Genomic DNA, 72089 nt, shown 5'->3' on the forward strand with positions numbered 1-72089 from the left:
ATAGGGGGAATAGGAAAAAAATACTTTTTAAACTTTTTTCTCATAGAATCAATAGCAAGTTTATAAATTTCCCTACCCTCTGAAAAATGAGCAAACAAACTTGCAAGTTCTGCAATATAAACTAAACAGTTAGAAATAGTAGGATAATATTGCCTAGAAAATTCATTTGTAGCAATATGAAATTTTTCTAAAAAATTTACAAGTATTTTAACATTAGCCCAATCCCCATTTGTAAGGTGATCATCATTATCACTTACATATGCATTAAATGTTGAGTTTATGGGGTTTCTATATTCATATGCAACAACCAAACTTTCATACATGTAATTCCATCTAGTTGGACAACGTTTAGGAACCTTTCTTTCTCTTAGGCCAAATTCATCTCATCTTTTAAAATATTCTCTAAGTCTACTTCTACGGTTTGAATAAAAAAGCCAGTTAAGAGCCATTTTAACCTTTTCAATTTCAATATTTAAAATTCTCATACCATCACCCACAATTAAATGGTAAATATGACAAATACATCTAACATGAAAAATATCACTAAATGCAGGATTTAGCATTGTGGTAAGCAAGGTTGTAGCATTTGTGTTACTAGTAGCATTATCTATTGAAATTGATATTATTTTATTACTAATGCAAAAATATCTACAAATATCTGTAACTGTGCTAGCAATAAACTGCCTTGTATGACGTGAATTAATTATTCTATAAGAAATAATGCGCTTTTGCATTATCCAATCCTCATCAATCCAATGACTGGTAACAGTAAGATAATCACAGTCGTTACCACTTCTACCAATATCAGTTGTAATAGCAACACGATAATTTATATGAGTAAATAATAGCGCAAATATTATTCATATTCATGTTTATATTTATAAATATCGCTCTTTACGGTTGTGCGAGGAAAACCTTTATAAGTAGGATTAAAACAATTTCTAATATAATGCACAAAGTTAGGGTCAGAAGAAAAATTATAGGGTAAACACATAACAGTTACCATTTTTGCCAATTCTTTCCGATCGTTTTTTGGATCATAATATAAAATATCACCGGTAACAGTGTTAATTCCCGGTTGAAATTGATTTGAACCGGTTCTAGGGTCAACCTGACTAGGAGTAGATAGACTTTTCCTCCCGGCCAAATCTTTCAGACGAAGATATTTCACTTTATCTTGAGGGTGTTTCAATATGTATCTAGCCAAAGTTCCCGTCTCCCCCCTCCCCCCATCCCCCGCGATCCAAAATATTTAAAAACTAACTTCGTGCCACAAGTTTTATACTTAGCCTTATTTTCTGGAATTAGTTGAGTAAAAAATGGCCAAACGGGAGATGTTTTCGTCCGTTTGCTAGGTTGTCTAGAAAAAGTAGGGGTAGTAACATGAGTATTAGATGAGACATCATTTGGATTAGCAAGGTTATCACTAGTTGGGTTAACATCAGGAGCATGACTAGTTGGTGTATCACCATCCGGTTGAGTTTCATAAAAATCTATTTCCTCGTCATCATTTTCATCAATAGTTGGATTAGAATAAAGAGTATTCATTAATTCATGGTCTAATTGTTCACCAGCTCTAATATTATGGCAAAATTGACTTTCAGTAAATTGTAATCAACTATTATCGCTATCAAGAATAGCAGGTGTAGGACGGATATGGAGTTTGATTCGGGGAGCCCGGGGCAGTGGAGGAGGAACAGATTGAGCACTAGATTCGTCACTCTTGAATTTTCCCTTATTTTTACCAAATTTATTTTTTAAGGAAGCCATCTTAATTAATAAAGTAATAGAAAATAAATAAAACAAACAAAACTATAATATTTAAACTTAAGAGTTGAAATGAGTTTACCGAATTGACGAACAACTTGTTGAAAATTGATTATCGTTGAAGACTTCAATTCACCAACTTCACAATTGTTTCACGAATTGTAACAACAAAGTAAGCAATAGTAGCAATTATAGAAGAAACTTAGAGAGAGATTGTGATAGATTGATGATTTTGTAAGAAAAATGAAAGAATGAGGGGGTATTTATAGTTGAAAATAGGAAAAAAGTATAATTATAAAAAGTTTGGGATTAAAACAAAGTTGAGGGGTTAAATGGCTATTTTATAAATAGCCAACGACTATTTTTGACAGCCCAACGACTATATTTTAATTTTTTTTTTAATATAGCCGTTTCTAAGGGACCGGTCCGGTCCCGGTCCTGGTCCCTGGCAGGCCAAATGGTCCTGGGGCCTGGCGGGCCCAAAGCATAGGACTGGCCCACGAGACCGGCCCAGGCCCACTAAAATCGATCCATTCGGTCCTGGTCCGTTTAGCCCGTTTGGCCCGCGGTCCCGGGCCGGTCCCGGGTCTGGACCGGCCCACTTGCCAGCCTTATTTGCAGATAAGGAAATTGGACTGGAGGAGATTGTTCTTCGCATTCATATGATGTCAACTGCGTTCGCGAAGGGGAATTTTGACTCTTCCCATAATTTGTACCACTTTATAATGTATATAAAATAAAATTGTGAATTATACCAAGCAAATTACTTCTTTTAAATTTGAATACAAATGAAAATGTTAGTCAAAATAAAAATATCGATAAAAATCAAAAACAAAACTTTTTTCTACGATCAACTACAATTTATTGTTATAGTACCTATGGCAATAATGAAAATATAAATGATAAGCTCCAAGTGGTAAACGGGATGAATTAAGCCATTGATCATGTGAAGATGAAAAAATAAGTAAACCTTTTATTCCTCGTTTGTTCTATAATAAGAAAAACATGAATAACTTACCATAGTGTCATTTTTCTATCTGCTGAGTGTTGGATCCATATATACCTCTGTGAGCAACATGAACATCAGATATGAAGCTTTAGAGCGGTAAATTATAGTCCAAATCCATGTGAAATGAGATATATAGTTACTAACATAAGGAAAAATTTAACAAATATTAGACGCAAAAGTGATAAGTTTATTTTCTTCTCTTCCATTAACATGAACCTAATTTACAACATTATAGCAATGAAATCAAAATCAACTTAAAACAACCAGCAAGAAGCCCAGAACTTAATTCAGTTATCAACAAAGCAGAAGTACTTCAGTTGGCAAGTTTTCCAATTATAATTTCAGACATAACATGTTCATCACACAAATGCGCAGATAAAATACTCAAAAAGAAGTTTCTTTAAGTTAAAACATATTACACATTCTCTCTCCCTGAATATAGAATTTCAGGAATTTATTGATGGCATCAAGTGATGTACTCTTTATCTTACACATCTCGGCTTCTATCAACCTCATTGCTCCTACTGCAAGCCCATCTGCTTCTTTTTTTACCAGTTGAATACTTAAAATTAGAACAAACCGAGTAGCTAAAGTAAGTCATTTTACCAACTTCAGTATAGATCATAAGTAATAATTGACATGACAGAAATGCATTACTAACCTTTGGGGATTTTGTTCACAAAGCATTTCTCTATTCTCGTCTAATATTTCTTAATCTCCACTGTCAGCTATGAATTGACCAAAAAAATGGTGAATGAGTACGTGCATATGCAAAATCTTTTTTCTTTTAGTTTTAAAAAAAGGGAGCAAACTCAAGAAATTCTACAGTAATGTTTGGTAATTTCAGTTATTTTTCAATCGGAACCACCGAAGGATGGAAGATAAGGGCAAAAATAATACACAATTACAGTCACCTCGGATCTCCAAAACCTCTCTAAGAACGTCCTTTTAGGAAATCTGTACAGAATCAAGAAAATTGATACCAAATATTCAAAGCAGAAAATGCATTAGTAGACTCAATTCGAATAAACCTTAATGCACAAATATTTCTATAATAGCCACTAGAGATTCTAAAGTTAGCAGTAACTCAACCAATATCGTCTATGGAATTGGAGGAGAAGACGAAAAATCCCCAAAGAATGAACACTTACTTGTTAGTCGAAAACATGGGCGGCTCGTCCATAAAGCAGGTAAAGCAACTGCTTTAGGCCCCACATTTTGTGGATGTCCTTTTTTTGTTTTACACCTAATAGGCTATATATAATTTTTTTTTAAAAAGTTATATGAGGTGAAATAGTTTGATTTCTTTATTTAACAAATAAAGAGACGAATGATTTGCAATTGCTTTGATTTCTGCCAAGTAAATTGCATTTGAAATTAATATCGAACCCAAATTTAATAAGAAACGTGTAATATATAGGAAGAAACAATTTGAGGAGAATATTAATAGTGAAATCTCAAAATCTCTCGAAGAGTCCTTTAAAGTTAATTACTTTTTATACATACTCCATCTAATCCACAATAATTGACTTTTTAACCTTTGTTGTGCCCCTTAAGAAAATACTGACTCTTAGAACAAAAATATATTTTGACTGAATTATCCTTAATTAAAATTTATATGTTGTTAACTTGACACATTGAGATATGTAAATAAGGGCAAATTTTGAAAAAATAAAGTTAATTCCTTCTCGATTATATAAAAGGACACTTATTTTGAACCAAAATAAAAGCCAAAAAAGTCACTTATTATAGACCGGAGAGAGTAGTAGACAAGGTTATTTTTTCACTTTAAAATAGATTTGAACAATTAGAGGCATACAAAAATATTTTTGGTTTTCTATTTAGTGGTAAAAACTGAGATCACTAGATGATGGAAATTTGAAAAAATATTGTCTTCATCTTGAATGCTCCTTAAATCATAATAATCATCCTGATATTGATAGTTTAGATTTATTTTCTGAATTAAAAATATTAAGAAAAATAGTACAATTAGAAAATAACAATTTAATTGATATAATCAATCAAATAAAAAAATTTAATTTTTTTAAATGCCTATATTACTTATAGAATAATGTTAATAACTCATATTACCGTTGCTTCAGCAGAAAAGAGTGTTTCAAAATTAAAATTAATAAAACCTTACCTAAGATCAACAATATCTCAAAGATATTAAATGAATTAGCTATATTGTCAATTGAGAAACACTTATTAGGAGAAATTAATTATAAAAAATTAATAATGCGAAACTCTTCTTTTATAGCTGAAGCCTCACTCTCTAAAGCTTACTATATTTGACAATTTGCACACACTTTTCCTTCTTTTTCTTCAATATTGACAATTCAACAAAGTTGGCTACCAAACCAAAGAAATTCTCAACCAAATATTTTCCTTAAGCACATGTCTATTACTTTGGCTTTTGAACGTGATGGACCCATCATGTGTGTGCTATGCAAAACCTGCCCAGAAACCTCCCAACACTTCTTTTCTTTGACTGCACTTTCTCAAAAGGTTTCTGGCAGAATATTTTAAGCTGGTTAAAGTGGAATAGAGATGTACTGCCTTGGGAAAGGGAGAAAGTTGGGAAAGGGAGAAAGGCAATGGACACTAAAGGAAGCTAGACGAAGAACAACACAAGGAATACTGCTAAAAGCTTGTTTTGTTACTGATGTTTATGATGTTTGGATTGAAAGGAACACAATGGATACGTCTCTCTCTCGTGCGCGCACGTGTTTGATGGTGGAAAAAATGGTTAAATCGACTCAGCCAACTTAAAATTATTTTTAATTGTTTATTTATCTATTATATTTTGCTTAGTTACGAAACTAAACTATAAGAAAAAAATAAGCTTTTTGTGCTCTCTTTATCATGGTTAACATAACAACCAAAACTGAGATAAATTTTCTTTTGCAATGGATGGATTAATTCTCTACAATCTTTTTTCTTTGTTGTGGCTGATAAGTTTATTTTTTTATATTTTATTTATATTTAACTATTTAGATTTTATAGTAGTCCATAAACAAGATATATGGTTACCGACCGTGCACATTACGTGCTTGATTTGTGACATATTTGTGCTTGTCAAATCTTTAGGCTTCTTGAATCAATATATAATACTGATGTCATTACTGATACTCTTTTATTTTCTGTAGAAACTTATCAGAAGACCATGCTATTGATGGACTTGATCTTGAGCTGGAGTCAGTGAGTGAAGTAAGTGGTAGTGAAAAACTCTCGAAGACTTCCAGCAATAACTCAACAGACTCCACTTTTGAGCCTGTAGAGGGATCAAGAGATCCTCTTTCGGGATCAGTCCCGTTCCAAGATGTAGTATCCAATCAACAAAACATTCAAAGAAGCTATGCACCTTCAATGAATGTTAATGAAAATCGTCTTGGCTATATGTATTTTCAACATTCAGAGATTGCCTCTCCCTGTTGGAGAATTCCCTTGGTGGAAAAGGTGTGTAAACTTAAATTTTTTAATAATTAATTAGAAAATTTTAAAATAACATGAGAATGTGTGACGTTAGGTCAGAGTTTGATGAACAAGAGGTTTTCCTACTTTTTGATAAGTTGAGACTATTTTTAAAAAGAATATATTTTTAATAGTCACTTAGTATTCTTAATTTTGTATTTTAAAGTAATATTTTTTGATTTCTTTTTGGATATTTCAGATATATGAATTTAGTGAGAAGCATCCAGGACTTCAGACACTGAAGAGCATTGACTTGTCTCCTGCAAGTTGGATGGTTGTTGCTTGGTATTTTTTTTTCTTCTTCCTATTTTTACCTTTGTAATAATGTCAAGTGAAATTTCAATAATACATTGATGAAACAATTAAATTTATTTTTTCCACATAGCAATAAAATTTATCAATTCAATATCATATAGAAATTTGGAATTGATGTTAATGATAATGGTTTTCTAGAAATTATTATTAAGTAAAAAATTCTCTCCATTATTCATCTATTTATTCAATTTAGAGAATTTGAGTTAATTTTGACTTTGCATCTAAAAAAAAGTTAGAAAAATAGTTTTCAAATAAAAATAAAATATTTTTTATTCATAAAAAAGTTAAGGCCCTATAAAGTTTGGCTTTAGGCCACGAAATTGCTCGGGCCGCCCCGGACTCGAAAATACAATATCGCCAGAGCAAAACTCAAGCCAAAATCGAAAAATTTAAAAATAAAACCAGAACAGTAAGAGAGAGAGATGCATGAGAGAGAGATAGCAAGAGAAATGAAGATGCAATAGACATAGAAAAACCGAAGAAGGAGAGGTGAAAATTGAATTGAAGTAGAAGCGGAAGCAAATGACCCGAAAAGGTAAGTACGTGCCATCCTAAAAAGAAGAACAATTCAATATGTGTCAGCAACAAAACTGGGCAGAAGGCTTCTGCCCAGTCTATACCAATGAGATTTGGCCCAATTTATAGTACAATACATATTGTTTTTTGTACAATTATTCATTGATGTGTTCATCCTCCTTGGACATTTATATATAGAAGTAATAATAGAAACTGAAAACCAATGAATTGTTTAATCCAAAATAAATTTACGAGATCTAAATACACAAATCTTCTTTAGAATTATGTTTAAACCCGTTATTTTAAAACCAAATTCGGGAGTTCAGTATCTCCGTATGAAAATATACATGCAGTGCAGTTTATGCTCAAATTAAAATAGGTTATTTAATTAACCTTTAGATTTTTAAGATAACTTTATGAAATGGGTAGAACGACAAATTCAAATATGTTTATTTAATTAACCTCGTTATAAGTAATGTTTTCTTCATTATGTCGAATTAGATATCAGTCTAAATTATCCCTATAAATCATTGGGAGTAATGCCAACAACTTTGAAATCATCTTCCAAGGATCTATCAATTTACCTCTGAAAATTGAAGGTGTTGTTTGAAGATAAATGAGCCTCCACATTTTGATCGAGTAAAATAAATTTTTTTGATGTAAAAGCAAACCAACTTGAATAGAGAACCAGAGAAAAGAGCTTTTAAACTCGAATTTGGCGGGAATACAACAGAAAAATTATAAATGTGAATAAATTTAATGATGAAGAGTATATATTATTCTAGTTAATAATTCGAGCAAAAGAAAAATCATAAATTGTACTTGAAAAAATATTACACTTATATAATATGGGTTAACTCATATTCAACCCGCCCTTTTGACACCCTACCCGTTTTTGACCCGCATGAAATATGGACGGGTTGAGACCCAACTCATTTTTGCTCAACCCATTTTCAACCCGCCCAAATCCAACTCAACCCACACATTTGCCATCACTAATCTTAATAAACAAATCTTAATAAACAAAGACAACTGCTTCGATTATCCAAATCTTGCTCAATATTGTGTCGTTACGTTCTTTCTTTTATATCTCTTTGTTTTTTCTATTGTTTAGGCTCTTGTTTCACCACGATTGATGAGACAAATTAAGCAGAAAGAACCTCTATATTTGTACTCAGCTTGACATATGCAACTTAAAAAGTGAATCAACTTGTAATTACCGTGATACCAAAAATTAATTTTTAAATAGTTTGAATTATTAATTATGGTGACTTCTAAGTATATATTGTTGTTAAATATATAAATTTTATTTTAAAATTTTAAAATAATCTATATCAGAATCACAAAAAAAATTAATCAATTTGACGCTTAATACTCTAAAAAATATTCAAATAAATTGAAACATTTCCAGCTTTCGTTTGTCCTTTTGTACTTTGTAGTAGAAGCTATTAGGAATCAGCTATTTTGCGTTGTAATGTTCTGGATATGTTGAATAAAATTAAACGTTATCCTCTTCCTTTTCTCCCTTTCTCGTTGTCTGGTTTTCCTCCGTTAACAAGCTCACCGGAGCTTTGCTTAAATCTTCATGTCACGTCCAATTCAATGGATCTATCTCTTTCCATTACTTGTGCCTGTACATTTATATATCTCTACTTCATTTACATGCTTTAGGAATCAGTAACAAAAAAAGCAATGCAAACAGCAAAAGACCCCCTGAAGTTGCTGGTGCATGGCCTCTAATTGGCCATCTCCACCATTTCAGTGGCTCTCAGCTGCCTCACAAAGTTTTTGGGCTCATGGCAGATAAATATGGGTCAGTTTTCACTGTTAAATTTGGGGCCATCAAGTTTTGGCAGTGAATCCCCTCTCATCTCCCTCAAATCTCTCTTATTTATGGGTCAGTTTTCACTGTTAAATTTGGGGCCATCAAGTTTTGGTAGTGAATCCTCTCTTCTCCCTCGAATCTCTCTTCTCGTATCAATTACTTATCGTGAACACGAGATGGACACACCAACCATGCGAATCCACATTAGTGAGAGAGTAGTAAGTCAATGAGGTAAAAGTGCTTCCCCATCAAAGGCATAACAGTGCAAGGGTGTGTAAACCAAATGTTAATGTTTACTTTTCAAACCTGCGCATAGAATTAGGATAATCACTGCTGTCAAGATTATCATAATCTTCTGAATCTGGGAACGAGAAATCCACACATGAAAGTGGAAGAAGTAACACCCTCAGCATATAAGATATCCAAAGGTTCATAGTCAGCATATAAGATATCCACGCCGGAGAAGATTTGAGGGCCGAGTTTTGTTTGTCTCCATTTTTAGTTTTAATACAATATATAAATACGTTTTATTATGTACAAATACACTCAAATACATTATATTTTTTTTTATAAATACATTATTTTTTCGCATGTATTTATGTATTCCGAAGTTTTTATTTCTTGAATACAACTGAATATCAGTGTTTATATGATTTTTTGTTGTTTGAATACAGTCGACTTGAATATGGTGAATTGAATATAATGTATAATAGTGAATAATGAATATTTGTGAATTGAATATAATGTATACAGTCGAATTGAATAGAATGGTATATACCCTATTTCTGGATTTTTTGTTGTTTGAATACAACTGAATTCAATATAATAAAATTGAATACAATTCAATATTGCACTTTCCTTTATTGAACACCCGTAATCACAATTCTTTAGGCGGTTTACCTCACTGTATTTATAAATACAGTCGCGCGAAAGAGTAGTGTATCAAACTAAAGGACATGAGCTACACATAATCATTGACGGAGAGGATATATGGAATACCGAATTAAACAGTTGTAATCCCTATTTTTAGGTGGATTACCTCACTGTATTTATAAATACAGTCGCGTGAATACATGAAATACAGCACAATAGCAACGAAATTTTATAGAATTAATTTTGTTGAGTTAAATTAGGAGTGATACACGCTAATCATCGTGTACACATGCATAGACACATTCGAGAATTCGAAGTAACAACATCCATCAAACAAACGTATGAACCATGGTTGAAGGAAAAGACTAACGGATCAAATGTTATCAAAGTAGAAATGAAACAGTGGTTCGAAAACTTGATCACGGCCATTATTGTAAGAATGCAGTTTGGAAAGAGAAACCACGAGACCCTATATGTATTAGGGGTGGCAATTAGAGCTCAAACCTTTTGAGCTGCACAACTCGCTCAAGGTTGGGCTAGTCCGCCCAACTCGCTGAAGGTTGGATTGGTTATTAACCCGCTCATTTATTGAACTCAGCGCATTTTGACCCAACCCTTTTCAGCCCATCAAAAGTTGGGCTGATTTTTAGTCCAAATTGATCCATGAGTAACTTTGCAAAAATATCTTTAAAATTATTATTATTTTATTTAATATGTTATATATGATCATAACAAGAGAAACAAAGTCTTATTTGATAATTAAACAATTCATAAGAACATTAATACACATAATTAAAGTTTGGTAAGAGTTGGGCGGGTTGGGCTATGACCCAAATTCTAACCCAACTTGACTCAACTCATCTCAGCCAAGTTACTTTTGGGTAGGTCAAATAAACCGCCTATTTATTAACTCAACCCATTTTGACCCGCCCAAAATCAACCTAACCCGTTCATTTGACACCCTAAGGTTCAAGAATGAAAGAGGGTTAGAAAAGCAATTAGGAATTGTTTTATGTTACTTAGTACATTTGTTGTTGCTGATTTTATTCCATGGTTAAGATGGTTAGATATAGGAGGACATAATAAGGAGATGAAGGAGAATGCCTAAGGAAACAGATTGTATTCTTGAAAGCTGACTATTAGAGTATAAGAAAAAGAGACGTTGTGGAGAATAATTATCTGACGATGAAAAAGACTTTATGGATATAATGCTAGACCTTTTTTTTATGGAGCTAAAGATGAAGATCTTCCTGGTTTTGATGCTGATACCATTATCAAATCTACATGCTCGGTCTTCCATCAATCTTGAAATTTTTTTTTTTTTAGATAGCTTTAAAATGTTTAGCTTAGAGTTTAAATCTTTATACATTTAGTTATGAATTTATTAATAATGTATTAGCTTTCTTCACTATTTACTAGTGAAATATGCATATCTTTTGAAATTTTAAATTTGAATAATTTTCTTATCTTTTATATGTAACATTAAAAAAGAAAAAATAATTGATTTTGGATAATTTTTAATAATAATAGCCAAAAAATATTTAAACTGCCGCTGGACCACTCATCAGCATCACGGCTGGAGGTGGCGCTACAGGGCCAAGGCCTAGCCTACAATTTCACCCTAGGAACCAACCGATCACCCTAATCGTTCAAAACACTGCGCATCTGGCGAGGGTTACGGTGGAGGCCCTAAACAGGGCCTTGACAACCTTTGGCCCAAGCCTCTGGTAGGCAATGACTCTCAAAGGCAACATACAACCCAATCTAGACCCACATATGATCAACACCTCCATCTCCCAAGCTTTCGAATCAATCCCCTTCTTCCCAAACTCAGTAGCGAAGGACCCAACAGCATTTTCAATGTTTGTGACTATCGAACCCCAATCCCAACAAACTCCATCGTCTTATGTACCAGTCAAGAAGAAATAGTCACCGCCTCTAGGGAATATTACAAGGGATATCAACAAAGCCCTAGAGCTCCTGAAAAGGAAAAATCCTTTGGAAGTAGAGGGAGTGGCCTATGGCCCTTTACACACGGACTCCCTCCTGCTAGGCTCAATCAGAGCAATCGAGTTCAGTGTTGAGAGTAGCGAGGTTCTTGTGCTCCTGTGTCCCAGGGCCCTGACCAAATATGGACTGAGCCTGGTCTCCCATCAGAGTCAAGGTGTGACCAAACCATTCCTCAATCTGACTCCAGTACTTAGTATGAGAAGCAGGACCCAAAAGAAATTAGTGATGCCTCCCATGGGATGGAGAAAGCCCACAGAAACCAGTCCCTCACCCCCTCCCCCCCCCCCAACCACCCCTAATGAATTACATCATATGGAATGTTAGGGGTGGAAACAACGCGGTGTTCAGGAGACACTGCATTGACATGGTGCAGCTCCACAAACCAGCAATGTTGGTTTTGTTAGAAACAAAGATGGCTGACCATAAGAAATTAACTGAGGATCTGCATTTTGACATGCTCATTTAGTCTCCCGTAGTGGGTGGGTTGTCAGGTGGGATTGTTATGATGTAGAAATAGGATTGCGTCCAAGTTGATGAGGTATCCACTACCCCTTAGGGAACCCATGCCATGGTGAAGTTACTCCCATCCCATACTCCCTGGTTATTTTCAACCATTTATGCTAGCACCATATTAGCTGATAGGAAATTATTATGGGATAGTCTAGTTACTATCTCTAAATACCAATACTGGGAATTGGTTTATAGGTAGAGACTTCAATGAAGTGGGATAAGTTTGGGGGTAACTCCATTAACTCAAACTGCAACAACTTCTTTTGGAATTGCCTCAATGAATACAAGTTAGTTGACTTCAGATACAAAGGCAGTAAATATAATTGGGCAAACAAAAGATACTAAAATAGGAGTAGTCTAATCTTATAGAGAATAGATATATGCTTTGCTAATGACTGCTGAATTTCTCAGTACCCCGAGGCTAGTGTTAACTATCTTCCTAGGACCCACTCAGACCATTTTCCTGTGCAAATAATGTTAAAAAAGGATACTATCAATAACACTTATAGGCCCTTCAGGTTTGAATCAATGTGGACTAGCCCCCCTTCCTTTCCTAGCATCATCAATGAGGCCTTCACCTCTAACTCCCCTCTAATCCAATTAACCAACACCTTAAAAACTTAGTGACCCAATGGAATAAGCATACCTTTGGTAATATCTTCTACAAGAAGAGAAGGATCCTGGCCAGGATTGCTGGAATTCAAAAATCTCCCAATTACCAGTTTAGCAATTTCCTGTTGAATCTAGAAAGTATCCTGACTAGAGAACTAGACTCCATCCTCAAGAATGAGAAAGACTTTTGGAAACTCAAGTTAAGGGTCAGTTGGCTAACTAAATATGATGCCAACACTAGGTTTTTTCATACCTCCACCCTCAATAGAAGAAGGAGCAACAGGATCTTGTCCCTGAAAGAGGACAGTGGGAACTGACTCTATGACCAATGGGACATTAAGACCTCCATAATATACTTTTTCAAGAGCCTTTACACTTCCTCCCACACTCAAGCACCCATTCTCACTACTAGTCATCTGAACATGACCCATAATCTCTCAAAGTGTCAAAGAGATAGCTTGGATAAGCCCCTAGAGGATAGAGAAATCAAACTGCTATTTTCTCTTTTAAAACTTTTAAGGATCGTGGCCCTGATGGGCTTCACCCATTCTTTTACCAAAGGTACTGGAGCATTGTGGGGAAATCAGTGATTGACTTCTGCAAGTCATATAGCATGAACCAAACTCTTCTTTGTCTCATCCCCAAGTGTCCACAAGCCACCATGCTCAAAAACTTCAGACCAAAATAGGATTTTGTAATACCATCTACAAGACCATCACAAAGATCATTGTCAACAGAATCAAGCCTCTTCTCCCTGCCATAATTGGACCTAGCTAGGCAAGTTTCTTATCTAATAGAAAGGCCTCAGACAATGCCATCATTGTCCAAGAATACATCACCCATTTTGGAAAAATAAAAGGGAACCAGGCTCACATGATCCTCAAAATTGACTTAGAAAAAGCCTTTGACAGGTTGGAGTGGTCCTTCATTGGAGACACTCTATAGGCCTTTAACTTCCCACCTGGGCTAACTAAGTTAATCATATCCTGCATTAGCTAATCAAACATCTCCATCCTAGTTAATGGTGGCAAAACTGACACCTTCAAGCCTCCTAGGGCAATCAGGCAAGGGGATCTGATCTCCCCCTGCCTGTTCATTATGTGTATGGAGAGGCTCTCCAGGCTCATTGATAAAGTTGTTCAAGATAAAGAATGGCTTCCAATCAGTATCATCAGGTCTGGCCCAAAGATTTCTTATCTCTTCTTTGCTGATGACCTTACATTGTTTGCAAAGGCAAACATTAGAAACTGTAACACAATCTACTCTATCATGCAGTCCTTCAATGAGGTTTCTGCGCAAAAAATCAATCTTACTAAGTCTAGGGTTCTCTTTTCCTCTAATATAAAGCCTGGCACAATGGAGAACCTTACAAATACCCTTTCAATCCAAGCTACTACATCTTTTGGTAGGTATCTTGGGTTCCCAATGTTCCATAAGAGACCCTCTAATAGTGACTTCCAGTTCATACTAGACAAGGTGCAATCCAAGCTAGCTGGCTGGAAAATAAATTGCCTAAATATGACTGGAAGAATCATTCTGGCCAAAGCCTCTCTCAGCAGCATCCCAAGCCATTTAATGCAATACCTCAAATTGCTTACCAATACTACCAACCAAAATGATAGAATTCAAAGAAATTTTATCTGGGGTACTACTCCAAATAAGAAAATAATGCACTTGGTTAACTAGGACAAAGTCACTAGCAATAATCTCATGGTGGGTTGGGTCTGCAGAAAGCTGATTACAGGAATAAAGCCGCCCATACTGGTTTGGCCTGGAGGATTTACCATAACACTTCTAGTTTATACGCTAGAGTCCTTATCTCTAAGCACTGTAACTGGAACCATACCCCCAAGAAGCCCAAATCACCAATCTGGCAATATGTTCTCAAAGGCCGGGATACATGCAACAAGGCCAGTAGATGGGTTGTCCACAAAGAGAATAGGGTGAGCTTCATCAATGATTCTTGGATCCCAAATCACCCAGCCATTAGGGACATGATTGAGGGTCCACTCACCCCAAATGACATGGCTACCAAAGTGGACACTATCTACAATTCAAGGAACCGGGATACCTCATCCATCTTCATAGACATTTCTGAGAATATTACTAACTTAATCAAATCAACCTTCATCCTTACTAACTCTGCCAAGGAAGACATGCTAATTTGGGGGGCTGACTCCAAACAGGTCTTTTACCACCAAATCAGCCTATACCTTCCTTAGCAACAATAATAAGACTATGATGAATGATGAAAAAGGTAATTTCAGTTGGATTTGGAGGTTAATAACAAAATAAAAAACTTCATCTGGCTGCTTACACAAGACATGCTCCCACTGAAGCTTTCCTGCACATAATTAGAGTTAAGTGCATCCCCGAATGTTGTTTTTGCTTAATTGATACCTGATACCAGTGACCACATCTTTTTTGAATGCCCCAATGCAACCCAATTTAGGCATGAACTAATATCCAAGGGAACTACTGAAAGCCAGCAGTTGAATCATATCTTTTCAGCACAGCTTTGGCCAATCACTTGGAATAAGCTAAGGAAGCTGCCATTTAACAATGTTATCTCTTGGGAAAACATCTTTCCTTTCTGCTTCTGGCACATCTGGCTAGCTAGAAACCATAATATTTTCAATAATATGAAAGAAACCATCTCGGCTAACAACATCATAGCCAAATCAATTAAGTACTATACTTTGGCACAAAAAGGCATGACCAAGAAGCCCTTCCCTACCAGAGTTAAATGGGAGGCCCTCCAAGCGTGGGCACTATAAACTCAATATTGATGGGGCAGCCAAGGGCAACCCAGGCATTGGGAGAATTGGTGGGGTATTTCAGACTCCTAATGGGGACTGGATTATGGGGTATATGGAGAACATACCACACACCACCAACACTATGGCAGAATTAAAAGCTTTGCTAAAGGGCCTCCAAATTGCTGAACAAAATGGATGGGTTCCTCTAGAAATAGCTACAGATCCGGCTGAGGTAATAAAAATGCTACTCATAGGCAATATAACTTATGATCCTATGATTTGTGAATGGAGGTTATTGATCCAAAGGATGGACAGGGTGATGGTGAGACACAGCTACAGGGAACAGAATAGAGTGGCTGATGCACTTGGAAAGGAAGCAGCAAATTCAAATTTTTTGAAAAGAATTACCACGCTAGCAGTTCGTCTGATGTTTGCAAATGATGTATTTTGGGCAGACATCCTAGGCACTGAAGTAGTTAGACAATTTTTGGCATGTAATATGGATACACTAGAACAAAACATGTAAGTTTTAGGGGAATTAAAGGTTAACCCCCCCCGACCAAATTACCAAATAAACCTGTGTAGTTCATATATATATATATATATATATATATATATATATATATATTTTCTCTTAGACCAAAAAAATATCTATTTTAAAGTACCTTTTTTGTCCTACTATATATGTGTGCAAACTATATTGTCCTGATTTTTAAATAATTTTTTTATTTTGAGTTTAAATAGATACACCTATCAGGTCACCACAAGTAAGTCTATTTAAAATGTGAGATTTGTAATTTTGAAAATAAGACAGATTACCTGCTGCAATAGATAAATATGACATGATAGTAAAAACTGCTTATACTGACTATGCATGTAACCTAAACCCCTTTTAATTTGTTTTTATTAAACGTACTTGTTGTGTGCTTAGCAAGTCTGTATTATGTATGCTTCTGGTATTAATTTTCACACCAAGATGTCAAGGTTTTATGTTATGGCATGCCTACTTATTGTGTGTGTGTATATATATATATATATATATATATATATATATATATATATATATATATAACATTTTGCTACCTAGTACATTCATTTTACTATAAAAGCTAAGTTTTCCTCAAAATCAATTTTTAAAGTTATATTTACCTCTCTATAACAGCTTTTTAACTATAACAACAATAACCATACTTATAGCAGAACTCTCTTTGTAAAATTATCCCTCTATAATAGCCATATAGAATCTTTAAGATTACTAATAATAATTCTTGTATACGGTCGAAATCGAGCTCGCCTACGACATGGCAGGTTAGGCTCGGAACATGACAACCAGAGACTGAAGATCGATCCCGAGTCCCACTGAGCTAGAACCCGAGGTCAGAACGCCTTCCTTCGAGAACATTGAGTCCGTAATCCCGGAGTCGACCTTAGCCCCGATCGAGCTCGAAGAAACATTGTTAGCATAACCAACAGAAGACCGAAATATCTGTGACTGGTCGGATATTACGGCAGGAATCTCGGCACGTATAATAAGGATCTAGCAATCAGCTAATCAAGGGATTTTTACCTTTTATAGAATTTTACCTAAAGTAGGACTCCTCTACTATATAAAGGGGTGTATGCTAATTCATTTAACACATTGTAACACGCATTCCAAAGCAATATATTATTATTCTCTTTAAGTTCTTATTCTTCTGTCTTGATATCGATCGAAATACGTTCGGCACGAGGGTGGCTAACCTTCCAAGAATTCGTGTGGTTTGCATTTACTTTATCATTATTTATTTAAATTGCAATCTGATTTATCATTTTGTGTCAAGTTAATCCACGTATCCTTAAAACTATTTACAAATTTAATTATTATCCGATTTTGAGGGTAAACAGTTTGGCGCCCACCGTGAGGCTAAGGATAATAGTGGTTATTTGATACAAATCTCCATAACACACACTACTTTACATTTGTTCTTTGAAGTATCTCATTGCAGGTTAAACCTCAAAATGCTGAACTCTTAATCAGCACCCCTACACATTGACAATAAGTCAGGTCATCACGGTGAAAATAACAACATAGCGCCCGGTGATGAGGTACCGCCCATTGCTCCCATCGAAATTCTGGTCGCGGGCCTGATTGATGCTAATTCACATGTGGCTATCGACACAAACTTGCCTACCAACCTCGAGAATAGCGTCTGTGGTGGAGCCCGATCGCCAACTCAAAATACATAAAATAATGGAGGAGACGGGATCAGTTTATGGGCGATCTTCGAAATGCTGCAGGCTCAACAGGTGGCGATAGCTCAGTTACAGAACCAAAGCCGTGCACCGAGTAGAGTTGAACCTGATCCACCCCGGGAAATCACCCGCAGGGATGAACCGGTCTCAAAAAGGTCAAATGAAAACAAATCGGGGGCTAACCCCGAGATCATAAAGATGCTCGGAGAGCTGACAAAACGGATAGAATCAGGGAAGAAGAAAATCGAAGCTAATGACAAAAAGGTGTAAACCTACAATTCCAGGGTAGACCAAATCCGAGGAGCACCGCCAATATTGAGAGGCCTGGATTCCAAGAAGTTCGTGAAAAAACCTTTTTCTCTGAGCGCGGCTCCAAAGCCGATCCCTAAGAAATTCCGCATGCCCGAGATTGCTAAGTATAACGGAACAACTGACCCAAATGAGCATGTAACCTCTTACACATGTGCCATCAAAGAGAACGACTTGAAGGATGATGAGATCGAGTCTGTCATGTTGAAGAAGTTCGAAGAGACCCTGTTAAAAAGGTGATATGATATGGCATCACAACTTACCTCCTAATTCTATTGACTCATTTGCTATGCTTGCGAATTTCTTTGTGAAAGCACACACCGGGGCCATCAAGGTCGAGACCAGGAAATTAGACCTTTTCAAAGTAAAGCAGAAGGATAACGAGATGCTCAGAGAGTTCGTGTCCCGGTTTCAAATGCAATGAATGGACCTGTCACCGGTCGCTGATGATTGGGCCATCAGGCTTTCACCCAAGGGCTCAATGTTCGAAGCTCGGTGGGTTCACAATAGTTGAAACAAAACCTGATAGAATATTCGTCCGTTACTTAGGCCAACGTACATAACCAGTATCAATCAAAAATCAGAGTGGAAGATGATCAACTCGGGGCCCCTTCGGGGTCCGTTTATCCTGTCAGAACCATTGACAGAGTCAAGAGAGACATCGATCGTGAACCGAGACCAAACAGGGATCAGTATCAGTCGTATAATGGAGACCGAAGAAGCAGTGGGTCCGGGCAGAACTCTTTGAGAAATTAAAGGAGAAGTGATCGAGGTTAGTGAAACCGGAGACTCATGAGCAAAACCGGCTTTGACAGGCCCATCGGGCCTAAAGAAGCACCGAGGTTATCGTAATACAACTTTAACGTCGATGATGCGCTGGTAATATCTGTACTCGTAAATAAAATTCGAGTTAAGCGTGTGTTAATTGATCTAGGTAGCTCGGCCAACATCATTAGATCGAGGGTCGTGGAGCAGCTCGGTCTACAAGATCAAATCGGGCCTGTAGTACGAGTTCTAAACGGATTCAACATGACAAAGTGAAACTACTAAGAGGGAGATAACATTATCGGTGAATACCGTCGGGACCATACAGAAAGCTAAGTTTTATGTGATCGAAGGATTCATGAGGTACAATGCTTTGTTCGGGAGTCCATGGATCCACAACATGAGAGTAGTGCCCACGACACTGCACCAAGTGGAGTCAAAACAGTTTATGGGGAACAACCGGCGGCCAAGGAAATGTTCGCGGTCGATGAAGTGTTCCCAACATCCACAATCTCAACATTGGAGGATCTGAACCAGATGATCAAAGACGGGGCCAAATAGCTATCACTAATATCATCCTCGACAGAATCGGAGGATCGAGAGGTAGACGAGGACGATGACTATGGGTCCCAAGATCTTTCATAGCCCCCGATGACTCCGACGCTGTAAAATCAACGATCGGGGAATTGGAACAAGTCGTATTGAGTGAACACTTGCCCGATCGAAAGGTATACCTGGGCACGGGGTTAAGCCTTGAGCTCAGGAAAAAACTTATTCAATTTCTTATAGCTAATGAAGATTGTTTCTCTTGGTCCCACCTTGATATGAATGGGATCCCACCAGAGATAACCACTCACAAGCTGAGCCTGGACCCAAAGTTCCATCCGGTCAAGCAGAAGAGGAGACCCCAGTCCGAGGTCAAACATGCTTTCATCACGGACATGGTATCTAAACTCCTTAAAATAGGGTCCATTCGGGAGTTTAAATACCCGGAGTAGTTAGAAAATGTAGTAGTAGTCCCTAAAAAAGGAACAAATTAAGAATGTGTATAGACTATAAGGATTTGAATAAGGCATGTCCTAAGGACACTTTTCCTTTGCCCAACATCAATCGCATGATCGACGCCACGGCCAGCCACGAGATCCTCTGTTTTCTCGATGCCTACTCCAGGTACAACCAAATATGGATGAACCCGTACGATCAGGAAAAAACCTCCTACATCACTAAGTACGGCACATACTGCTATAACGTGATGTCATTCGGATTAAAAAACGTCGGTGCCACTTACCAATGCCTAGTAAACCGTATGTTCTAGGAACAAATAGGAAAATCAATGGAGGTTTACACTGACGATATGTTGGTTAAGTCCCCGCGAGCATAGGACCATTTAAAACATTTACAGGAAACCTTCAGCATATTGAAGAAATACAATATGAAGCTGAACCCGGAGAAATATGCGTTTAGAGTTGGATCAGGTAAATTCCTCGGGTTCATGGTATCCAACCGAGGAATCGAGATCAACCCCGATAAAATCAAATCCATCGAAGATATCATGATTGTGGACAATGTGAAGGCCGCACAAAGATTAACCGGGCGCATAGCCGCCCTAGGGCGATTCATCTCGAGGTCCTCTGACAAGAGCCACCGGTTCTTCACATTATTGAAGAAAAAGAATTACTTCTCATGGACACCAGAGTATCAACGGGCCTTGTAAAAACTCAAGCGGTATATATCGAGCCCACCATTGCTTCACACGCCGAATACAGATGAACAACTATACTTGTACTTGGCGGTATCGGTGATAGCGATAAGTGGAGTCCTGGTCTGAGAAGTGTAAGGTACGCAATTTCCAATTTACTATGTTAACAGGGCTCTAGGTGAGGACGAAACTAGGTACCCTCACCTAGAAAAACTAGCGCTCGCTTTGCTAAGAGCCTCTAGAAAGCTAAAACCATACTTCCAGTGTCACCCCATATGTGTAGTGACTACTTAACCGTTGAGGAATGTTATAAGCTCGAGCTCTTAGGCCGGTTTGCTAAATGGGCCATGGAAATCAGTGGGTACGATATTGAATATCGACCTCGGACCGCCATTAAATCTCAAATTTTGGCAGACTTTGTGGCCGACTTTACACCTGCCCTAATACCTGAGGTCGAAAGAGAGTTATTAGTCAACTTATGGACCTTCTCGGGGATTTGGACCCTCTTTATGGACGGCGCCTCGAACGCAAAAGAGTCCGGACATGGCACCGTATTGAAGCCACCAACAGGCAATATAGTTAGACAGTCTATTAGGATTGTGAAATTGACTAATAATGAGGTCGAATATAAGGCCATGATTGCAGGTCTCAAACTAGCCAAAAGCTTGGGGGCAGAGGTGATCGAAGCCAAGTGTGACTCCCTCCTCTTGGTGAACCAAGTTAATGGGACGTTCGAGGTCAGAGAAGAAAGAATGCAAAGGTACATGGATAATTTGTAGGTAACATTACATCGGTTCACATAATGGACTTTGCAACACGTACCTCGGGATCAGAATAGTGAGGTCGATGCCCTTGCTAACTTAGGATCACCAGTTGAGGACGACGAGTTTAACTCGGGGCAGTCCTACAACTTATGAGACCGGTAGTGGAAAAAGGTCATGCCGAGATTAACTCAACAAGCCTAACTTGGGACTGGAGAAATAAATATATAGAATATCTGAAGACCGGAAAACTACCCCGGGATACAAAAGAATCGAGGGCCCTGCGTACGAAGGCAGCCCAGTTTAGCCTGTCCGAAGACGAAACCTTGTTCAGAAGAACATTCGATAGCCCTCTCGCGATATGTCTAGGACTAGGGGATACTGAGTACATTTTGAGGGAAATCCACGAAGGCACTTGTGGAAACCATTCAGGCGCCGAATCATTGGTTCGAAGTATAATCAGAGCCGGTTACTACTGGATTGATATGGAAAAGGACACCAAGTAGTTCGTACGAAAATGTGATGAATGTCAAAGACACGCTCCGATGTTTCATCAGCCCGGGGAGCTGCTACATTCGGTTTTGTCACCATGGTCATTCATGAAGCGGGGAATGGATATCATTAACCCCCTTCCATGGGCAACCGATAAGGCTCAATTTATATTATTTATGACTAGTTATTTTTCTAAGTAGATGGAAGCCCATGCATACAAAAAGGTCAGGGAAAAAGAAGTCATAGAATTCATTTGGGACCACATCATATGCCGGTTCGGGATGCCGACCGAGATCATATTCGACAACTGGAAATAATTCATCGGCAGCAAAGTAACCAAATTTCTCGAAGATCATAAGATCAAAAGGATCCTATCGACACCCTACCAACCTAATAAGAACGGACAAGCAGAATCGACCAACAAAACCATACTCTAAAACCTCAAAAAGAGGTTGACCGACGCCAAAGGAAAATGGAAGGATATCCTGCCCGAAAGCTTATGGGCATACCATACGACATCGAAGTCCAGTACCGGGGCCACCCCGTTCGCACTGATTTACGGCGCCAAAGCTCTGATATCAGTAAAAGTCGGAGAACCAAGTCTTAGGTTCCGATACGCGACCAAGGAATCAAATGAAGAGGCTATGAATATGAGCCTAGATCTATTGGACGAAAGGCGCGAAGCAACCCTTGTCCGTTTGGCTACCCAAAAACAGCGGATCGAGAGATATTACAATCGAAGGGCCAACTTTCAGCATTTCAATATCGGGGACTTGGTGTTAAGGAAGGTCACGCTAAATACCCGAAACCAGAACGAAGGGAAGTTGGGATCAAATTGGGAAGGCCCTTATCAAACTATCGAGATCACCGATAAAGGATCGTACAAACTCGAAACAATGAATAGTGAGCAACTACCGAACAACTGGAACATGGCTCAGTTGAAGCGATACTACTGTTAAGGTACATCCTCATTCATTTCCTCTTATTTATTTGCATTTCAAACTAACACTTTCAGGCAATCATCAAAGTACGATACAATCTTTAGGCCTGAAATCACACGTTACACTTTTTTTTCTTGAACCAGTTTTATCCAAAATGGGTTTTCCGGCAAGGTTTTTAATGAGGCAACAGTAAATCGTGCTAACTTATCCAAAATGGGCCTCTCTATGATTGACCCCGAACACTAGGGGGCATTACCCTCGGATAACGACTTTAGCAAGGAGAGAAACTTTATGATTGGATGGTCTCGGCTTGATCGATAGGATTTACTGTAAGGGCCAAACGGTCAAATGAACCGTTCCCGCATAGACAGCTCAACCTTGGCACAAAATTTGTACACATGTGTAACTATTACACATAAGAATAAAAGAAAGTTTCTAACTTGCGAATAAATATCTTGTACCTTAGGAATTTTTCTTTTTTCTTTCCTCTTAAGGAATTTCCTACATTTGATCCCTTAAAGGTATCGAGCCCAAGGGCCACCTTTATCCGGGTTCAAGCGATCACTCCCAATCGGGGACTGCTATCCAAAAACAAAATCGGACGGCTCGGGCTATCGGAGTCCGGGGGCACAAGACCTATTAGGCAGCGCCTGAACCTTAAAGGCTACGGCCATCCCCATTCGGGGACTGTTATCTTAGGCACAGCCTGGATAACTCAAGGTGACAAGCCCACTGGACAATACCCGAACTAAGAAGGCTACGACCATATTAAAATTTCTTGGAGACGTCCGTGACCCGTAATAAAAAAATAAGGTCTTGAAAAATTTCAAAACCGGTTCTAAAGGCTACCCTCGGCAAACTATAATCTAAAAATTATAAGTACTTTGGGGAAAGGTTTTCGGTCATACCAAACCCCCACGATGCCTTAAACGAAATAATGTCGAAGGCAAGGCCCGTTCAAACCTCCGAACATGACCTAACTATCTCATGCTAAAGTATTTAGATCTTTGCAAATGTAAATAATAAAGCAAAGTACACAACAAAACTCAAAGATTGACGAAAGGAAAAACAAGCCTTGTATTATATACGTAAAGTTTTTACAAAGGCCAAATAGCCTTGACAAAAGTACAAAGTACACAAGTACAAAAATACAAAAAAATATGCAAGACATTAAACTGCCTGGTCTTCACCGGAGCCCGCCTTGTCGCCTGGGTCTTTGGAGTCTCCTCCACCCTCGGATCCGCTCGAAGCTTCGGAGTCTTCTTCGGAAAGAGTCAAACTCTTCGCCTCGGCTTCGAGCCCCTTAGCACTCTCGATTTAGGCCGACAAGTCAAAACCCCGAGCATGAATCTCTTCAAGGGCCCCCCTTCCGGATTTCCGCTTTGCATGCTCAATGATATCTTTCGTTCGGACCTGGGCCACCTCAACATCGGCTTTATATTGGGCCATAATTTCGTCGTCGTCGTCTTTAACAACAACGACCACCGACTTGGTCATTTCCAACACTTCCCTCCCATGAACCAAGGTAATGTTTTGGAGTAATTTTGAGTTGATTACTACTCCTAAACACTTATATTAACTAAGATTAATCTTGAAGATCCATAGATTTCCATTCAAATCCCCAATTTGGTCAATAACCCTACAAGTTGGGATTTTTCAAGAGTCTCACTACAAGAGGTATGTCCGCCATCTCTAACTAATTCATGGTGATTATTTATGTATGGAATATGTGTTAGGACTTATGGGATGGTGATTGAAAGAAAGAAATTCCTAACCTAGGTTGTGTTGGTATTGTAGAGATTGTAAAATGAATTAATTGATAAGATTTATGGGTTGGGAGTGAATTGTTGGGCATGCATGTGCTAATGAAGTTGTGGATGGCCTAAAGACGATTGTAAGGTGAATCATTGGTGTGGAAGGTGGTTGTTAGGTGAAGAAATTCCATTGGAGGAGGTTGTAGAAAGATATGCACACTAGATATTTTATAAAAAGCCTAAATGACTTAAAGTATAGAAATCTTGATAATATTGGTGAAATTGTGTTGCATTGTTGTAGATTGAAGTTATTTAGTGTGGTGGAACGTTGTAGTATTATTAAGGGGCGAATTCTAGGTATGTTGGCTAAACTACTCTTTTAGAAATGAATTCCATGATCTTCCCGTAAGTTTCAAGTATTGTTGGCTCAAGTTCCTAATTCCCATATTCCGAGTTGTTCCTAATAAATTAGATTATCCCGAGTAAGCAAAGTGTCGAAAGATGTATGTATTCAAAATGTGTTCCAAATGTTCCTATAATATTATGTTATCCTTCGGGAAAAGTGTTCAAGAATGATATGTTTATTAAAATGTTATGGCTTTGAGTCGTGTTTCAAATGAAAGCTAGTATGCCAACTTGTGTGAGAAAAACTCGATATGCTTAAAACTCTTAATTACTCATATGTGTACCTGAAGTCTTGATTGAAAATGCCTTGTTGTTGATAATCTATAAAGATGCTCGAAAGTGAAAGAAGTAAGCTGAAGATATAAAGTGTGGCCATTGTGCCAAGAATGAAAGTTATACTTGTGGCTAGAGGTGCCAATGAAATGAGATGATGCGAGAAAGATTATGAAATGAGCCTTGATTCAACTGTTCCAAAATTACTTCAAAAGTAGATTTGTCTAAAAGCTTATGTCCTCAAGTCATGCCGCAATGTGGCTGTTTTAACTAATGCTATGCTTTATGAGTTTTTTCAATATGTTTTGCGTTCTTACATATTCATGAGTAAAAATTATGTATTTCCCTTTTTGGGGAAAAGTAATTCAAGAATAAATGGTGTGTTACTTGTTTATGATTTTAACTTGTGCTTCGATTGCCAATCATTTTACTCCATTTCTTGGAAAGAAATCTATTGTGCTTAAATTCTTCATTTTCAATAAACTTAAAGTTGTGATTTCCGGAATATTATATATGTTGATATTTATGATGACGATATATGAAAGGAAAAAAATGAAAGTGTGGAATACAAAATACGGCCATTGTGCCATGAATGAAGAATCATATGTATGGCCAAGAGAGCCAATGAAATAATGATGTTCTAAGTGGATGAAAATGCCAATGAGGCTATAAATGGTGTGAAAGGTTATGAGGTAAATGAATTTGTATTGTTGTTTATGTTGTATGAAAATCAAAAATGTTTTTGGGAGTATCTATAGTCACGAGGAAGGGTAGGTTGAAATAACCTAACTCCAAAATTACACGTGTCGGTGTAGGAGTGGATTGTGATTATTTCCCTTATTTTGGATGAGATTGATATGATAAAATTATTCCCCTTATTTGGGATTAGATTGATGTGATAAAATTATTTCCCTTAATTGGGATGAGATGATTGATAGAAAAGGATATTGTCGATCCACACGGCATTGTGGTGAGATGGCCTAGCCGATCGGGTCGTGATCGGACACCATGCCGCATACATGGTGGTGATTGTGCTGGAAATTGTAATTGAAATTGTGATTGTGGTTGATGTCTCAGATGAGATGGCCTAGCCGATCAGGTCGTGATCGGACTCCATGCTAAAAGTACGGTGGTATTGGTATTGTGAATGATGGTATTATGAACAGTGGTATATCGGGGCTAAAGATCTCCCAACCAAAAATATATATTATTTTCGTATTTTGAAAATTGTTATATTTTGACTGAACATTTGGATATGGTTGATTATGACTTGCTATTTCTATATTTGTTTTTTCTTATATTGGTATTCTATTTTGAAAGTGGACAGTTAGCTTTACATACTAGTACTATTTCATATGTACTAACGTCCCTTTTGCCGGGGGCACTGCATCTTTAATGGATGCAGGTGGTTCATCAGCGGGCAACCTTGGTCCTCGTTAGCAGTCACTCTCTATTCAGCAGGTTTTGATGAGCCCTACTCTATTCCGGGCATGATGTCATTTGAGTTGTACATTGTGTTTTAAGGTATAGTCGGGGCCTTGTTGCCGGCACTTCCATACTACTCTTTTGTTGTACTTAGAGGCTACGTAGACAGGTTGTGGGTGGTGTTTGATATGGGAAATTTAACTATAAATGTTGGTATTTGGCAAACATATTTTTTCATTATATCTATAAACTTGTAATAATTTGGAAATTATGAAGCTGCCAATGGAAATGAAATGAGAGTTGTTAATGAAATCTTTTCAGTGTTTTATTAATGGAGTGCATCTCCTCTTTATTCATGGATGAGTTAGTGTAGAAGAAAATCTAACAGGCTTGCTCTGTCGGGTTCACTCGATTGAGCGCCAGTCGCGCTCCCCGAGTTCGGGGCGTGACACTTAGCCTTCCCCTCACGCTGCTCGCTGAGAAGTTTGTAAGAATTTCTCTTCTCAGTAAGCCCTCGGACCTCGGCCTCAAGCTGGTTTAGCTCGTCCCGATATCGGAGAAAGGCCTCATGATGAAGCACTGAGGCCTGCAAACACAAAGAAAAATATTAATATTATCTACAAATTAGTCTAAGTATGAATTGAAATCATCAAGAGATATTTGAAGTTACCCGGTTTAGGGCCTGTTGTGCTTTATTGAACAGGCAGGGCGTGTCTACCTCATTCATATTAGCTTGGTCCTCCTTGGTTATCAAGCGTCGAAGATAGCTGGCCACCCCTACGCGGGCGGAAAGGATTCGAGCATCCTCCGAAACGGAGATGACGATTGACCGCTTCCGGTCGGGATCCACACACGGAGTTAGAAACCAGTTGACCAGCTTCGGGCTTGAGGAAGGCCCGCTTGTTCTCGAAGACATACTTTTCTTCGGCACCTCCAAATCACCCAACTCGGTGACGTCCTCCGTGGCGGTAGAGTCCACGCCATCAAAAAAGCCGCGGAAGGGGTTGTCCGCTCCGAGGACCCCCTTGTTGGGACGTTCCTTTACCGTCTAAGCCTCATTGAACATGGACTTGGTGATGTCGACCTTACCGTGTACTTCCTTTAGGGTGTCGCCCATATTTCGAGAAGCTTCGGCCACGACCCCCTCGTCGGCCTCCCTAACTTGAGGCAGATCGGCCTTATCTCCCTCCGGTTCCGATGCCCCTTGCCCTTCGAGTCGTGATGACACTCGTGCCACCAAATTGAAGGCTTCTTCTTGTTCTTATTCGAATTCATCCCTTAGTCGATAGAAAGAATCCGAATATAGTGCTCGAGCGCTGATGCTTTCGTTGGATTTACGCACCAGCCTTCTCCTTGGCTTTTTCTTCTCCGAGCTCGGAGAACTCAGAGCCCTTTTTCTTTTCTTCTCTTCACCTTGTCTCGGAGCAGGAGACTTGGTGGGGAAATCATCTCTACCGGATGGGGGTCTCATTTTGACATCCTTGGATAAACCTGCGAAAGGAAATAAAACAAGTAAGAACTTAATGATACAAAAGGAAAATTGAATAGTACTTATGAAAGAGATCTCACCGTGCGAACGAGCCTTCCATCGGCCCTTTGAAAGCTCGCGCAGCGAACTCTCGGAATAAGGCCTTTGTAATATGATGCCCTCGACCCACTCCTTGAGTCAAGGAACTGCATTCGGAACCCGAGCAACAGCTGCATCACAACAGAGCACCGATAAGAAGGAAGGAAAAGGGCGATAAATTAAATTTTGAAGAAAACTTATACTTACGTGACATGTTCCATTTCTCAGGGAACGACATGTGCTCGGCTGGGATCAAATCCGAGGTCCTCACTCGGACGAAACTGCCTAGCCAACCTCGATCCCTATCTTCATCGATACTCAAGAATTGGGCTTTACTGGCCCGATGGGCGAGTTTGATCAGTCTCCCCCCTTGATAGAGTCGGGGACTGTATAAACACATGAGATGGTCGATAGTGAAAAGGCACCCTTCAATCTTACTTAAGAAGAAATGGAGAAGGATTACAATCCTCTAGAAAGAAGGGTGAATCTGACCGAGGGTTACCTCGTATCTTTTACAAAAGTCGATGATAACAGGGTCCAAGGGGCCTAACGTGAAGGGATAAGTGTAAACACTTAAAAATCCCTCGACGTGGGTGGTGATGGCTTCGTCAGGTTCGGGAACCACCACATGTTTGTCGGCCCAGTTACAATCCTTTTTGACTTTTGAGAGAATATCCTCGGTGATCAAGCAAATTAACATCAAGGCATCCTCGCACCGGCCTGGTACGGAGGATGGCTTTTTGATCTTAAAATCAGCGTTGACAGGACATCCACCCGGGATGAACATTTTCAGAGGAGGTTCCGGTACTGGTTCCTTGACAGCAGTACGCGAAACGGTCTCTTCGGTGTCCAGCCGCAAAGTAGAAGGAGTTTCTTTTTAGGGAACGAATTTTGAAGTCTTCGCCATTTCTTTGAAAATGAAGGAAAAGGGAGGAAAAAAGAAGAAGTTAAAAGAGTACACTTGATGGTTTGGGATGAAGACGGAACATAAGTTCTTATAAAAAGATCTCAAATAACCGAAATTTAAGTGCCTGAAAATATTAAGATTGCTAAGGTACGAGAGTAGAAGGTTTGAATGTAAAGTTTGAATGCGAAAGTGAGGGGGTATTTATAGTTTTTCAACGACGGTTCGCATCCAGGAGTGGCTGACCAGCAACTAACAAATATTTAATGCCATAAAGACTTCACTGATGAGACGTTTCGACTGTTTTGTCGTTTCTGTCGTATGGTGTCGAAGAAAGAATCGGAATCTCATGTCGTTTCTCGTCGTCTACTCTTCGAAAAACGAGGGGACTATTTGTATACGGTCAAAATCGAGCTTGCCTACGACATGGCACGTTAGGCTCGGAACATGACAACCAAAAACTGAAGATTGACCTCGAGTCCCACCGAGCTAGAACCCCGGGTCAGAACGCTTGCCTTCGAGAACATTGAAGCTGTAATCCCAGAGTCGACCTTAGCCCCGATCGTGCTCGAAGAAACATTATTAGCATAACCAATAGAAGACCGAACTATCTGTGACCGGTCGGATATTACGGCAGGAATCTCGGCGCGTATCAGTAAGGAACCGACAATCATCTAATCAAGGGATTTTACCTTTTATAGAATTGTACCTAAAGTAGGACTCCTCTACTATATAAAGGCGGTCTGATAATTCATTTAACACATTGTAACATGCATTCCAAAGCAATACATTATTATTCTCTTTAAGTTCTTATTCTTCTATCTTGATATCGATCGAAATACGTTCGGTTCGAGGGTGGCTAACCTTCCAAGGCCGAAACTGTTCAATTCGTATGGTTTGTATTTAATTTATCATTATTTATTTAAATTACAATCTGATTTATCATTTTGTGTCAAGTTAATCCACGTATCCTTAAAACTACTTACAAATTCCATAGTTATCCACTTTTGAGGCTAAACAATTCTAAAAATATGCACACAATCTTTCCATTAAACAAAGTTTCTCTCTTGTATAAGATATAAGATTTGAGAAATTACATATGATATCTTTTCCATTTGACAAATTTCAAACATATTAGATAGAAAATTTAACTGTTAAGCTTTTAAAAATGTCTTCAAGGGAAAACTATTGGATACCTTTTTGCTAAAAATTTGGACACGAATCTTCGCCAATTCAAGTGTTATATCGCCAGTAAAAGAATGAAATCTACGAAACAAGCTACAATTACGAAGTTCTTTCATCAATCTTGAAAATAATTATATTTTAGATAGCTTTAAAATGTTTGTCTTAGAGTTTAATTCTTTATACTTTTAGTTATGAATCTATTAATAATGTATTAGCTTTATTCACTATTTAACTAGTGAAATATGCATATCTTTTGAGATTTTAAAATTGAATAATTTTTTTATCTTTTATATGTAACATTAAAAAGGGAAAAATAATTGATTTCTGGATAATTTTTATTTATAACAGCCAAAAAATATTTAAACGTCAAATGTTGGTATAGGTGTATAACAACCATTCACTATAAAAGCCAAAAAATATCGGAACAAACAAGACTTATAGAGAGAGTATATATATATATATATATATATATATATATATATATATATATATATATATAAGTACTACAAAATGAAATGAAATTTTAACATTATTAAATTGTAACGATCATAATCTACCTTAACAACTAGTAGTAGTAATTTGCATATCATAAATACAGATCTTTCATCCTCAATGAGGAATATGCATGATATTAACTACAGTGGCTAGCTAATTCCTTTTTTTTTTTCTTTTGGTGTCCTTTTGTTTATTCCCTATCTTGGAAGGCTATGTTAGCAGGAGGGACTGAAAACACAGTCGTAACACTAACTTGGACGCTCTCTTTATTACTTAACAACTCTCATGTAATGGAAAAGGCCAAAGAAGAATCAGACATTCAAGTTGGAGGAAATACACTAGTTGAGGAGTCACATGTAAAGAACTTTGGTCTATTTTCAGGCCATAGTTAAAGAGTCGTAACGTTTATACCGTAATATTATTATTTCGCAGTCACAACAGAAATGAAAAAACAAACATAAACATAATCTAGAGTTAAAGTATAAAGAAGCAAATTGTTCAACTCTATTGACACAGTAACGACAGTGATTGACGATTAATCTTGAGACCAACTTCCACGATCCACTAGCCATGCGCGCTCACAGTCCGGAGAACTTGACTGATGAGACTCACAGCCCGGAGAACTTGACTGATTGGACGTCTACCGTTATCACGTATTCAAGAGGCAGAATACGTGAGGGTTTTCTCATAGCTAGAGAAAGAGAGATTGGCATCTATTTATAAAGAGTATCTACACATCACAAGCCAATTGTTATTGGGCTTCACTTATCCATAGACATAGCATTTAATATTTGACTTTTTATTTATCCATCACTTGAGTCACGTCACTGTCTTTTAAGGCCATAACCAATTAAAGTAAGTCCAAATACCATCATTATATCCACCTGGACCATTGTCTCCACCCCATGAATCTATAGAAAAACTGCATTGTCGGTGGCTACAATATTTCAAAAGGTACAAACTTCATTAGCACTTTCATACGTAAAGATTAGAAGCCAAGCGTGGAGCAAGAAGAATTTCAAGAGGAGAAGCTTTAAGGATTGTCAATCCAAAGCTCTCACTCATATCAATCGGTTCATCTAAAGGTCTCTTCATTTCAAACCCCTGCAACAGCACAGCTAATACATATTGCACAACCTGAAGTCCCATAGAAATTCCAGGACACATTCTTCTTCCGCTACCAAATGGTATCAACTCAAAGTGATTTCCTCTCACATCGACATCCTTATGTGTCGTCAAGAACCTCTCTGGCTTAAATTCGTCGGGATTTGGCCATAAATCTGGATCGTAATGAATCTTCCATATGTTCACTAATAAGCGAGTTCCTTTTGGTATATCGTAGCCACTAATAACACAATCTTCTATAGACTCGTGTGGTAGCAAGAGTGGTGCAGCTGGATATAAACGTAATGCTTCTTTAACAATAGCTTGAAGATAAACTAAGTTCTTGATATCTGACTCTTGAACCCATCTGTCCTTCCCAACATGAGCATCTAATTCATCTTGGGCTTTTTTCAGTGCTTGGTAGTTGTTTAGGATTAAAGATAAAGTCCATGTCAGCGTTACGATCGTCGTGTCTGTTCCTGCTGATTGCAGAGCCTACCAAAGCCAAACCCAAAAATTTCAGCAATCAGCTCCACATTCCACAATAGTAAGACTAATAATTAAAAACATCTTATTTATATGCACTAACATTGTAAACAAGTTTATAAGTACAATTAGTTTAACTGTCTCATATTATAAGATACCAATCTAACGGTTACGCTACTGTAAGCAAATCTTATTGTGACCTTTAAGTAGAGAAACAGAAAAAGTTTGGAGCAAAAGAAACGTGTTTCAGTGTTACGAATCGTGGTGTCGGTACCCAAGGGTGAAGCTACACTCCGGCAAAGGTGGTCAATTGACCACCCTTCGCCAGGAAATTATATGCGTATATAAGCAAAATATTATGTTTTAAAAGTATATAATATATATTGGATATAATTTATCGGACATTTTTTTTCTTTTTTCAAGTTTGAACACCCTTGGCGGAGTTCCTGGCTCGCCACTGTCCGTACCTGCTGATTGAAGAGCCTACCACACCAAACGCAACAGTATGAGCACAACCAGGAAAAACAAATAGATGGACATCTATTTATAGTCAGAACAATAAATAGCAGAATAATGAATTACACAATGAATATCAGATTAATGACCTGAAAAGGGATTTAGATATTTATATGTTATATACTATGTTGCTCGGACACTCCAAATATGTCTGTCTTCCAAAAGTAGTATAGTTTTGAAGATTCGACATAGGTGCAGCAGCATTTCGGAGAGTCCGCGCAATATAGGTTGTGTGCCATAGCTGGTAATATTCATATAATTGGCTTTTAAGTGGAAAAACAGAACAATTTTGAACTAAGTTAGCTGTAATTAGTAGGAGGTAATGAAGAACATACCAAACATGTAGCTTTGATAATGGTATCAGCATCAAAACCAGGAAGATCTCTGTCTTCACAAATGGACAACATAACATCCATTAAATCTTCTTCATCACCATATTTTATTCCTCTTAATTCCCTCTGTCTTCTGTGCTCTGCTAACCATTCTTCAACAAGACAGTCCATTTCATTAGCAGTCTCTTTCATGGCTTTCTCATGGCCTCCTATATCCAGCCATCTTAAATATGGTAAAAAATCAGCCACAGCTGATACTCCCATCAATTCAAAAAATCTTCTTATTGCTTTGTGAGCTCTACTTCTTTCTTCTTCTTCCTTACCTACAAGAGGCGGATCGGGAATTTAATATCTATAGGCAGTGGCGGAACCACAAATTTCCCGTGTCAAAATATAAAATAGTAAATACACAAGATGCTAAGGGGATTCAACATATATATACATAAAATTAAATTTTTAGCCAAGCTATACAATATAATTTTCCGACAATGCGGTGTAAATTTGACATTCCTTAGCCTATGGTGACTCTGCCACGGTCTATGGGTTCAAAGTTCCGAAGTCTTTAAAACTATATATGGATTCAAGACATGACATGTAGAGGTGAAGCTAAAATTCGAACTTTATGGGTTCGGACTTTTCGGACAACTTCGAATGCTAGTTCAGAATTTAATATTTCCTACATATTTCGTACGAAATATTAACACATATATAAGGTTCGAGCTGAAATAACTGAGTTCTGTCGAACTCATATGTAACACTCTCCCTAGTCCCTCCGCCCCTATGATATGTTTACTACTCTTTTTTTTTTTTTTTTTACCTATACTCTCTGTCTCAAATTATCTATCATATTTCTCTTTTATACGGCCCAAAAAAAACATTAATTAGAAGGGATTTTTGACTAGTTTACCCTTATTTATATCTTAAGATATAATCTATCTTCATTGAATATATATTTTATTTATGTGTCATCTCCGTGTTCAAGAACAATTACTACTAAGGATAAAATCAAAAAAAAAATTAATTAATTTTGTCATGAATTTTTAAAATGACAAATAATTTAAGACAATTATTTTTAAAAATACCTATAGATAATTTAAGACCAATGGAGCAACTATATATTAAATTGATCACTACCCAAACTAGGAATTAAGCAAATACCTGTGTATCGTACTCCGAATAACATCTTCACCATAGTGTTCATAATTAAGTTTCCAAACCATTCCTTCATCTCCATTTTCACAGCACCATTTAAACTTGTACTCTTGCTCTTCAACCAATATTCATATATCTCTTTGATAGCTGATTTTACTTCAAATTCTCTAATGTGACTAGACATCTCAACTTGCCTAGTGGAAAGAAATTCAATTGTAGCTATCTTCCTAATCTCTCGCCAGTACGGCCCATAAGGACCTAGCCCAAACATGGCATAATTGTAGCCTATAATCTCTGAAGCTATGGATTTAGGCCGATTGGCAAAGGCCATATCGTTTGTGGTGAAACATTCTTTTGCTATTTTTGCATCACTAACCACCACAACTTGGTTTACTCCAAGCTTAATTCTAAAAATGGGTCCATGTTTTTCAGCCATATGACCAAAAATTTTGTGAGGCATTTGAGTTCCATTGAGAAGGTGAAGATGGCCAATAATTGGCCATGCTCCGGCAGCTTTAGGTACTTTTCTGTTCTGCGTTTTAGCTGAGAAAAATTGTTTGAAAAGAAAGAAGAATACAAGAAAGGAGGTAGATAGTGTTATTGCAATCAAAAACAAATCCATGGCTATAATTAATTGGTTATGTATTCACTGTTCTGTAAATTCAGAAGTGCAGAAAGTCTGTAATTGATAGATAACCAGTATCTCAAGATTTGCAGAGTCTAAAAGCTTAAAATTTTTATATTCAATTCAATTAACAAAGAAAGAAAATTGTATCACGGGAGTGATGGCGGCTGGTCAACAATTGTTAGTATAAACAAAAAAAACTAACAGATGTCAAAGAGTTTGACTTAAGCGCAAAGGCTTTTTGCACTATGATGTCATTATTGGAATTGGCAATTTACTTTCTTTTTCAAGATTATAAGTCCGCTTTTTTTATGAAGGGTTAATATATTTCTGAGTGACTGAGAGCATACTAAAGTTTTTCACTACTATTATTATTATATATAAATTAAACTTTGAAAAAATTGTATGTGTACATATATATATATATATATATATATATATATATATATATATATATATATATATAGTCACACATACTATATCCAAAGATGGCAGTCCCCTCTCATCACGCTTACTCAAATTAATGAGCTAGTTTCTTAGTAGGCGTTTGGACATAAGAATTGTAAAATTCGAAAAAATGGCGAAAAAAAATTTCAATTGAAAATGATATTTGAAATTTAGAGTTGTGTTTGGACATAAATTTCAATTTGGGTTGTTTTTGAAGTTTTGTGAGTGAGGAAAAACAATTAGAGTATTATCAGTTTTTGGCTCGCGCCAGAAACTATTTACATTCGATAGTCGAAAAAGTGTATAAAATTTGTATATAACATACAAAAGTTAAATATAAAAAATTTCGACTATTATTTTGAGAGCGACTATACAGTGTCATTTTACTAAAAAAAATCTGAAAATTTAGAAAAAAATCTCCAAAAACTTAAAATATTTTATGGACAAACATGTTTTTGAAAGAAAATAAATAAAAGGAAAATAATTCAATAGACAGACGGGTCCTTAATTTAATGTAGGATTTTGCTTCAAATTTTCAGAGCAATTATAGGATGGCACTCTTCTGGACCTGGCCCCTGTCCAAGCAATGGATTGTTGTAGACATAAGCCCAAAGTTATGGATTTGGGTCATTTTTACACGGTCCGATTCGACTACTGTTTGATCCAGACCATTCTTATCCTGAAAAAATGGGACCGTGTTATTATCTTATACACAAAAAAGTGCTTTCCATAAATTATATACCTGACAAAAAGTGCTTTCCATCACTTATACACAAAAAATATTAAACAAAAAAATTCCTTGCTAATACTATTTAGCAATGAATTAGCGATAGATTATAAAAAAAAAAAAATTAATTACGAGCGATTTAGCGACAGATTAACGACCAATTTCGTAATTAATTTTATTTCTTTTGTAGTGACTAGTGATATTACAAAATATTTGCCGAAATAAGTAAAACGAATCTTCAAAAGCGAGGGTGCTAGTTCTGTTGCTTAAGCTATCAGAGTTAGATCAACGACGACCCATATTTTTGTAATGTGATATGACTTAATTTTGATTGCAGATTCATCTTACACCATTACTGTTTCTTTCTAATGATATCAAGATAGTCTTGTCAATTTTGAAAAGGTCAACTTATTTTTTTTTTGTATATGATTCCCGTCCCCTTTATTGGAGCAATTACTCCTTTGGTGATTCATAGTTGTTAACTAGTAGACTCAACTTACAATACAAGGACTCCGGTCATAATTATGTTCCAAAATTAGGTGCTAATCTCTGCTGTAGAAACAACAAATACAACTTAGCTAACAGAGCTGTCAGCTGGCATGCTCTTTCCATCTTTTTGTTTCAGAAAAGAGAATGTCTCCTTTTATTAAAAAAATGAAATTTCCCAGTTTACTACTGAGGAGAGTTGTATTCATTAGAGAAGGAACAAGAGGGGGACTTGACCTTACCTCTTATGATACAACACAGGGACAATATCATTGTCTAGCAAAAAAAGGATGGCCAAAAAATAAATTGTTACATCCATCCTTATGCCCCTACAACATAAGTAGACTAACTAACAAAAAGATATACTTTACTTATAAGTATTATCAGTCTGTCATGAGTATAATTTATGTTGTTTGAAGGCATAAAATAAAAGATACACTATGATAAGATAAACCTTGACAATGCATTTATCTTAAATGTTGAGTCATAACTCTTCAAATAAGAGAGAAAAGTATAGTGAACAAATGTTAGGGAATGTAATTAAATGTAGCAGTTCTAGGATAACGCTAATATGATTATTAGAGAAATAGAGATCATGTGAATGTACTGGTGACAATTTTCAGTAGAGAAAATTGAAATTGTTTATGAAATTCGTCATTTTATTTTGTTTTATAACTGGAAAGTCATTATACTTTGCACATTGTAACTCAAAAGTCACTCAGAACTTTTAGGGCATTATTAAATATTATTTTTCATATTTATTTTCAGCCTAACCATTTAAAAAATAAAAAATGCCAATTTTAACCTGACCCATTTTCTCTTATTTCTGTTATAAAAAACGTAAATATTACTTTGATGTAGTGTACTATCTTGATTCTCAACATAGTCATATTGAATGTATACACTGGCTTAAACAAAGTATTAAATAGAGAATAAGAAATTAGTCTTATCAAACTAAAGGAGTTGAATTTGAAAGTGAAACAAGAAAATTAGCAGCGTTGAAGTAGAAGAAAATAAAAAGTAGAAAGGAATAATGAAAAAAAATTATTTATTCTTGAAATTTTGACTGAGAAATATTAATATAAGAAGGCGAGACTATCTAAATTAAAAGACAAGATCCTCGATATTTTAGAACAAGAAAGCTCATTGCTTATAGTAAAGATAATGCTACCAAAAGACCATAATTCAATTGATTTAATACTTTGTTTAAACAAGTATGTTGAAAACCAAGATAATTCACTACAGCAAAGTAATGTTTACGTTTTCTGTAACAAAAATAAGAGAAAGTGGATCGGGTCATAGAGAGGGTTGAGTCACAGTTTAAATGAATGCTTTTTATTTTTTAAATGATTAAGTTAAAAAGAAATATGAAAAATAGAATTTAATATGCCCTAAAAGTGTTGAGTGACTTTTGAGTTACAATGTCCAAGATATAAACTTTCTAGTAACAAAATAAAATAAAGTAACTTTCATAAATAATTTTTATTAGTTCAATGATCTCTTGCTAATTGCTATCTGAGTTATTAGTTGGTACATGGGACTAGATATTTCTTTAAACTGCTTCACTCACTTTGACCCAGAAACTTCTAAACATCGTCAAAATAATAATAGTAGTGACTTCCAATCATAGAAAATCTTCAAGAAATAATGTTACACTCCGTGGAAGGAAATCATTTTAGACACGTCAAGTTTTGTCACCTAATTAACCTTCAAATGATTTAGCAAAATCCACTAAAAGATTTTCCCCTATTTTCGTGTCAAGACAAAATTGAACCATCCTGTAGTACTCTACAGAGATTTTCTTAATTGCAGTCAAAGATAGAACTATAACAAATAACTACGTCAACTTAATTAATTTAACTCTACATGAACCTTGTTTTAGCACTTGAGAAGAGTCGAATCATTTGAGGAAGATCCAGCATGTCCCATATTCAAGCTTGGTCTTCCTAGTGTAAATTCAAGATTAACCAATGTATCAGAAGAAGTTGATTTATCAGCTGTCTCGACACCATCCATCTGCATAAATCCAATTATACTAAATTAATATACATACTTATAAATCTATGTCAAAAAATTAGGAAAATAAACCCTTTATATATATATTCCAATAATGTAACTTACATTTGAATAGATGTGAGGATAAGGAAATGATCTTTCTCTATTTGAGTGGCTCCATGCATTTGTCTCAGGCATAAATGAAGTTGAGACTCTGGTAATTTTTGTTTAAGATAAAACATGTTAGTACGTAAGACAAGAAGATCAATTTGAAACGCTATTAGGGTTTTTCTTAGACTTATAGAGATTTAGGTGGTGGCATTGGCAACCAAGATTGTGGGCTATATATATCTAACCTAGTGACGTGCATTTTGTCTGTATATACTAGGTATATGGACCAATAAGAAATTTGAAAAGTGAACCCCAAAATGAAGACGTAAATGGCATGTTAGAATTAGGAAAAGAATTAGGGCATTAATTAAAACTCAGATATGAATGACCTGAAGAGCATGTTTTAGATGATTTAAGGAGGGTATACATTAGATCTAGTTAAATGAGAGACTCAATTAAGCAATGTTTAATGATCCAATTAATGGAATAATTATGATTAATAGATACAATTATGGTCTTGTCATGGCTGTCCATGAAAGAAGTCAACAAAGTCCATCCAAAAAGAACATTGAATTAATAGTTTCGCATAACAATATATGGGGCAAATACAGGACCCCTACCAATCCTAATTGAAGTGTACCCAAGTGGCACCCTAGCTAGTATACAATTTTGAGATTTGAGCCAAACGGACTGCTTGACTTTTTAGAAATACTTCTCACTTATAGAGATCGGTGCTTAATTCAATTACCCTTCTTCCCCAATAAAAACAAGTGCCTTTCCTTTCAACTAATCTAATATCTCTGATCATATGAACTACCATTTTAATCAAGTGGATTTGATTTAGAATATTTGATGTTTTTAAAAAAAAATAGGAAGGAATGTTTTTCTTCAAATTCATCTTAACTGCTCAAAATAGTGTAGTGTTAATTAAGTAAAATGTTTAAATGAGATGAATGGACGTAATTTAGATAAATATTCTTATAATATGAAAATTATTAACGTATCTTTTTTAAAAGGATGCACCAAAATCTGAAAAGACAAATAATATGAATGGTGTAGTGATAAAATAAATACAACTAATACTAGTAGATTTTGAGTTCCAAACATTATAGCAATAGGATATGATTTCACACGTAAATCACAACTCTCTAAACCTAGAAGCCCTTGTACATTAATTCACCAAGATCAAGGTACTTAGAGCCATTGAGTATTTAATCGCATTTATCTCTCTACACTATTAACAAAGCTAAGACAGACACCATCATATTGTACCGGAATAAATTCCACGGTCAAGGCATTTTTGTGTGTGTATGTCTGCCTCCTACACTGATTATTGATTCATCTACATGCTAAGCTATTACTTTGCATCTACTCTATAACAATGCCTTAAATATTTTCCATACTAGCCCTTAAATACAGTTGTCTACAACTATGCTTAGTATATATTACGATATATGTTTAAGAATATTTTCAAACTCGATCTAACAATTTAATTTAAAAGGTACAAGTGTTAAAAAAACATATAAAAAGCAATTCGGTGCACAAAATATTCTGCGTTCACGCAGGTCGGAGGAAAGATCACACCCCAATAGGTATGATGTAGGCAGCATACCCTGATACAATCATAATGACTAATCCCACGATGCGAACTCTAGACCTATAGGTCACACGGAGACAACTTTACTGTTACTCCAAGTTTATCTGTTATAAAGATACATATAAAAGCAATAATAGCATCAACTCGTGATGGTATAAAATAAAAGGATGCATATCATATATGTCTACTAGCTAGTGTGGTGCTTATCTATTCGTATGTGTGCATGTCAGTAACCCATTAATGGTTGCCTTTGTTTCCAATTTGTAATGATGAAGAGATGAAAATGCAGCATATATTTCAAACAAAGTCAGAAGATAAAATGGAGAAATAATGTCCTATAGTTGAGATGCAGATGCACTCACCTGATATGAGCATTTTGTGGTATGGTGTTTGATAGTGATACTGAAGGGTCAGTCATGGTATCAATCTCCTCACAAGATTTTTCATATTCACTAATATTATTCCCTCTGTTTGGGTTCACAAATATCTCTGTCAGCCCTTTAGCTGCAATATTAAAGTATATAGTAATTTTGTTTATCAGATATTCAGCATATAATAAGTGACTTTTTTATATGCATAGACTAAATTCAAACCCAATAATACTACTATATATCCTAGCAAGGCTCCCTTCTGATTTTTGTGTATGAGGAGAACAAAGTTTTCCAACTCGCAAACAAAAAGAATGATGGAAGTGAAAATATACTGGGGTCCTTTAGGAGATGAAATTCCAAATATACCTGTTGTTTTGTCAGTGCTCTTCACTGTTCTATACATCTGCATGAAAAAAACACAGAAAGTATATATTAGGCGAAAAGTCCACATTGCTAAGATTACAACTCAAGATGCCTTTTTGTCTTAACCCCTTTGTACTCCAAAAGAAAAACACCAGGTTTCACATGGATTTTTGCAGTGTAAAAATACAAGATACGAAGGAGAAAAAAAAGGTACAAAGATATATATAAGAATCAAATAGAGATCCATTTTGTTCATACATTCAAACGACTATTGATTATATTGGAAAAAGTAACCTTACCTGTAAGTGACTCTTCACATGAGCTAAGGTTAGATCCTTGACATTCATCAACTCCAGCACCGATTTTGGTGTTGCTCCTATTCGAAAACAAAATTTAAAGAAAATTAAGTACAACATTTAAACAACAACGACCGCTCTGCTTCAATCTCAAGCAAGTGAAGGTCCGCCATATGATTTCTCACCGTACAAAATTTTAAAATCATCTAATTACTATAATATCAAAGATTGTTATTTTGAGGACTCTTATTTTTCAACTTACGTTCATGTCCACCTAGAAGCTGAACAGCATGAACAAAATGAGCATGAAGAGTTGAAGTCCATCTCATTCTAGGAGCTCTAACGCTTCTTTTCACCCCACTTATCATTCTTGAACTTCTTTTGAAATCGCAGCCGTATATTTGAGGTTGATATTGCTGATGATAATGTTGAAGGTTTCTATTTGGTAGTTGCCCAAACCCTAGACTTAGGGTCGGCTCAAAAGAAGTAAGTAATGGAAGATTATTAAAAGCTTTTTGCGGGCGAAAAATTCCATTATTTTCGTGGCTCAAATCGCTTCCGCCGCTGCTACCGGACTCCGTCGAAAAACTATGATTATCACACTTTGAAATATTTGACGGTAAGCTAATCTGTAAAGAAAGATCAGGCATACTTGAACTAATTGTGTCCCTCATAGGTTTTGAGCTGAAAAAGAACGTTCTTTGAAAAGGGGTCTTGAAAAGAGAGAAATGAACTGTTAAACAGGAAAAGGGAAAAGTTTTTCTGAGTTGTGATTATCTCATGAGTGCCTTATGATTTGCATGTTGTGTATAAAGAGAGAGAGAGAGAGAGAGAGAGAGAGAGAGAGAGAGAGAGAGAGGGAGCAAAAGAAGAGGGGTTCAGAATAGGCTTTTTGCTAAAGAAAACCTATAAAAAGGATAGGGATTTGATAAAGAAACAAAGTTAGAAATGTGCAGATGAACGAGGAGATGAATAGCAGAGACTATTAGTAAGCTCTAGTCAACATAAATAAACTAAGGCTTTTGTTATTCTTGGGGTCTGAATCTGCAAAGCAAAGGTATTGCTTTAAAAGGTTTGTGTAAAGAGGGAACTGTATTTAAGGATAGAGAAGGTTCAAACGCCTTTAATTTCCTCAGAGAGTTAAGGGGTTGGGGGTCCCCTTTTGCTATATTAGCTTTGCAATTCGGAAAATGGTAATAAGAGGTGCAGAGATATAATGGAGGTATTCTTTGAAGGGAATGGTTGGAATTCGAGAAAACAAATTAGTGTACTGTTCAATGGAATATTGGGAAAGGAATTCCTCTCTCTCTCATATACACACATTCTCTTGCTCTCTTTTAAGTGTCCACAGATTGCGACCTATAATAAAATTCTACTGTTTTTGTTCCATTAGATGCTTATTTTTGGTCTTTTAGATTTTTCCTGAATTATTATATTCCAACAATATTTTTGTGAAAGCGGCTTGAGTGACTCGCAGGCCAAAATATCCATTGCCCTAATTAATTATAATTTTCTTTAATTTTGGAAAGAATGATACTAATAAATGTCTTCTAGGCATAAACTGAACCCTAGTTAAAGCGAGTACTTTAGTTTTCAAGAAATTTAGTCCCGCCAATATTACTGTATTTGTAAATAATAATTCTGGGAAATATAAGTTATCGTAATGAAACAGTAATCAATTCGAGCCCACTGAATTCACAGTATTTCCTTAAGGAATTTAATCCCCTCCTAGTACCCAAGGTTATGGATTATTTCCTACCAGGATAGAACGAATCACACACTGGTGTAGCGGTACTTCAAACCCCAGTGTTTCAGCGAACACAAAGTTCGGTAGCAAATCACACTTACAGTTGCTTTGTTTGAAGTTAAAACAATACAGAACAAAGGAGTAGAAACTCAGAAAATCGTATGGAAATGCTGAGAGGAAGGAGTGCAATGTATAGCCAAAGTTGAGCGTTTTCAGTTTGGTGTATCTTTCTTCAACAGCTGCTGCACATATTTATAGCAGTCAGCTTTGAAGATGAACGACCCTCCACCCTCCATGGTGGAGCATGCACTAGCTTGTTTGTGGAGCAAGCACTTGGCCATGGTGGGAAGAGCATTAGGCGGCTGCTATTGCAGCTGGTGGTCAATACACGGATTGGAACATATCCGTTACAAATGCGGATAATATTACATTAATATTTACTATTAACAAATAAATTTGGTCCAAAAAATTAATCAATCAATCGATCATTTGACCAAATCCAAATCCGAAGCAGAATCTGAAGCCGAAGCCGAAGCCGAGCAGAGCGAGCGACGACGACGACGACGGCGCGAGGCTTGCTTTTTTCTTAACTCTTTAAGAGCTACAAGAAGAACAATTATATATATACCCACCAAAAATCTTTTCCTCTTCCAATATGGGACAATATCTCATTGTCAAGAGGGGAAAACTTAAAATTTACTCAAAAATTTCATTTTTCCCTCCATTTTCCATTCACCTTCATTTTAAGACTATTTCATCTTAAATAACAAAAACCTCAACAATCCCCCACATGAATGGGGAATGGCTATATCACGGAAGTATGCATGGAAAAACTGTGTGATTTGCAAGTAAGGATTAATCGCATCTGGATAAGTAGGTTTCCTTTGAACTTTCCGTAGTGAACTTATGTCGGATATACTCGGTCAATCGGTAGATTTGATATCTTTGAACCGTCGATCTTTGGTGTATACCTAGACAACCATAAGTCATACAATCAACCCTTAACCGTCTTTGGTTCTCATTGTTGTGTTCGTTTCAGCCATGAACACCGCCTGGTTTCATAAGTGCGTAGAGAACTCGCCTTACAAAGTTCTCCTTGAAGCGGCTAACACTTCACATTTACATAGGTGATTCCTAAACGTGTCATCCTGTAGATACACTATTTGATATACCCCGCATCAAATTTAGAAATTATTAAAAAACCTTAATATTTTATCCTTGGTACTGAACATTGTCTCATCACGAGAACGGACTAAAATTGTATTTGACAATGTTGAACCGTCATTAATGACTTTGTTTGATCTTCTTGAACCTAGATCTTGGGATCTCCAGTCTTCTAGGTAGAGTTACCGCCACAATGACTTGTTCTCGGCCATAGCCCTATTCCCCTTGATGATTTCTCAACTACCTCTCTAGTTAGGCCTTTTGTAAGTGGATCCGACACATTATCACTTGACTTTACATAATCAATCGTGATAATTCCTCTAGAGAGTAATTGCCTAACGGTTTTATGTCTTCATCGTATATGACGAGATTTACCGTTATACATAACGCTCCCAGCCCTTCCAATTGCCGCTTGACTATCACAATGTATGCATATTGGTGCCAACGGTTTGGGCCAAAATGGAATGTCTTCCAAGAAATTCCGGAGCCATTCAACTTCTTCACCGGCTTTATCTAAGGCTATGAATTCAGCCTCCATTGTAGAGCGGGCAATACATGTTTGTTTGGACGACTTCCAAGATACCGCTCCTCCACCAATAGTGAATACATATCCACTCGTGGACTTAGAATCAGTTGAACTGGTGATCCAATTTGCATCACAGTATCCCTCAATCACCGCAGGGAATTTACTATAGTGCAAGTCAAAGTTCTGGGTATGTTCTAAATATCCCAAAACTCGTTTCATTGCCATCCAATGAGATTGGCCTGGATTGCTCGTATATCGACTCATTTTACTTATAGCACAAGCTATATCTGGTCGTGTACAATTCATGATATACATTAAGCATCCCAACACACGAGCATAATCCAATTGTGATATGCTTTGGCCTTTATTCTTTGCTAATGCAAGATTCACGTCAATTGGAGTCTTTGCAACTTTAAAGCTCAAGTGCTTGAATTTTTCAAGTACTGTCTTAATATAATGAGATTGTGACAATGCCAGACCTTGAGGAGTCTTATGGATCTTAATTCCCAAAATTAAATCAGCAACTCCCAAGTCTTTCATATCAAACTTGCTATTGAGCATACGCTTAGTAGCATTTATGTTGGCAATGTCATTACTCATTATCAGCATATCATCCACATATAGGCAAACAATGACTATGTGATTTGGAATATTTTTAATGTACACACATTTATCACATTCATTTATCTTAAAATCATTTGACAACATTGTTTGGTCAAATTTCGCATGCCATTGTTTGGGTGCTTGTTTTAGTCCGTAAAGAGACTTAACAAGTCTACATACCTTCTTTTCTTTACCTGGAACCACAAACCCTTCAGGTTGTTCCATGTAAATTTCTTCCTCCAACTCTCCATTTAAGAAGGTTGTCTTAACATCCATTTGATGAATTTCAAGACCATACACTACAGCTAATGCTACTAACATCCGTATGGACGTAATTCTTGTAACTGGAGAGTATGTATCAAAGTAGTCTAGACCTTCTCGTTGTCTATACCCTTTGACTACGAGTCTTGCCTTGAATTTATCAATAGTGCCATCATCTTTGATTTTTCTCTTAAAAATCCATTTAGAACCCAAAGGTTTATTGCCACGAGGAAGATCAACCAATTCCCATGTATGGTTGTTCAATATGGATTCTATTTCACTATTGACTGCCTCTTTCTAAAATAATGATTCGGAAGAAGTCATAGCTTCTTTAAATGTTTGAGGCTCATTCTCCAATAAGAAAGTCACAAAATCTGGTCCAAATAAAGTAGACGTTCTTTGACGTTTACTACGTCTTGGATCCTCCTGATTACATATACTTTCTTTTGTTTCTTTCCGAGGTCGTTTAGATCTTTCACCAAACGACTCACATTCCTTTTTATACGGATATATATTTTCAAAGAGCTCAGCATTATCTGATTCTATAGCCGTATTATTATGAATGTCGGGATTTTCTGATTTATGAACTAGAAATCGATATGCTTTACTATTTGTCGCATATCCTATGAAAACACAATCAACGGTTTTCGGTCCTATCTTTAACCCTTTTGGGTTTAGGAACTTGTACTTTTGTCAAACACCCCCACACTTTAAAATAATTCAAGTTGAGCTTCCTTCCTTTTCATTTTTCATATGGAATGGATTGTGTTTTGCTATGGGACACTCGATTTAATATTCGATTAGCCGTAAGAATGGCTTCCCCCCACAAGTTTTGTGGCAAACCAGAACTTATCAACAACGCATTCATCATCTCCTTTAATGTGCGATTCTTTCTTTCTGTAATCCCATTAGATTGGGGTGTGTAAGGGGCTGTTGTTTGATGAATAATTCCATATTCTAAACATATTTCTTCAAAAGGAGATTCATATTCACCACCTCTATCACTTCTTATCATTTTTACTTTCTTGTTAAGTTGCGTTTCAACTTTATTTTTATATTGCCTGAATGTGTCTATTGCTTCATCTTTACTATTCAGTAAGTAAACATAGCAATATCGAGTACCATCGTCAATAAAAGTTATGAAATACTTCTTTCCACCGCGAGATGGTATTGACTTCATGTCACAAATATCTGTGTGAATTAAGTCTAAAGGATTTGAATTCCTTTCAACTGACTTATAAGGATGTTTAACATACTTAGATTCCATACATGTTTGACATTTTGATTTTTCCGCATTCAAACTTAGGCAGTATTTCCAAGTTAATCATTTTCCGCAAGGTTTTATAATTGACATGACCCAAACGTACATGCCATAAATCATTTGACTCAAGTAAGAAGAAGCTGAAATATTATTATTGTTTTCCACAACCATTACATTCAGATTGAAAAGGCCCTCGGTGAGGTAATATTTTCCTACAAATATTTCATTCTTACTTATGATAACCTTGTCGGACACAAAAATGCACTTAAAACCGTGCTTAACAAGAAGTCCAGTAGAGACTAAATTCTTTCTCATTTCGGGAACATGAAGGACATTGTTCAAAGTCATGACCGTGCCAGAAGTCATTTTTAGAAATATCTTCCCATATCCTTCAACTTTTGCTGTTGAAGCATTTCCCATATAAACTGTCTCTCCGGGTCCAGCAGGAGCATAAGTAGCAAAAGCTTCTCTAACTGCACAAATATGGCGAGTGGCTCTAGAATCAAACCACCACTGTTTAGGATTTCCCTCCAAGTTACATTCAGAAAGTATGGCACACAAGTTATCAACATCACCATGCTTTACTGCCATGTTTGCTTGACCCCTTTTCTTATCTTTCTTCGGAGCACGACACTCCGTAGATTTGTGTCCGATTTTCCCACAGTTGTAGCAGTTTCCACTGAACCGCTTCTTGCTTGGGTTGTATTTCGGAACAGAAGCCTTCTTCCTCTTTTTGTTATCTTCAACAATATTTGCTCCCATTATTATTGAATTTCCACTGCCTCTCCTTTCAGCAGCTTTATTGTCCTCTTCGATTCTCAACCGAACAATGAGATCTTCAAGGGACATTTTCTTTAGTTTGTGTTTCAAATAATTTTTGAAGTCCTTCCACAACGGAGGCAACTTCTCAATCATTGCTGCTACTTGGAATGATTCATTGATGACAAGACCTTCAGCAAGTAGATCATGAATAATCACTTGCAATTCCTGGACTTGGGTAATAACAGACTTGCTATCTACCATTTTGTAGTCCAAAAATTTTGCGGCAACGAATTTCTTCATCCTGGCATCTTCAGTTTTATATTTCTTTTCAAGCGCATTCCACAATTCTTTTGACGTCTCCACGCCACTGTATACATTATACAGATTATCATCTAGTCCACTAAGAATATAATTCTTGCAAAAAAAATCAGAATGCTTCCACGCTTCAATCACGACAAAGCGTTCATTCTCTGGAGTTTTATCTGGTAGATCAGGAACATCTTCCTTGATGAACTTCTGTAGACATAACGTAGTTAATTAGAAGAACATCTTCTGCTGCCAGCGCTTGAAATCAATCCCGAAAAATTTTCCGAGTTTTTCTGTCGGTGCCAACGCCGGTGTTCGGCTTGTCGATGCGTTGGCAGTCACCGTCGGAACAGCTTGGTTTTCTCTTTCAGTCGTCATTTTTTCTGTAAAAGAATGACACAAACAAACGTTTAATAAACGTTTTCAAACTAGAGTAAAAATCATGTAGATTTTAATCTCCAACAAAATGCCACGAAGGCTTTACTCTCCAAAATGGGAGTACACAAAACCACAAAGGTTTTAGTTTGCAGAATAATAAGAATAACACAAATACAGAAATAAATATTAAATTCCTTAAGATTGTTAGTCCCGCCAATATTGCTGTATTTGTAAATAATAATTCTGGAAAATATAAGTTATCGTAATGAAATAGTAATTAATTCGAGCCCACTGAATTCACAGTATTTCCTTAAGGAATTTAATCCTCTCCTAGTACCCAAGGTTATGAATTATTTTCTCCCAGGATAGAACGAATCACACACTGGTGTAGCGGTACTTCAAACCCCAGTGTTTCAGCGAACACAAAGTTCGGTAGCAAATCACACTTACAGTTACTTTGTTTGAAGTTAAAACAATGCAGAACAAAGGAGTAGAAACTCAGAAAATCGTATGGAAATGCTGAGAGGAAGGAGTGCAATGTATAGCCAAAGTTGAGCGTTTTCAGTTTGGTGTATCTTTCTTCAACAGCTGCTGCACATATTTATAGCAGTCAGCTTTGAAGATGAACGACCCTCCACCCTCCATGGTGGAGCATGCACTAACTTGTTTGTGGAGCAAGCACTTGGCCATGGTGGGAAGAGCATTAGGCGGCTGCTATTGCAGCCGAAGCCGAGCCGAGCAGAGCGACGACGACGCGAGGCTTGCTTTCTTCTTAACTCTTTAAGAGCTACAAGAAGAGCAATTATATATATACCCACCAAAAATCTTTTCCTCTTCCAATATGGGACAATGTCTCATTGTCAAGAGGGGGAAACTTAAAATTTTACTCAAAAATTTTATTTTTCCCTCCATTTCCCATTCACCCTCATTTTAAGATTATTTCATCTTAAATAACAAAAACCTCAACAACTTCCGCATAACAAATTCAGCTATATAAATTTGAATTTTCTCTTCTATTGAAATGAGAGGGACTTGAAATGAAAAAGTTTGATTTGCACGAAACAAGATGCCAGTTGTGAAAATAATTTTTTAGATTTATTTCACAACTCATTAAATTATCTCAAAAGATTAAATTTCTGTAACATTTTTATTTTTCCTTTTCTATAAATTTTGTGCTTTTATGCTCCTTTATCTTTTGACTATTATATATAGCCATAATGCAACATACTTCTATTTGACATTCCCGCTAGGAATTTTGACTATGTGCTACAAATTCAAAAAGGGAACAGAAAATCATGGTTATTTATTAGGAAAGATTTTCAAGTTGACACAGTGAAATATTACTACAAACCTAAATATATTCCACTCCACGGACATGCACAAATCTAGGTTAAAGTGGGAGTCCTAATTACTCATCTTTTGTTTATTGTCTGTTGGACAAGCAACATAACGAGTCATGACATTCAGAATTTACTTATTTCCGAACCATGCACCTTACGGAGTATTATTCACTCTTCATCTTTATCCCACAATAATGTATTATGACAACTATTAACACAAGGAAAAGAATAATAACGGTGCAATACTTTTCTTCTTTTTTTCCCACACTGGATAGGTATTTTTGTGCTTAGTTGGATGCTACTCGATTTTACAGTAAATAGATCGATGTCTTTTCTTATGTGTTGCTATCGAAATTTCTAAAAGGAAAGGAAACAAATGCGCTAATTTGTTGTCTTGAGCATATATCTTTGAACTCTTGAAAATCAAGGTCATCCATTGGAAGAGTCCGCACTAGCGGTAGCGGATTCGCGATTTAAAATTTATGGATTCTACAAAGATCCCAAGTTAATATATAATAATAATTAGGTTCACAATTTAATATTTATAAATATTTAATAATTCTTTTAATATATATTTAAAGTACGAACAAAAACTGTTGGATTCCAATAAACTCATACTTAATACTTTGGATCTGACCTTGATGAGTCCAATGTAAGTCCAGCCATGGATAAGTTTGTGTAGTCTTGCTCGTTATTTGGTCACGGGGGTGAACTTTACAAAGACGGGGTTTAATGAAATAGATTTATTCACGCTCCATATTTAAATTTAGTTAATAAATATATGATATGTGTGTTTTATATATAGTTATATTGATTTATCGTGGTTAATTAATATGTATTTGAACCTTAATCTACACTTAATCATAATAAACTAATGAAATGCTATATAAACATACGACGTAAGTAAATCTTTTAATTTGCAGAGTGTAGACTTGGAGTTTTGGACCATAAATAATCTTGCTGTACACGTGCGAAGTTCCCAAAAACAACGGGGTTGATCAGTCGTGGCATACTGGGAGATATATAACGGGAAAGAGGAGAATAGAGTCGATATAGAGAAGGAAAATGAGAGTAAGAGAGAATTAATAGGCTGGAGTGTCAGAGTGTGGCTGGGACTTTCGGCGACACCGGCGCTTCAGACCCACATGTATCTGACGCTGCCCCCATTCTTATTCAACCTAGTGCCACCCTTATTCATTTCATATATTTCTCTACTAGTAATATTTTTGGATTAAGATATCTCCATGTTCTTTTACGAGTAAAAGTCAGGACACTAGGTTATTCTTGAGGGAGGTCCGAGTAGGGAAAGAGGAATTGAAAAGGCACGTAATCAAACAATGTACCTTTGAAATTCAGGGTATAGTTTTTTTTCTTTTGGTTTTCTGGGCCACTCGATATTCGGTACAAGTATTGCATCCTCGATTAATCCAAATTTGCATTGAATAAAGTTAATTAAAGGGGAATCGTTCGTATTAGAATTTTTCTATTTTCATTATTCAAATTTGAAACTTTTGATTAAAAATCCAATCTTTAATGATAGGATATATTGAACCAACATAGCATTACACGTTAGTTTAGGGGTCAAAGTGTATAAGTGAAAACTTATAACTTAATTATCTCTAGTCGGTTAGTTGGTTATTATTGGGTATATATAAGCTTTAGATATTATCTTCTTCTTCTTTGAGACTTAATCATGTACATTTGCAGAGATATGAAAATGGCTCCACTTTGAGCTCTCTCTCTCTCTCTCTCTCTCTCTCTCTCTCACACACACACATACACACACTTGTCCTTCTAGAACCTTCCAATTGCTTGCATGTGCATTTTTTCTTCATCGTAGATTTCTCAATATGGTATCAGAGTCTTCCGATAAAGCTCTGGTGGCCAGTTCTGTTCTCCGATTCAGTGTTCTTCTCCATTTACGACCTCAATTTCAGAGCTAGGATTTTTCAACTCAGAGTAAAAATGGTGATTGATGAAGCAACGAGTGATGACACAGTACTAAGTCACAATCATCCTCTGTATTTGCGACCTTCGAATTCGCCAGGTGAGCATCTGATTGAATTCAAACTATCATGCACTGAAAATTATAATTTGTGGTGTCGATCCATGAGTATTGGACTTTTTACAAAGAACAAAATCGGATTCATTGGCGGTACTTGTCGCAAGGAGAATTTTAAGAAGGATCTTCATGATCAATGGGAAAGGTGCAATGCCTTTGTTTTGTTGTAGATTATGAATGCAGTAACAAAAGAGTTGTATAGCAATGTGGTTTATGCATCCTCTGCACACAATGCGTGAAAGGATTTGGAGAGATTCGATAAAAGGAACATATCGCGGATTTGCAATTTACTTCAAAACATTCGGTCCACTTAGAAATTGCACCACACACTATTGTTGAATGTGCTCTAGAAACACCTTTGATTCTGGATATGGCCCTTACTCCATCATGTCCATATCCAGAATCAAAGGTGTTTCTAGAGCACATTCAACAATAGTGTGTGGTGCAATTTCTAAGTGGACCGAATGAGTCATTTGCCCAGGCAAAGGATCAGATCATGCTTATGATTCTTACACATACTATAAATGATGTCTATGGTATGGTAGTTCAGGATGAGAGTCAACAAGCAAAGACAGTGAATATTAGTGGCTTGGAGATGGAAGCTGCAGCTATGGCATACAACTCAGGACAAGGATTTTCTGATGGCTACAAGCAAAAGGCTCAGGTATTATATGAATATTGCAAATTAAAAGGACACACTAAAGATGTTTGTTACAAGTTGGTAGGTTACCTGCCTGACTACATGCCAAAGAATAAATCTTATGGAAGAAACGTGGCAGCAGCACACAATACACAGGTTGACTATTCCAAAGGACCAACAGACCAAGGAAGTCTTGGAGTAGCAACTACAGGGAACTTCCTCACAGAGGAGCAATATAAACAACTATTTTAACTGCTCAACCGGAACACAGCACCTGTTGAAACAACAGCTCATGCCAAGGTCATAAGTATACTATTGTCACTCTTGAGCAGAGTTAAGCAGGATATGTGGATCATAGACTCAGGTGTCCCTAACCATATGGTGTCTAATCTGGATTTTTTCACTGATTTTATGGAGATTCCTAAAGAAGAAGGTAGGAAAGTGTAGTTGCCAACTGGTGAAAATAGTAGGATTACGCACCTAGGATCCTCTAGTATTCTGAATGGTTCACCAATTAAAAATGTCCTATATGTGCCATAGTTTAGGTACAACTTACTATCTGTTTCACAACTTACAAGGGACATTGGATGCTTCATTACCTTCTTTCCTGCTTGGTGTGTCTTCCAGGACATTTGCAATGGGAAGGTGAAGGGGGTTGGTAAGCTAGAGGAAGGACTCTATGTGTTGGACCTCAAGCACAAGTCAAATCTCAAGTTGCCAGTTGGTGTTATCACTTCTACTTTAGTAATGAATAGAATAAGTGGCTCTTTGTGGCATAAAAGATTAGGCCACATTCCTTTAGATGCTTTGAAGAGATTACCAGCATTTCACAATAAGACATTTGTTGATTGTAATGAACATTGCCCAGTATGTCCTTTAGCAAAGCAAACAAGATTACATTTTCCTATTAGCATCAGTAGATGTGACGTTTTTGGTGACCTTATACATACAGATGTATGGGGACCCTTTAAGGTTCTAACTTTTGATGGTAAGAGATATTATTTTACCCTTGTTGATGATTTCAGTAGGTAAATATGGATATGCATCATGAACACAAAAGATGAATCAGTTGTTGTTTTGAAACGCTTTATCTCACTACTAAGAAATAAGTTCTCCACTACTCCTAAAACACTAAGAATAGATAATGAAGGAGAGTTTTTTAACAAGCAATTGACAGATTTATTGCATTCTGAGGGGATAGCACATCAAAGCTCCTGTCTATATACTCCTCAACAAAATGGAGTTGTTGAAAGAAGGCATATTTACATTTTGGATATTGCACGAGCTTTGAGATTCGAGGCTGGATTGCCCTTAAAATTCTGGGTGAATGTGCTTTAAAAGTTGTGTATTTGATTATCAGAGTTTCTTCTAGAATTTTGTCTGGTAAATCACCTTTTGAGCTGGTATTTCACAAGAATGTCACCCTAGATCATCTCAGGATACTTGGTTGCCTGGCTTATGCTACAAATCTTAAAAAACAACACAAATTCTCACCTAGAGCAGTACCAATTATATTTTTGGGTTACTCGTTGGTGCAAAAGGGTTACAAACTCAATGACTTGCACAACCACTACCCTTTTGTGAGCAGAGATGTTATCTTCGAGGAAGATGTATTTCCTTTTCTCCAACACATAAGCAGCCCCATGAAGGATCAACAATTTTCTGTCATAGCTCCCGTCTATGATTCTGACTTTGATGACCCTGTTTTGCCTCCACCTTACCACTCTACTACATCACAGGACACTCCATCACTTGATTTAGAACACCTGGATGATTCTGTTGCTGTCACTCCACCACATATTCCACTCATTGATGACCTTCAAGGTAGTTCTACATGTTACCCTACTCCAATTCCATTTCCTGATGATCCTCAAGGTAGTCCTGCAAGTCACATTACTCCAATCCCATTCATTGATGCTTTTCCTTCATCTATTGCTGATGACTCAACTGCTGATGGGATCAGAAAGTCCACTAGGCCTTCTAGGCCTCCTATATAGATGAATGATTATGTGGTTGGCAGATTGCTGGCAATAGTAAATCTTGAAATTATCCTATTGCTAACTCTGTTAGTTATCAAGCATTGAAGCATGCCTACAGTCAATGCCTTGCAGCTTACTCATCAGAGATTGGGCCCAGGTCTTTCTCAGAAGCATCCAAGGATCTTAAATGGGTGTCTGCAATGCATCAATAACCTCAAGCCTTGGAAGATAATGAAACATGAAGTATAGCTCCTTTACCTCCTGGGAAGCACATTATTGGTTGTAAGTGGGTGTTCAAGATCAAGTATAAAGCTAATGAAGAGGTTGAAAGATATAAGGACCGACTTGTGGCTAAGGAGTACACACAACAAGAGGGGTTGGATTATACAGATACCTTCTCACTTGTGACAAAAATGGTCACAATCATTACCATCATTGCCCTAACTGCACATCATGGCTGACTTATCAACCAAATGGATGTTGTTGATACCCAATTTTGCCCTCATATTTTTTAAATAGTATATATACTTTCAAAATATCATTTTGTATCATTATTTAATTTAAGATTTATACAAGTATTTTTATAATTTTTCATAATTTTTAGAGCTTTAAATTAATTTTCTTGAATTTAAATTACTTGATTATTTACTAATTACCCATTAAATTATTTTGTGATGATTTAATCACCCAAAGTTATTATTTGAATCAACATATATGTTTCAAAATATTTTACTTTATTTTATGTAAGTTTATTTATATTTTTAAGCTATTTACATAATTTTACAATAATAGCCTATATTCAAGAATAATTATATTTTTATTACATTATTTGTGCCAAAATAGCATTTTTTTAAATATTTTTTAATGTTAAGATATTATTTTCAATCATTTTACTACGTAAGTAATATTTTTATTACTTATAAATTACTTTTTAAAAATCATTTTAAACAAATTTTACATATTTAATTTATAGCCCCAATATAGGGCTAATCTCGGACCAAATCATTAGCCCAACACCAAGAGCCCAAGCCAAACAACCCTCTAATTGACCCGGTCGGTACCCATTTGAACGACACGCCCCGCTTCCCATCCTATCTTGCTGTTGAACTCAAATGATCAACGACCCCTAATAAACTAACCCCTTTCCATATATCCCTCCCCTCTAACCCTAATCTGATTTCCCTCACCTAGCCGCCCCTGCACTCTCTCATCTCCACTCTCACGTCAAACCATAGCCGACCATGGAGATCTCTGCTTATCCCTTCCTTATATGCGTACATACGCGGGTTTACTTAACTTTTCTTGTTACTATTACTCATTTTATGGTAACTTTCGTAACCATTTCACATATGGTAAGCCAGACCCGGTTTTGATTCTATGATTCTGGATGATATTGTGGCTTTATGCACTGGAGAAGAGAAAATTTCTCCTGTATATAGTATATCCCTGTTGATTCCGCCATGATTGGGGCTTGTGAATGATTTGCCCTAAGTTCGACTCAAACTAGGGTTTGGATTTCGATTTTTCTTTTACTAGTCCAATTATAGATTGCATGCAATATTTTCTTTCCTAATTTAGGTTTAATTGATTATTTTCCTTGTTTGTTCGTTCTAATTTATCACTATATAAACTCCTTCCCTAATCCCCTTTAACGGACCTCATTACTGCTATTACTCTCACTATTCTCTTCTTTCACTCGTTTCTTACTTTATTACACTCGAATATTTTCTGAAACTGTTGAATCCTTGGCCGGCTGAAAGCCAAGGACATAATACTATTAAACGACCTCCTCAGGTGCAAGCACTGCTCGGAGTCCTTCTCGGGGCTCTTGTGAACTCTAAAGCATTAGGGATTTGGGGTTCCTTTGTCTTCTTTCAATTGCTGCTACTGAATCACTACTGATATTCTAAGTTCCTCACTCTTTTGCTCGTTTAACTTTGCTACCGGTTAGTGTCATGTACCTTCGTAATCCTACTCCTTTCTGTTTGTGCTTATGTTATGTGCATTAGTGTTATCTAGATTTCTCTAAGTTAATTTCGATATTGCGCCATTTCATATACAATTCTGCTTATTTTAGCATTACTCTATAGTTCCATTAGCTTCAATTATGTGCAAGTCTTGATGTTAACTCATATGTATATAGCTAAATTGATTCATGACGCCTGCTTGATTGGTAATTGAAACCTAATTGATGGCTGTTGAACTTTGTTTAATTTCTTGCACTGAAACCTCTTTGTGAGACTATGTTCTTGCTCGAAATTGCTCTCTTCATATTGAATCCTTTATGCCTAATTTTCTATTTCTCTGCAAGTCATGCCTAAATGCTTAGCCTAATATGCTAACCTTAATTGTGTCCAACCTGCATGATCATTATGCTACTTATACCTGTTGCTTGTTCTAAGTTTGGTTTCTTGCCTTGTTCTGTACTATCATGATAACTAACTCATGCCCAGAATGTGTTCTAATTCCTGTTGAGACATTCGTGCCCAACCTGTTATCTTTATGGAACTTTCCTGTTAGTTATGATCTTTTCCCATGCTATTTGTAACTCTACTTGTTCCTGACTTGCTCAATCTTGTGTTACTCAATATCAATTGAGACCTTTAGAGTAGAAACCATAACTAGCACTTTTTCCATATGTGTGACCAACTAGCATAAGGTTTGATGCTTGTCTGGTGTGAAGGTGACATATTTTGTTCACTATGAGTCCTCTGGTATTGTAATTGATATTCATCATGTTAAAATTTTCTCATTCTCGACTTAGTGATTGCTCGAACCTGTTCTGTTATGTTGTCTTCATTAAGCCTTCATGTTGAAACTTTTCATGTAAAGGCTATGCTCTATTTGTTCTTGTCTATGACTTTATTAGATTTTCATGCTTAAATCTTGTGTCTAAGGTTCTTTAGGCTAATTCTGAATCAGTTTACTTTTGAAACTCTTTTTTTTTTAGAATAGTTCACTATCCTATGATGGCCAATTCTGTTACTTTAGCTTTGTTTTAAAAATGCAAGCATGAATCTACCTTGTGAACTTGTCTGTATTTCATATATTCTTGTCCATGTGTTTTGGCTAGAATTGTTGTTATCCTTAGGAATTAAGTATAAAAATTGTTAATCAATTCCATGAGTATTTTGTAACATGTAAGGCTGAATTGAGCATTCCTTTGGTTAAGTAAGTTATTCATTTGTGCCTGGTATGTTGGGCCTGCTTTGGTACTAGAGGTCTGAAATGCAATGTTCGCATTTAAAGTTTGGGCCTACTGTCCGTGTGAAGTTCTGAGCATATTGGAAGGCCCAGATGTGTTAATGGGTAATTCTGCATTTGTAATTAGTTCGGAGCTTTGTTCAATATGGTCTGTAATAAGTTGTAAAATTGAATAATTGGGGAAATCAATAAAATTGGGAAAACAGGTACATTCTAATTCTCACATGAATGGGTAGAAAACATGTCTATAGGATCTATGTGGTCTATTTGTATTTGCTTTATATGCCTTTAGTTTCATGTGTAGAAAGCATGCCTATAGGAGTCACGCACATACTTCACTTAACTTGTTAAAACATGTCAGTTCAAGTATTTGCTATACCTGCTTCCATGTCTGCTACTGTGCACGTTTAGACAACATGCCTATAGGATGTAATAACACATGCCTCACTAATCTAGATACCATGTTTACAGGATTTTAAATAACCAATTGGCCAAATTGCTTCTATTACTTTAGTACACTGCCCCACCTAGATGACATGTCTATAGGAATAAAGTGTTATAAAATCAACTTAATTATTAATAGTTAGAAATTCTGCCTATAGGATGTTGTTGCGCATGAAGCTATTTATGAGATAAGTGTTGTTAATACTATACTCTTAAATTTGTGTCACTATCTAATCACGCAACCATTAGGAACCATGCCTATAGGACATAAACGTCTGCCTAAGGTGCATGCTTATAAAATCAGCATTAGTAATCTGGTCACTCGTATCGCTTTATTGCCTCGCCAACAATTAAAATCATGCCTATAGGATGTGCGATGCTTTAACCTGCCTATACACTGCTTATATAATGCTAAAATCCAGAATCATCTAGAAACCATGCATATAGGACTTTATATTTTGATTCTGAATTCATATACTGCCTAAGCTAAAAATTTGTGACTGATCGCGTGCCTTTGTGCTTGTGTGTGGAGGCTAACTTGAGCCTTTCATTGCTATTATGTGTAGTCCTACCTGTTTTGAATGTCTCCTAGTTTTTATCATTTTGAGCACCCTAAGTAAAGTCTAGAACCACCCAAATAGAAATTCAAAGCCTTCTGGACCATAGGTATGAGACAAGTAGTGCACGCATAGGGTACGACCTAGAATTGAATTAAAACGCTTTTAGGTAAACAACTTCAACATAGTAATCGGGTAGCAGGAGATGATAGTCTGTGCCCGCTGAATAATATGAGCAACTCCTACGTAAAGGAAGTTGTGAAGTATTATTTATATTGCACGGGGTGATCCTTTATGCTAAAAAACTTAGAACCCCCCTTTTTTCTTTATATACTTGATATCCACAGTTAGTCGTTTAATATAGACCAGTGCAATTGTATCCTTATAGTCATACTAAGATTTGTACCGATTCTCATATGTTTTAATAAGACTTTTCAACTTTTGATCTCTCTTTATTTATTTGATTACCTAGACTAATTACATAATCCACATAGTTTAAAATTGACCGGGACTCACAGTTGTGGAACTCAAAGAGTGCCTCACCTTCTCTCCGAGGTAATTTGAGCCCTTATCCGATTTTTGGTGGCATTGACTAGTCAAATAGATTTATTCGCAAATAGGTGCCCTAACGCACCTTAAAAATCATTAGGTGGTGACTCTTCTCTTTTAATACCCATTTAAAAGAGTTGTCACATATCGAAACCCGTTTTCGTGAGAAAAAGGGGCGTGCCAAATGTTCATAATGCCTTCATTCGGGTGATCTCTTGGAGGAAGTGTACATGATCGTTCCTCCTGGTTTCTCTCATACCATTGCAAGGCAGGGTGAGTATACAGTTTGCAAACTTCACAAGTCCTTATATGGACTCAAGCAAGCCTCCAGGCATTGGAATCTTAAGCTCACAAATGCCTTGCATAAAATGGGGTTCACACAAAAGCACTATAATTACTCTCTTTTCACTAAAAAGGAAGGCTGTAGTCAAGTGTTTGTTCTCATCTATGTAGATGACTTATTAGTCACTGGTAGTCATGTTCAGTTGATTGATCAAACTAGAGCAGATTTACAGAGATTCTTCAAAATGAAAGACTTAGGGGAGCTGAAATTCTTTCTTGGGATTGAATTTGCAAGGTCCTCTAAAGGCATATATATCAGTCAAAGAAAATATGCCTTAAAGTTGATAGCTGAACTTGGTTTAACATGATTAAAACCAGCTAGAACTCCTCTAAAAGTTAATCAGAAGTTGACTACTGTGGAATTTGACAAAGCAGTAGCAGATGCTGCGGATAATGATCTTGTTTTAAAAGATGCAAGTGTATATCAAAGGCTTGTTGGCAGACTGTTATACCTGACAATGAATCGACTAGATATCTCTTATGTTGTACAAACACTTAGTCAGTTCATGCATGCTCCTAAACAATCACATCTAGATGCTACCACCAGAGTAGTAGGATATATCAAGACTGCTTCAGGACAAGGTTTGTTGTTGCCAGTAGAAGGAGATGTACAAATATTTGCATATTGTGATGCAGACTGGGATGTATGTTTGCACACAAGAAGGTCTGTTACGGGCTATCTAGTGTTCTATGGTGATGCCTTGATTTCTTGGAAGTCGAAGAACCAAGAAATTATTGCAAGAAGTTCTATAAAAGCAGAATTTTGAAGCATGGCTTCAGCAGTGGTAGAGATAGTGTGGATGACAGGCTTATTCAGTGAACTAGGCCTTGAGATTAACATGCCAGTCACCTTGATATGTGATAGTAAGGCAGCAATACAAATTACAGCAAATCCTATATTCCATGAGCGTACAAAACACATAGACATCGATTGTCACTTTATCAGAGAAAAGGTGAAAGCTGGAACTATCAAAACTGTGCATGTCAACACTAAAGAGTAGATTGCAGACATACTAACTAAAGGGCCGGGCAGAACTGAGCATGATCATTTACTTGGCAAGTTAGGAGTGAAAAATCTTTTTCTCCCCTCCAGCTTGAGAGGGAGTATTGAACCAACATAGCATAACACGTTAGTTTAGGGGTCAAAATGTATAAGTGAAAACTTGTAACTTAATTATCTCTAGTCGGTTAATTGGTTATTACTGTATATATATATATATATAGGCTTTAGATATTAGCTTCTTCTTTGAGACTTAATCATGTACATTTGCAGAGATATGAAAATGGCTCCAGTTTGAGCTCGATCTCTCTCTCACTTGTTCTTCTAGAACCATCCAATTGCTTGCATGTGCATTTTCTCTTCTTCGTAGATTGCTCAATAAGATTTCATATAAGTCTGTCAGTAAATTTTGCTGAAATCGTCAAACCACTATATTTAGTTTAACAAGTAAATACACAAGTTCTTCATGTGGGAGTCGATTTTTCAAGCATCTAAGTCATGCCAGCCTATGTATTCCTTCCGTCCCATTTTATGTGAAGGTTAATTGACTACTATTTGTAGAATTAAACTACCTTTTCTTTTATTACGATCTTTTCAAAAGTTTTTAAACTTTTTAAACTTTTAACTATATTAACTTATAGTACTCCCTCCGTTTACTTTTACTTGTCCATTTTAGCAAATCTTTTTTTTTTCTTGTTTTACCCTTATAATTAATTACCTATTTTCAAAATTACTTCCCAAGACTTTTTGAAATGCTATTATTATTAGGGTTATATAGTAAAATACATGTTACAATTATTATTTCTTAAAGGACGTGAAAAGTTCAAAGTGAACAACTAAAAATGAACGGAGGGAATAGTTTAGGCACATAAATGCGCTCGTAATCCAGACCGCTTCACATAAATTTGGGAAGAGATAGTACAAAAATAATCTATTAAACTAATGCAACAAAAGGAATTAGACAAATTGAAAAACAAATTAGATATTAGCCGGTTAATGGCTGAAGTGAATGTCCACTATTTTAAATGGAGCGTGAGGAGGGGAGCGTAGAAGTGGTTGTGTACATCAAAAAGCCAAAGACACTTGCATTTAAAGGCTTCAAAAAAACTTATGATATTTATGAATTGGAGTAATGTTTTGAATAGGAACACCAATATTCCCTCTCCGTGTCCAAATATTCCTCAGTATTGGACTTACCTTCTCATCTTGTCTATTGTCGAGCCCTTCTTCTCTTGGCCACTGTCCCAAGAAAATTAAAAAAATGGGGAAGAGTATTTCCGAGACAGAGCCAACCATATTCCTCGGCGTCAACCCACGTGACTTGTGGCCGTGGCTCTGTCCTCTACCTTACACGCAGTTGACATACCCCCTCTTCTTTTTCTGAATACCACCAAAATCTTGTACTTAATTAATTCCTTCTTTTTTTCGAAAAAAACTAAGACCTATTGATTTATATTAGTCTAGGATTTCTTAAGAATATCTGATTCCATCTCACTAACAGTGTTTTCCACACAACATTTGCTTTTTTGGACATTAAAGAAAAGCTTTCGGAAAAAAATGTATGGATGAAAATGTTGTACACACGAAGAAGTGTTTGGATTTTTGCGATTTTCTTTATGAGTTTTTTAAAGAAAGTTTCAAGAAGTATATCACTGTATTTTCTACCTAAGAATATTCTGAAAATTTTCTAACATGACATTTTTTAGCAAAACATTTTTTTATTTTTTTGGAAATGCTTTTAATATTTTTCAACATTTTCACGTCAACGCGCCTAAGAATTCAAATTCATTTGACCAATCAAAATTAAGCTTCGATTATATTATTTCTCCATCAAACTAACTTTTTTTAACTTTATATTTCTTAATATTTTTAACTATAACTAATTATTTAATTTACTTGTCATATAAATATGTTAAATATGTAAGGCTCGATCTTCACTATGCCCTTTCCTTTCCTTCTATACTAGATCAGCAAGTTGGAGGAAGAAAAAAGAGGTTGAAAATCTTAAATAACCAAAATGTGAATTAAATTTCAAAATATTGAAAAATTAAGTAACAAAATAGAGAAAGAAATAAAAGGTTTGAAGATCTTGAATATGACCAAGGTGAATTCATTCACATTTTAAAAGTTAAATCACAATATACAGATCGTGTATATAGTGTGTTGGGTAGTGGGATTAGGAGTATTAGAAAAGTGTTGATTTGTTAAATTAGAATTTAAAGGCAGGGTCAGCGCCTGATGCGCTCTAGATTCTTCGGGAAATGAAATTTTCAACCTTATTCTATAACTCTTATCTCTGCCAATTAATATTCTTCATTTGATCGAACTCTTTTCTATCTGTCTCTTTCTCTCGCGATCGTGTGTGTTGGATTACGGGTTGGAATATTAACACTAGCCACTAATATTAATTTTTGGTTCATAGTTGGAGTTATTAATTTATTTAATAAAATCGGCTAATATATCTGGTCAACATCTCTCTTTAGTCTTTAGTCTTTAGCTAGCTTGCTTTTAAAAAGTTATTAAATGCTTTAAGCTAATATATTCCATATTCTTTACTTTTGTCTCATCTCATCACATCTAACACCTCTTTCCCTTGTACTTCTCATCTTATATTTCAATTTCTAATAACTCATTTAATTAAGAACAATCTTTTTCCACTTTCCTTTTTAAGCACACGCGATTTTTTAACTTTAAGAGGAATATTATAAACAAATACACAACATTGGAAGAATTTAATTCAAAGATGCCATCCGATGAACATCTAATATTAAAGTAAGAATATAGCAAAGTGAGACGTTTCAGATCTCTTAAGCATGTTCTTTATTCCATAGACCTAAGCAAAGAATAACTTGATATCGAATTCTAAATGCGGAAAAGGAATAATAAATAAATAAATAATAGCAAGTTAAACGACATGGACGGTCAAGCATTAAAGACATGACTCATCGCTCGTCAAAAATTAGCTTCATAGATACTCTATACTCCATATTACTAACTATATATTCTGATCTATACTCATCTTTTTGTCGTTAACAAGTTAAACTGTAGTGCTATACTTAAATACAACAACTTAAAATAATGAGAAGAATAATAGTTCTTCTACAGTTATTCGTAGAGGGACTAGAATAATATTATGTATATAAAGATGTTTGCTTCGAAATTTGAATCGAATCAACATAATATTTCTTCCCTAATCCCCTTGAACTAGCGCAGAAGAGAAGACAAAAAAGAAAGAAAGGAATCAGCGGAATCAACGCCGTTTCGACTGATGTGTTCCATGAGCCACGACATTGCCATCTTAATTAAAAATTAACCCTTAATAAAAAAAAGAAAAGAAAAAATAACTAAAGATATACTCCTACTTGTTTTTATTTTTTGAATATTGTGGAATAGTATGGGGAGTAGAAGAGATGAGAAAGAAAAGACAGTCAAAAACAGTACAAAACAAACATTAAAAAGTTCAATAATTGAGAACCTAAAAATAGGGTAGTTCATCGCTTTCAATAAGAGACATTTTGATAGCAACATATAGTCAGTATGTATAATTATTCCAGCACCAGTACAATACATAATTTGAGCAGTGGTACTCAACTACTACTAGACACTCTAGCTTACTAGCTAGATTCCAGCTTCTCTGTAGCTCTTTCTTCTAAAGCTCCAAAAACAACTTATCTTTTATGTGAATAAAAATCATGAGCATACAGGCTAAAATCCCAAGACAATAGGGTAAAGTGGCCACAACACTATAAATATCTCTCCTATACATTATTTGGAACTTTATTATCTTTCCTACTTAAATTTTAATTTAATTACATAAACATATACAATTTACCAATTATATACATTTTAGAAATTTAATGAGAATCAATTAACTCCTATAATCTCTTTAACGTGCATATCACACTCCCTAAATATTTCTCTCTATACCCCCACGATTATGTACTATCTCCCTCCATTAACGCTCTCTTCTATTTTTCTTCAAAAGTCTTTTATAATCTCTCTCAATCTTTCTGAATTTTTTCTCTAAATCCTACGAAAATAGTAGCAGATTAAAATTTTCTTTCCCTTACAATGAAGAAGAAAGGAGTTTCGAAGAATAACCCTAAAAAAGCTAATCTTGGTGATATTCCTACTTTTGATTTGGATATTTTCTCACAGGATTCACCCAAAAATTTGTGAAATTGGCACATGCAAAACCAGAGACAAAGTCCAAGCTTTCCCCTCGTGAAACTAGGGCAGAAGCTCGAACAGAACTCAAGCATGACAGGGATGCTGGTGAAGCTTCGACATCTGCTAAATCAGTAAAGCGGAAGGGCAAAGAAATTGCTCGTGATGATGATTTCGTCGAAAAAGAAGTTATCCCGAAACCTGCAAAAAAAAATCAAAGTTTCTCCTACTGTCAAACCTTCAAAAAAGAAGAAGGTTCAAAAATCACCAAAAACTATACCCCAACAGTCATTAGAGAAGGTAAAATTTTAGTAGTTACATTTTATTTTTTTTTAAGTTACAAAACATGTTCTCAGTCTCATGACTATACTTTTTTTTTTATTTGTAGAAATTTTGTCTATATTGTATATATTTGTTGTTGGTTATCAATTTTTTTACATTTCCTAAAAAAATATAGATTTCTTGTATAGTATTCGAAATTATTTTGTTAGGGAATGTACTACATGATTTAGTTGGTTTTATTGGTTATTATTTGCTCTATTTGTAGATGTTAGTTTTATTTTCTGTAAACAAATTGTATATATTATGTCTAGTTGTTACTTTCTAATTTCTTGCTCTAAACATAATTTTATTAGTGTATTTGTAGTTTCAGTATAGTCAGTTGTTATATATGTTTACTAATTTTGTAACTTACTTGTATGCAATGTATTAATGTCTTTCTTACTGTAGCTAAATTGTAGTAGAATTGTATTTTTTTTTCTTCAAACAAGTTTTATTAACTTACTGTTTCTTTTGGTGAAGAATCGAACATTTATAGCCTATTATTCGAAATCATGTTGTTAGGGGATGTACTATTTGATTTAGTTAGTTTATTGGTTATTAGTTGCTCTATTTGTAGATGTTAGCTTCATTTTCTGTAAACAAATTGTATATATTATGTCTTGTTGTTACTTTCTAATTTCTTGCTCTAAACATAATTTGTAGCTTCAATGTAGTCAGTTGTTATATATGTTTATTAATTTTGTAACTTACTTGTATGCAATATATTTATGTCTTTCTGATTGTAGCTAAATTGTAGTAGAATTGTATTTATTTTATTTTTTGGTCTTCAAACAAGTTTTATCCATATGATGTTGATTATGGCATCACTAGCTTCCAGATATTATCTAACCATGTTGTTCCTGGACAAATCAATATGTTATTGTCTGAAAATAGGTTAAAGTTGTTTAAGAAGACATGTTTTGGGTATTTTTTTCCCTGCGAAAATATGTATCCAAAACCAGACAATTCACCTTCTCATGAAGTATGAATTGAACGCATCCGGTTCTGATTTTTTTACAACAGAGATAAAGGATGAGAGGCTGAACTTTGGGTTGAGGGAGTTTGCCTTTATCACTGGCCTTAGATGTTTTACAGAAGTAACGGACTTTGGTTACACAATTAAGTATGACAGTAAAATAATGAGGAGCTATTTTTCGAACAAGAAAAAAGTTGAGAAGTCATACTTGAAACAAATTGTAACCAGTCGTAGTTGGGTGAATGATGAGGATGCAGTCAAGCTGTGTATTCTCTATCTGATAGAATTCTTCCTCTGTCCTTCAGAGAAAGATAATAGTTTGATAGACCATTTTAGGTTCTACTTGGTGGACTCGGGGCAGTATGTGAATTTCGCATGGGGTATCGAAGCTTATACACAATTGCTTCAGTCCGTTAGGCACAAGCTCAACCCTTCTATGCGTTTTTATCTCATTCGAGGTTTTGCACTCATTATGCAAATATGGTTGTATGAGTGTTACTCTACAGTCAACATTGATATAGAAACAAGGGTTGGTAATTCGATCCCCCACAGAATACATTAATGCTCCTGCCGATAAGAAGCTTGTTGTTGTCAAACCCCGGGCTGTCGTAGCAGAATACATATTGGGGTACCGATTACTTGCAAATATTGCACGGGACAAAGTTGATTTTGTGATTATGCAAATAAACATTATGGAGAAATTTTATTGATTGTTGGATGTGTTACATCACCGATAGGGTTCTATATATTTATGATTCTATATCCAGAACAGAACAAATACAATTTCATATGTATTAAAGGATATATTATCATCAACAATGCTCAGTAAAAATAAAACCTTAAACTGTATCAATTTTTATTTTCTTTTGGGAGCATTCCTACAAGATCTTTTGTTGCCCTTCTACTCTGCAGTTGCCACATGAAACCTTGTACTTTTTTGCATTTACCTCATCATATGGTTTGTATCTTTGTTTTTGAGGTCTCCCTGACTGCCTTTTCCTGTAAGGTGGCTTTACAACTTCTTCAGCTATATGTTGTGGCACATTCTATTTGCTTTCGTCAGGCAGCATGTCTACTGGTATTTCGTAAGTCTGCAGAAGGCTCTCCCTCTTGTAATAAGGAGAATAATAGTTTTCATACGACTCGTTCCTGTGCCTCAAAGCCGCCAAAGCATGTGCACAAGAAAGTTCATCAAGTTGGAATTGTCCACAACTACATCTCTTATTTTGAAGACAAACAATGAAGCGCTTCACACCATCTATCACAGTATGAATGTAATCTGTTGAATCCCTCACCTACAAATTCATTACAAACACACAATAAGTTGTCAGCAATATATACAAAATAAAATAACTACAATTATACAACAATATTTCTACAATTAACAGTATATATTTAGTTTGATGGAATCAATGATCTAGTGTTATTGGCTATAACTTACTCTCATCTTCTGTGATAATGTCCTGTTGTCCTCCAACTCTTTGTTGTATTTTTTCCCAAGGTATGTGAACATACCCTTTGCATTCAATAACTTTTCATTAGTCCAACGTTCAAGAAGAGTCCTCATGTACTCTAATAGTTCTACTACGGGCAAGTCTCTTGCATCTTTGGTTACCGCATTCAATGACTCTTCAATATTTGATGTCATCGTCCACCTTCTGTACACCGTAGCATGTACCCGAGACCATCTGTGATAGCCAATATCGTATAAGTATGCTTTAACACGTGTACCGATCTCTTCAATCTTTGATATTCTTTCATTAAATTCATCAAGCGTGTATGATCGTGTCGTGGCAAAGTATAATTCGCTTAACTTTATATAACCCTTCTTGAATTTTGACCTTATATTTGTCCAAATATGCCACATGCAAGCATAATGTGGTATGCCGGTATAAACACTAGATGTTGCCTTCAAGATACTCTCATTCCAGTCCGAAATAACATACATATTTAGTTTTTCACCATATGCATGTTTGAATTGCTCAAAAACCACCCCCATGATGCGTCATTTTCTGAATCAACAATGGTGTATGCTAGTGGTAATATGCTACCTATCACATAGGTGGCAAAAAGATATTCAATTTCGGTAATAAAACTTGAGAATATAAAAAATACAGTCTAAAAAATAACTTTATAATAATATTTTTATAATTAATCTACATTACCTGCTACATTAATTGTGCTAGTTGTTAGCATGATTCCCCTATATGCCGACTTCAAGAAGATATTGTCAACTACTACAACTGGCCTACAATGCTCCCAACCCTCGATGGACGTACTAAGTGCAACAAATGCATACAAGAAAAAATCATCTTCAGTCTTCTGCAATTTCACTACCGACCCCGGATAAGTCTTCTCCAGAATATATAAATAACTCGGCAAGCGACTGTAGGAATCAGCAGGATGACCTCTCAAAAATTCCAAAGCCTTTTCCTTTGCTCTCCAAGCTTGCATGTATGTTAAGTTCACACCGTGATCCGACAACATGTCAGTTTGTATGTCTTTTGGTGTGTATATTGTCTTAGGATATGCATATTTTGGCATCACCATACTGACAACTACCATGGCAGTAGATTTGCGTTGCATGTATGTGTTGTCCATCAAAGAGCATGTGTGCAAGCTGTTGAATTTTCAAACCTTGAACAATACTGATTTATTTATGCTGGTGGACTTGAAGTGCCACGTACAATTATCCCCAACACATACGAGGCAGTAGCTACATAATAAAAATAATTCAAAAAATATTATGCAAATTGTAGCTACAAAATACGAGGTTGTTTATGCACAAAAACTTATCTTAAACAATTTATATACAAAAAAACTATAACTTATACACAATATGAATTTGACAAATAAAATGTTCCTATCTTCTTGCACTAGACCTTTTCACCCTAAATTGAAACTTATTCATGACAGAATAGTGCTTCATTGCACTGACAATTGTTTGCTTATCTTGGTAACTAGGCCTACTTCAATTACATTTGGCGTATATTCTGTTATGATACTACTTTCATATTCCATAATTATCGGAGATTTTTACATATCAATCAACTTCACTGTTCATGATAGTTCTCCAATTGTGTTACAATTGCTTGACAATTATACCACGTTAGTATTACGATAATCAGAAGAACCTATACTCAATTAAAAGTATATCAATTCAGACCTCTGTATATTCATGTGTTCAGCATTTGATAGAATGCTTGTAGAGACATAACAGTTGAACTACATTTATTATGTAGTAAAATTATAAAACACTTGAAATTGAAAAAACATCAGCACTGGAAAAATAGAGCAAACCTGCAATTGTGCTCGCATTCGACATACTGCATTCCAAATCAAAACCACGCACTGTTATACATAGCGGATACATTCTTAAATTTTTGTTTTCCTTTTTCGTCTCCATATACACTCGAACTCCCATATCACTCCGAATTTCCATGGAAGGATAATATTTATTGACAGTGTATTTGATTTCGATAATTTTTGCGGAGGTATCGATCATTAGATGCTCTGCAATTGCGGAATTCAATTGACTATAATTTGAATCGTCATTGACTACAATTCCGTCAACATCAAAAATTTTGTATCTCCCAACGCTATCCCACCGACCATTGAGCTGCATCATAATCGCTTATTTTGACATTATATCACAAAATTCAATTCAATTTTAGCTAATTGTTTACAATTATTTTGTTCAAAATCTTTGTTTATGAAAAACCAAAGGAAATCACAGAAAACTATAGAATAGAAGGATACTACAGATATGTTGCCTTGATTATGGTGCGATGATAACCAGTTAAAATCTGCGTAATAGAATGATTTTACAAATATGTTGCCTTCATAATTGGTGCGATGATTGCGTCAGTAAAATCTCTAAGCGATCCCAAAATTCCGCGTCTAAATAAGGAAGTCTATCGTAGAAAGGATTCTAATTTAAACAAATGTATATTTTTGTAGCAAAACTGTGTTTAGGTCGGGTAAATTCAAAAATATGGATATTTTTCGTAATAAGGTTTCAAATAGTGTATAGGAACGAAAAAATTCCTTTTGAATTTACATGTGGACAGACGCGGACCCAGAATTTTAATACGACGGGGGTACTACTATTCTGTTAAACCAGTGCCCCCTAAAGCCTTTTAGTGTTCAGGGTATCAAGTCACACATACATATATATAATCTCAGCTGGAATTAATTAGGTCCGGTAACCCCTCAAGTAGGGGTGTACATAGGTCGGGGTGGTTCGCATTTTTCAATTACTAAACCAAACCAATGGTGTTGGGTTTTTAAACTATAAACAAAACCAAATCAAACAAGTTGGATTTTTCAATCTAGATATTTCGAATTTTTAAATTTTTTTCCGGTAAGGTTTTCATAGCACAAAATATGCAACTTGTGCTTCAAATATTTCATTAGACCTACTAAGATACAACTGTATAATGTATTTTTTTTTAAAAATAACACAATAATATGAGATAAGTCATAACATTATACTAAAATATTCAATAACAAAAATAATAAAATTGCATAAATCAAATATTTCTAATTAATATAACAAAAATTAACATAATCTAAAAATACTATATATAGGCCATGCTAAACTAAGTATAGCTAATAAGTACATTAATTATATAACTAAGCACTTAAGAAAAAGATAAACTAAGTTATGCATTTTCATTATAAACCAATGTAAAACTAAAAAATATATATCCAACACTATCGTCATTTCTAGTGTTGAATTGAATTTCTTTTGTTAGCATTGTCACACCTCTACGTGCTCACAAGCATTAGTATTGATTTGAACTTTGTTTGAGTTACGACAACTTGAAATTTATTTACCATTCAAGAATGTTAAGTCCAAATTTAAAATAATACGTTAAAAGATAAAATTGTGAAAAAGTCTAAGAAAAATTTATAAATTACATTACAATAAATATTTATATATAAAAAATATTTTAAAAAATTAAATAAATGTACTATCGAGTTGGTTTGGTTTCAGTTTGACTTTGTTTAGTTAAAATCAAACCAAATCAATTATTATCATTTTTTTCCAATACCAAACTAAATCAAACAAAACCACAATCGGATTTGTTTTCCAGTTTAAATCGGATTATCGATTTGGTGTGATTTATCGGTTTTCTCTATACACCCCAACCTCAAGGTTATAATAGGTATGCCTCTGCATGGGGACTGAATATGTGAGCCTAGTATAGATGGAAAAAGAGTGGGTGAAATTCAAAAATAGCCAGATTTACAAGTGGTAATTGATAAATAGCCATAGTTCAAAAGTAATAGAAATTTAGTCACTTTTCATGTAAAGATAAATCTGACTGTTCAAAATCCGAAAAAAATTCCAGCATAATATATCGGAGTTTGAATTTTTTACATGTGAACTTCCAGCATAATATACTGGAGTTCTAGCATAATATACTGGTCCGACATAATATGCTGGAAGTTCATACACAGGTGCTCCAATCTCCAGTATATTATGCTGGAACTTTTTGTGTGCTGGAGATCCAGCATAATATGCTGGAAGTTCATACACAGGTGCACCAATATCCCGTATATTATGCTGGAACTTTCTGTGTTGCAACAAAATAGTGGCTATTTTTCAATAACCAGTCCAAAAACCGGCTACCCTGCTATTTTTACAAAAGGAGTAGACTGAGAAATGCTAATTTAATGAGTGAGCTTGGAGAAATGTTGTGGCTTTTTGGGCTGACATAAGAGAGGTAGAGAGAAGCGCAGAACGGCTTCTATAGGTTGAGTTGAAGGAGAAAAGGCAGTGTATATGAAGAGAGAAAGCGACAATGTAAACGGATTAATCAAAGAAAGGACTGAAACCATTTGAAATTAAAGACATCAAATGCAAATTCCAAATTCATAAACTTATTTGGAAACCATTACATAAGCAATAAGGAACAAGTGTATTCCTCTAATCTAACCCGACAACATCACCTCAATTCTGGGTGAATTAATGAATACATGGGTCACACATTATAGTAGCAAGGTACT

At 35.9% G+C, this 72089-nt stretch overlaps 3 protein-coding genes and 1 pseudogene across 4 annotated transcripts; 1 reads left to right on the plus strand and 3 right to left on the minus strand.

The window, feature by feature from the left end:
* The first annotated feature begins 8683 nt into the window (after positions 1-8683).
* On the plus strand, positions 8684-31851 carry LOC142167014 (cytochrome P450 82A3-like; annotated as a pseudogene).
* On the minus strand, positions 31258-35319 carry LOC107825486 (cytochrome P450 CYP82D47-like). The gene is made up of 3 exons (XM_016652346.2): positions 34474-35319; positions 33319-33638; positions 31258-32476 (listed from the first exon to the last, which is right to left on the minus strand). Exons 1-3 carry the CDS (start codon positions 35087-35089, stop codon positions 31853-31855), a joined length of 1560 nt encoding a protein of 519 aa, XP_016507832.1. The 5' UTR covers positions 35090-35319; the 3' UTR covers positions 31258-31852.
* A 767-nt stretch (positions 35320-36086) lies between these two features.
* LOC107825485 (putative transcription factor KAN4) lies at positions 36087-42294 on the minus strand. 2 transcript variants are annotated; one of them, XM_016652345.2, is made up of 7 exons: positions 41748-42294; positions 41489-41565; positions 41193-41229; positions 40818-40959; positions 38874-38961; positions 38625-38768; positions 36087-36218 (listed from the first exon to the last, which is right to left on the minus strand). In XM_016652345.2, exons 1-6 carry the CDS (start codon positions 42157-42159, stop codon positions 38631-38633), a joined length of 894 nt encoding a protein of 297 aa, XP_016507831.2. In that variant the 5' UTR covers positions 42160-42294; the 3' UTR covers positions 36087-36218; positions 38625-38630. The 2 variants fall into 2 exon arrangements, with proteins under 2 accessions (XP_016507831.2, XP_016507830.2); XM_016652344.2 differs by lacking the exon at positions 36087-36218 and having other exon boundaries at positions 38349-38768.
* A 24826-nt stretch (positions 42295-67120) lies between these two features.
* On the minus strand, positions 67121-68073 carry LOC142167016 (uncharacterized). Its single transcript, XM_075227164.1, has 2 exons — positions 67516-68073; positions 67121-67369 (listed from the first exon to the last, which is right to left on the minus strand). The coding sequence occupies exons 1-2, from the start codon at positions 68071-68073 to the stop codon at positions 67121-67123; spliced, it is 807 nt and encodes a 268-aa protein (XP_075083265.1).
* Positions 68074-72089: the final 4016 nt, after the last annotated feature.

The sequence above is a fragment of the Nicotiana tabacum genome, chromosome 12, assembly GCF_000715075.1.
Source record: "Nicotiana tabacum cultivar K326 chromosome 12, ASM71507v2, whole genome shotgun sequence".
In the NCBI taxonomy this organism is placed as follows: Eukaryota; Viridiplantae; Streptophyta; class Magnoliopsida; order Solanales; family Solanaceae; genus Nicotiana; species Nicotiana tabacum.

What these genes read in the sequence shown, in the direction of transcription:
- LOC107825486 (XM_016652346.2), bottom strand. Translation starts at nt 35,089, where the DNA reads ATGGATTTGTTTTTGATTGCAATAACACTATCTACCTCCTTTCTTGTA. An exon ending in ATTCGGAGTACGATACACAG is followed by an intron (nt 33,639 to 34,473) that starts GTATTTGCTTAA and finishes CGCCTCTTGTAG; the next exon opens with GTAAGGAAGAAGAAGAAAGA. An exon ending in TTATCAAAGCTACATGTTTG is followed by an intron (nt 32,477 to 33,318) that starts GTATGTTCTTCA and finishes TGGCTTTGGTAG; the next exon opens with GCTCTGCAATCAGCAGGAAC.
- LOC107825485 (XM_016652345.2), bottom strand. Translation starts at nt 42,159, where the DNA reads ATGAGGGACACAATTAGTTCAAGTATGCCTGATCTTTCTTTACAGATT. An exon ending in GAGCACTGACAAAACAACAG is followed by an intron (nt 40,960 to 41,192) that starts GTATATTTGGAA and finishes TTAATATTGCAG; the next exon opens with CTAAAGGGCTGACAGAGATA. An exon ending in CCACAAAATGCTCATATCAG is followed by an intron (nt 38,962 to 40,817) that starts GTGAGTGCATCT and finishes AAAAATTACCAG; the next exon opens with AGTCTCAACTTCATTTATGC.
- LOC142167016 (XM_075227164.1), bottom strand. Translation starts at nt 68,073, where the DNA reads ATGGGGGTGGTTTTTGAGCAATTCAAACATGCATATGGTGAAAAACTA. An exon ending in CATTATCACAGAAGATGAGA is followed by an intron (nt 67,370 to 67,515) that starts GTAAGTTATAGC and finishes ATGAATTTGTAG; the next exon opens with GTGAGGGATTCAACAGATTA.